General features: G+C 42.6%; 2 protein-coding genes and 1 non-coding gene across 3 annotated transcripts; 2 read left to right on the top strand and 1 right to left on the bottom strand.

The window, feature by feature from the left end:
- Positions 1 to 3,940: 3,940 nt before the first annotated feature.
- Positions 3,941 to 19,137, top strand: LOC116908981 (hepatitis A virus cellular receptor 1 homolog). Its single transcript, XM_032912451.1, has 5 exons — positions 3,941 to 3,989; positions 12,466 to 12,518; positions 15,062 to 15,173; positions 17,478 to 17,511; positions 19,029 to 19,137. Exons 1-5 carry the CDS (start codon positions 3,941 to 3,943, stop codon positions 19,135 to 19,137), a joined length of 357 nt encoding a protein of 118 aa, XP_032768342.1.
- Positions 19,138 to 34,889: 15,752 nt separating this feature from the next.
- On the bottom strand, positions 34,890 to 47,330 carry LOC116910535 (hepatitis A virus cellular receptor 1 homolog). The gene is made up of 5 exons (XM_032914443.1): positions 47,280 to 47,330; positions 44,608 to 44,946; positions 38,871 to 38,960; positions 37,143 to 37,179; positions 34,890 to 35,112 (listed from the first exon to the last, which is right to left on the bottom strand). The coding sequence occupies exons 1-5, from the start codon at positions 47,323 to 47,325 to the stop codon at positions 35,055 to 35,057; spliced, it is 570 nt and encodes a 189-aa protein (XP_032770334.1). The 5' UTR covers positions 47,326 to 47,330; the 3' UTR covers positions 34,890 to 35,054.
- Positions 47,331 to 52,337: 5,007 nt separating this feature from the next.
- On the top strand, positions 52,338 to 52,444 carry LOC116910768. Its single transcript, XR_004389276.1, has one exon. It is a non-coding gene; the product is annotated as a U6 spliceosomal RNA (small nuclear RNA).
- The last annotated feature ends 19,645 nt before the right edge of the window (positions 52,445 to 72,089 follow it).

Below are 72,089 nucleotides of genomic sequence, written 5' to 3'. Positions count from 1 at the left end.
TTTCTAAATGTATTCTCCTTTCTGGAGTGCAGTTTATTCTCCTATAAATTAAGAGGGTTGGTCCAAGTGTTGAAGTCCTTCAGGCTTACAGTCACACCTAAGTTAAGAATCTTTGTTACGGCTTAGAAAACAGCCTAGGGCTCCCACTTACTTAGGCTCTCCTTAGTCTGTTTATATCAGTGAGTAGATGCTATCTAATGGGTGGATTGGAGAACTGGAGAACTTAGTTTTCACTCAGAACAGGTGAAAGTGTGGCCAGGAGATAAGGATGGAATTACAAGAGAGATTTGCCTTCATCCATAAATAGCTCTGGGAGAGTCCATGGGCAGCAGAGCTCCGGAAAGAGAGACTAACAAGAAGTCACTTTCCCTAAGTACAGGTAAGAAGGGACATCTGTACAGCCCTATGCTGAAGAGAAAGAATCAGAATAGTGATCTTTGGTGTTTCTGGTCCATGTGGAATTACATTAGAGATGACGTGGGGTTGAATGGAGACATTAAACAATGATGCTTGAGTCCCTACACATTACGCTAACTTAACATCCAGGGTTCTGTGGATTCTTGGAAAGTGAATCTTTGTTTAAATAGAATAATGGGCTTTTGTAGATGTCTATGTAATGGTATATAATGTTACGGGAATGAAACCAGGGAGGTAAGGGCGCATATATATTTGAAGTGTTGTTCACTGATCTCTGTGGTTTGTAAATTAGATTTTGTAAGAAAGAGCTCGTATGCAAAGTGGCTGCAGATATTAGAAGTTTTGTCCAAGGTGAGGTAGGCAAGGGCGGAAAGAAGTAAATTTTGCTTTAGTTGGGGATGGGGAAGGAATGGTCAGTCTGGGAAGATGGGCAGCTTTCAAACTTGTTCACCAATGACTGGGAAGTTGCTGAGTTCTGTAACTATGGGGGAAATGTTTTGAGAAGGGCTTTAAAAAGATTTTTAAAATTGGTTAAGTGAGATTCTTCCAATGCCCCCAACTTGGAGCTTTGGTGGCTCAGGCCCTTCCTCTTGGGCTGTCTGTCTCTCCTGATCATCTGTTTCACCAACAACCAGCTATTACTGGCTACTGTGTTCTCACTCTCCCACAGCACCCCTTCCACTCCACATCCCTCCTCTGTCTCTACAGTGAACTTAAAACATGTGTCATAGAATGTAACGAATATGCCTCTTTGGGTACCCATCAGATCCTTATAATAGTTGTGACCTCTTACTCTGCACTTTCTATTGTATTATGAGTGTGTGAGTGTGTGGGGTGGGGGGAAGAAGACAGAGGGAGAGAGAGACAGAAACAGAGAGAGAGAGAGAGAGAGAGAAGAGAGATTATAACTCACAGGAGCCCATTCTGTGTGTTAACCAATGGGTATTAGGGGATCTGATACAAGTTATGATGCTCAGGAGGAAGTGACCTTACCCACTAAACCATCTTTCTGGTCCTTGATTAGTTTCTTCCCTCCATTGAGGAAGCCATCTACCCACAGCTTCTGCAGACACCGCTGGACCCGACTAATGTCTAAGCTGACAGCCTTTACTTGGGATATGAGTTGGGACTTATTTTGTTCCAAGACTCTCTTGGATCCCATTGGAATATCCCTCTCTTAGTCTACTGACTGTTGGTATGATCCACATACATCACTGTATCTTATATTTTCATTTGATGTTGACATGTCTTCATGTCATTCGGTCCGGCCTTCACATAAAAGTACCTACAAAGGACCTTGATCTTCAAATCCTCCAGTACCAACATTCTTGAATTACATACAGGCAAACACCACCATCCGTGGTTTATCAGACGTGGGTGACTGAAACTAGAGGATCATACATACCCACTACACAAGCTGTCTAGTACCTCATACACCCAGTTCCCATACTAGAAGTTTTATCACTTAAAAGGAAAAGAGGACAGAAAACCTAACATGTTGACAAATATTTTCAGTTCCAACCTTTGGGAGATTGAGGCTTAGGATCAGGGGGTCAAGGCCAGCTTTGAGTTAGGAAGGTATCTCACAATAAAGTATTCAAACTCCATGAATCTCCTCCAAACGCTGTCAATGAAGCAGCTCTTCCCTCCTCTGCTGATAACCCCACCCCTCATGCCCAGCTCAGGCCTGAGGAACTGACTCACCCCCTGCAGACCCCCAGTCTAGAGGAAGCCCACTGCTCTGCCTCCTGAGCCCACAGACAGAGTCTTGATTCCTTCAACCATGTTTCTCTCTGTTGTCTCTTCCACAGTGAACTCCTGCAAAGACTCTAAGGTGTCCTTGCTTGTCAGCCCAACACTCACAGCAGTCCTCAGAGGCCACCAGCTCCTAGGACTGTCACACCCCAGCAATGACTCTCTGTGTCCTTGGGGAAAGGAGGGCCCTCACAAAGTGGCTTCTGAGCCCTGTCCCTGCCCTGCCCTCTGTTCTTCTCCATTGCTGTTCCTCACTGTCCCAAGCCCTGCCTTCTCCCTGCCGCAGGCACTCTCCTGCATCTGCACCTTTGCCCTCTCTCTCTTCTCCCCTCACAGCTCTTTCTGGCTGGCTAACCCTTCTTCAACTTTGTTCAAAGACCTTCTGTGTGACAGTATTAGAAAGTGCATGTAAGGGGGTTGGGGATTTAGCTCAGTGGTAGAGCGCTTGCCTAGCAAGTGCAAGGCCCTGGGTTCGGCCCCCAGCTCCGGAAAAAAAAAAAAAAAAAAGAAAGAAAGTGCATGTAAGCTGACAGAGCAGGCTGAGAGTGCACGCCTAGCCCTGCAGCAATGCTGCCAATGCTTCCTTAGCTTGCTGGGTGCTTCCTTTGTGGTTTATCAGCTCTGTTCATGTGTTCATCCATGCAGAGAGACAGTGAATTCTATATTTTCTGTTTTTTAAACAAATAATATTTTCTATATATTTTCTATGTATGTATTGCATGCCATAGTCAATAAATAATCCACATTTTCTTATGGTCTCATAGTGACATCTTTGATCCATTGATAGAGACTGGAGTCATAGAATCATATGCTTTCTGTTAAAATCCATAAACAAATTTATAAAATGAGTAAAATTTTAGTATTATGTTACTGTTTTCTATAGTACATTGGACACATTGTAATTTTTATAAATCAATGGCATTAATATTACTGCAAGCACATTATCATTTTTAAAATTACCTTTATTGTTTTCAATTGTATGTATCTGTATGTTGTGTATGCATGTTTCTGTGTGTGTGTGTGTGTGTGTGTGTGTGTGTGTGTGTGTATGTGTGTGTGTGTGTGGTGATGTATATATGTGATCACAGTTGTTTAGGAAAGTTTGATGCTTGTGTTTGTCCAGTGATATTGGCCGTGAGCCTCTCAACCAGGGTTCTGGAAACATCCCCCAGTTTTCAAGTTTTCTGTAAGAGCCGTAGGGACTCTTGACCAATGAGCTGTTGCAACAGCCTAATAGTAATGTTCAAGTGAGAGTAGAACTTGTTCATACTCCCTCAACCTTGGTCTATGAGTGCTAACAGTGGAACTAAAATGAACAACTTCAAAACCCTTGTCTTTGACCTGTATGAGACAAGTTGCTTAGACACGATGTTTCTCATTTTACTCGGTCTATTTTGTTAATACTGAACTTGATTGAGGTTTAGGGACCAACCACTGTAGCTACTGAGCAGGAAGAACCTCAGTCAAGCACAAGGTAACTCCAACTCCATTAGCAGTTTGCTCCTTGCTTAGGGTTCTACTAGTTCTCCCAGCCTCTTCTCTCTGCCTTCAGTTTTTCTCTGTTTACTGTCTTAATTGTGCTGAGACCAGGAGTGAAACTGAAGGCTATATGTGGGAAGGCCTTGGAAAAAGCAGTGTTGGGGAGGACAGGGGGCCCCAGCAGAGAGGCCAATGTGGTTCATAAAGGCAGGATGAGAGGCCTCAGATACAGTGTGGTGAGGGTCAGAGCCAACCAGAGTGTCTCCTCATTGTCCTGCAGGTCACCATCATGATGCCCCCTCAAGTCCTCATTTCAGGTCTCCTACTCCTTCTCCCAGGTAAGTCAGGGGTGAGCAGAGGGAAGCCTGGGAAATGGAGGTTCAAATACATTCCCTGAGGTCAGAATCACAGGGTATATATGAGCAAAGAACCAGGATGAAACCGTAGCCCCAAAAATATTTCTTAACCTCCATGAATTTCAAAATTTATGGCTCATATATAAGACCCACAAGATTGTCAGCTAAGAGATGAATATATGTGCATGCATGTAATATTCAAGTAAGGGTGAGCACATGTATGTGCAAGTTATAGTCAACCCATGAGAGCTACAGAAAATACTTTTACTTGAACCATTTGACATTAAAAACCCTCATTTTCAATTATCTAATTAAAATACTCTTTGAAAACACTCATGATATAAGAGTAAACAGTTAATTGCATATTATTTCTTTTTGAGACAGGGTCCAAGATAGCTTTGGTCGCCCCTAAAGAGGACAGACAAGAGTGAATGGACTCACTACCTCCCAAGAGCTAAGATACTAGGTGTGAGCATCTATATCTCATATTCATTCTAAATGTTACACTCTAATCTCCATTGAGTGGAATGTGGAAGGTCATTAATTCTTATCATATGTTTCTATAAATTTATAATGATAGTATTTATTATATTTGTGAACATAAAAATGTATTTGCAAAGAGTGGAGTGATGAGTGTCCCAGTGATAAGTACACTCCCATTACACGCTCATTTTATACACAGGAACATGCTTTCTCAGACCATGGCCCAAACACACGGGCTAGACATGGGCTGGGCTGGAATGGACTCCCACAGTTCACTGTTTTGTGTCGTTCGTTTATTCCTTTCTTCCCGTGCTGGGATCCAACCCAGGGGCTGCCGTGGGCTAGGTGAGCATGGCATCCTTGAACTGCATCTTCAGCCTCAGATTTCCCTCATGTAGAAGCAACTGGTAATAGGGAATTCTGTCCATCCTCTCAACAGATACATATCAAAGATGTTATGCTAGGTTTAAAATTTGTATGATTTAATGTTCTGGTTTTGTGGTCTCATGATATGAGTCTTGTTCAGTTTCTGGAATGTTATCAACACATAAGAAGGAATCCTTGTTCAGGTTTTGGTTTGGTTTTTCTTTGTTTAGGATTAGCTTTGAGAACTGTTCCTAAAAGCTCACCTCTCCTGGGGGTTTAAAAAAAACCATCCTGAGCTTGGCCTGGTGGTGCACACCTTTGAGTCCATCCTGGGGAGGTAGAGGCAGGCAGATCCCCATGAATTCAGCCAGTCTGTTGTACATACAGAGTTCTAAATACTGAGGTCAGCCAAGGCTACATAGTTAAGAGTTTGTCTCAAAAACAAAAGCAAAAGCAAAACAAAACAAAAAGCCCAACAAACAACAAACAAACAAAAAACAATGAAAACTATAGCATTTCAATAGCATTGAGAGTCGTTAGGGGTGGTTTGAGCTAGGGTCTCATAAACCAGGTTGGTCTTCACTAGTCTCCTGCCTTCACCTTCAGAGTTCATTTTTTGCAGGCATCCATCATTGGGCACTACATCTGAAAGAGCATTTTCAAAATTTTAAAAATTTTAGAGTCAGTAGACATGCTTGTGGTCCCATTTCTCAGGAGTCTGAGGCCAGAGGAAAGTATGAGTGAGAGTCTGCACTACAGAGCCAAGCCCTGTCTACAAATCAGCCAACAAGTCAGGGATAACGGTGCATACCTTTAATCCCAGCAGGCAGGATTGGATGGATCTCTGTGAGTTCCAGGCTAGCCTAACATGTGGGGGTGCACACATCAGGATGGAAGACAGAGGTGTGGACTTTGCAGGGTCACTTTAATACCTATTAGGGTAGGAATGCAAGACATTTTTACCTTTCTTTCCCTTGAATTGTTGGCCTTATCTCTAGAGGTAAATGCCTTTGTGATTGGTTAAGGCTCTGGGGGATTTTGGGAACGTTGGCTGATCATTTGGCTCAAGCTATAGGGCAGCTTCTACAGCTCCTGATTCGCTGCCCATGAAGTGGTTCAGGCAAGGTGGTGGGGCAGCTTCCTGATTGGCTGCTGGTAAGGGGTGGGTTTCCCTGGAATTCACTTGTTTTGGACTTTTCCAGTTGTGAGAAACAGAAACTTAGGCCTAGTCCCCCAAACTGTCAGATTGCAGCCTGTATGGAGTCACCCTGGCTCTGGCTAAATCTGTCCTCTCAAAGGAGTAGAGTCATGAGGATGTGCCTTCTTCTGGTGATATTTCCTAATCTCCTTTACTAAGAGTCAACCCGGACAATAGAAACCAATACTAACTTGTCCCTATTTTCTAAATTCAGAACAGCATTTTGTAATTGTCCAGTCTTGTGTAGTTGTTACTTGCTTTTTTATTTATCTACTTGATTTTGAAGCTGAATCTCACTGTGTGGTGTGAATGACCATGATCTCTCTCCAAGTAGATCAGACTGCCTGAAAACCCAGTAATCAACTGCCTCTGTCCTTTGACCAATGGGAACAAAAGTCTGTGTCACCATGCACAGCTGCTTGAAATCATTAATAGTGCGCTGTTACCAAGCTTAGAAATTCTTTCACAGGTCAGTGTTCAAAAGGCCTCCGTCTGGCTCGTCACTGGGTCCACAAGAGTCGCTCTGTCTTATCCTTAACAATCAGTCTGTATAATTCCTCAAGACTTAAGCACACTGAGCTGTGTCCTCGGCTGTCCCAGGACCCCCATCAGCTCCTCTGCACTTTCCCATCCACCTGGGAGATAAAATGTCCCGGAGCAAGGAAAGAGAGGCTCCCGAGAGGGTGGTTTCTTTTTTCTTTTTTTTTCTTCTTTTTTTTTTTTTTTTTTTTTTTTGTTGTTGTTCCCATTATGATCTTTTGATTAGGGTTGCTGGTTTCAGTTGTTTTCTTTTGGTTTGGTTTTGGGTTTATTTTTGGTTTTTGCATGCTTGTTTTTTTTTTCTCCACCAAATTTTTACTGTCCAGGGAGGGTTTGAATTGTTTTCATGCCTCTGTTCATACATTATACTGGACTGGCAATCTAAACGTGTGAATAGTTTGTATCTAATAGTGTGAATAGACTTCCCTTAGCACACCCACACCCACTCCCTGCTGTGTTGTCCTCACTGACTTTCACACTGATTGACTGGAGTGCTTGCCCCTCAACACCTAGTTCTTGGTTCCTGAACCCAATAGACCTACTACTTAGCTGGTCCTTTAAGGGAAAGGGGAATGAGGGCCAGCAAGAAGGCTCAGTGGGAACAGGGGCCTGTGGCCAAGCTAGATTACCTGAGTTCAATTCTTGCAAGCTAGTTGCTAGAAGGTGAGGACCAACTCTCTCAAGTTGACCTTGGATCTCGACACTTTATCCATGGAAAATTATACGCACATACACACAAAGGGGTGAAGGGGAGAAGAAAGAGAAGAAATGAAAATAAGTAAATAAAAACAACTTTTATAAATCTTTTTTTTTTCCGGAGCTGGGGACCGAAACTTTTATAAATCTTAAAGTGGGTTGAGCTTAAAGTTCCGTTAGCTTCCTGTAGGTAACAGGTGAACACATTTCCTTTTCTTTTTCCTAGAGAAAACATCTAGATTTGAATTACATCACATCCATTAAAGAGAAGAGTGTTCAGAGGAGTTGATCCAGGCTCCTTGGTTTTATTTTGTAGATAGCAGAGCCAGGATTGAATGACGCTATTTCTGGGGAACCATGACAGCTGGCAGAGCAGTGTGTGTGTTCTCCTGCTGGAGTCCTCACTAGCTGTTTTTTGCAGGCAGTCTCCTGTTAATTCCTGTCTTGGATCTCTGTACACTCACAGACCATCAGTAGGGTGTTTGGATTCATATGATACTTCTGATTTTCCTGATTTGTGAATTACAGGTTGAACCTGCCTTGCCCCAATACCATATCTGCAGTTCTTCAAGATCTAAAACCTCTTGGGCATTGCCTTAAAAGAAACACCTAGAAAACTCAATGCCATGAAGTATTCATCTGCAGAATGATCAGTGGTTTATAAATGTACATGTAACACTTGAAATGTATGCAGATGTAAGCTACATCGATCCAAATATAAACCTGAGTATCATCTGAGAGCCATACATAAATTTTTTTCAGGAATACATAATTATGAAAATTCCTCATACCACAATCTTTGCATAAGTGATATTCACCACATTTCTCTTATATTGGGGGGAAAAAGGCATAGAAGACTACATCTATTCTTTATCCAAAAGTACTAATTCTTTGTGTTGGGCTTTGCCTGGTATCTTTTGTAAGACAACTAGGCTAGTTAGTCTTCAGTTATGATGCAGTCCTGTGTGGTGTGTCCTCTCGGGACTGACTGCATTGAATATACTGAGCCTGTAATCTGTGGGAGAAGTCAGTCATTTACCAGTGAAAGGTAGAAAATCACACCCAGCTGGTCTCTGTTCTCATGTCCATGTTGTGAGTGAAACTGTCTACTATTGGTGAGCCTGTCTACCCTCGCCCTCCCTGCCATATCCTAGTTGGTCAGTGACAAAGAACAGATTACCAGAGAGGAGCCTTTCCCCAGACAGCCTCTCACTGCTGTGCTACGGAGCAGGTATAGCAGACAACTCTTCTTGCTTGACTTGCCCTGGCTTTCATAATGATTTCTAAATTCAGGCTAACAAGTTTTTCAAGGAGACTTACAATTTCAAGTAGATTCAAATCGATCAGTATACCTGGGCCTACTCCAAGGAAACCTATAACTACTCCAAGGAGACCAGCAACCACCACAAAACTCACACCAACTCTGAGGAGACTCAACAACCATAAAACCCACAATTACTCCAGGAAGACACACAATTTCTATAAAATCCACAACTGCTCCAACAAGATCCCAAATTACTACAAATCACAGCTACTCCAAGGAGAAAAACAACTGTCATAAAATCCATAACTAATTCAGGGAAACCCACAACTACCATAAAACACACAACTACTTCAACAAGACCCACAAATGCTCCAAAATCGAGCACAATCCTTGGTAAGTGACTGACTTCTCCCACAGATTGTAGGCTCAGCATATTCAAGGCACTGAGTCCTGAGAGGACACACCACACTGCATCATAGTTGAAGGCTAATTTGCCTAGTTGTTCCACGAACGTTTCCATGCAAAGTCCAACACATAGAGTTAGTACTTTTGGAAAGAGAGTAGACACAGTCTTTGCTTTATTCCCCCCCAATATTAGAGAAACATGGTGAATATCACTCCTCTAACACCAGTACACACGCATACTCACAAACAAGGTAAAAACCCATGTGTTCCAGGGCTCAGAGTCCTTCTCATGGGATGCTATAATACACACAGGATAACAAGGCAGTCTTAAGTACAATCTTAGGCAAACGGTTCTTAACTCAGATCCAAACAATAATTTCATAACATCTATGATTCTCTAGTCTTTTTATGTGCAGCCTCTGCTGTGCAAGAGCTTGAGAGGGAAAACACATATCTCTATCAGATTCCCAGAGGATTCACTACTAGCCAGACGTAGGTAGATCATTGATCTAGGATAGATGATGAAGTTGGTAGAAATCTGGGTTAGTGGGAAGTAACTTTCCGATAAAAAAAAACTAAGGAGTGACCAAGGGCTAGGTTCAGGTAAGAAGATTCGGGACCCTTTACCTTTATTCTGAAATTGTGCCATCCAATGTGATCATCACTGAGACCACACTAGAGTGAAGCTAACATTTAGTATTTCCTGAGCACTGAGCAGTATACTACACACTTTCTGATGCAGTGTTGAACTCTCAGACAACTATTGCTGTTACAGCTGTGCTTTGTTCCCATGGGATAGTGACAGGACCTGACACAGATTCAGAAAGTTCATGGTGGAAGTTATGAAGACAGAAAGTGACTCAGATTCTGTCTCTGTGCACTTGAATTGGAAGTTGTTTTTTCTAATTCCAGGATCAGGCCTCCTGTCTTGGGCAAAGATGTTTAGTGGGTTTGTTCTGTATTCAAATCCTCTCTGGAGGGGTTGGGGATTTAGCTCAGTGGTAGAGCGCTTGCCTAGCAAGCACAAGGCCCTGGGTTCGGTCCCCAGCTCTGGAAAAAAAAAAAAAAGAAAAAAAAATCCTCTCTGGAGAAGACTTCAGTCTCCATTTTTAGGGGCAGTCTCCATTTTTTGCTTTTATGCTTCAAGAATCTGGTAATATTTTTGTATAGGAAGAAAATATAAAAATAATTTTCTGATAATTTATACATTGAGTTTATAGTCTTTAGTTATTTCAAATGTTCACAACTGGGCTGGAGATATGGCTCCATAACTACAAGCAAGTATTGTCATTGAGGAGATCCTGAGTTGGTTCCAGGAACTGACATTGAGCAGCCTGTAATTCCACTTCCAGGGGACTTAGTCCCTCTAGTCTCCATGAACATCTGCAATCAAATGCAGAAACCCACACACAGAGGGCATATGCATGTGTACACAATTTAACATAAAAATGTATTCATATGCTTTGCTGACACCATAACATTTGTACCTCAAATGCCGACACATATGAATTTACACTTAACAGTAATTGATAAATTGTTAATTGATAGAGGTGGGAGAAAGCTTGATGTCCAAAGACAAGATTAGGTTCAAATTTTCTTACATTCAGGAGTGAAAAGGGAGCTGTTCGAGGGATGCTTAACACTGCCTAAAAGCCAATCATCAATGGAGTAGGGCTGGTCTTGAGGGGCAAAAGGATCACAGAGTATTGTTGTTGTTGTTGTTGTTGTTGTTGTTGTTGTTGTTGTTGTTGTTGTTGTTAGAGCAATCTGATGGTAGGTATCGATTTCCTTACCTCCCATTGGCCTGTGGGAATATCAACCAGGAGGATTCTGAAGGAGTGGGCTACAACCTGAGGTTACAACTGTGATTTTAGAAAGAAAAAAAAACAAAACAAAAATTTGTTCCAGGCAGCAACACACACTATAGAACACTGAGGATATCTCAGGATTGACAGAACCTTTCAATACTTAGTTTTTGGTGCTTCAGAGAATAGGGTTCATGGGCTGAGTTTCTAGAACATAGATAAGTTACCACCTTCATTGAAAACTAAAATTTAAAAAAGACAATGACATTTTACGTCATTTCTAAATGACATAAGCTGCTGGGGTGCTACAAGTTGAGTTTTGTTTTGTTGAGACAGGATCTCAACTTGGCTGGCAGGGAACTCATTTTGAAGACCATTCTTGGCTTGAAGTTGTAGAGAACTTCTTGCTTCTGCCCCTAGTGATTAAAACTATTTGCTACCATGTGTTGAATTAAAATTTTTATGTTTCATAACTGAGTCACTTGCTCTTATTCCTGCAAGGTTTGACTTAGAGGCCTAAGTCAAAAAGAAAGCCTAGACTACAGATGTTACCTAAACTTAGTCATTGTCTTGGCTCCTTGGATGGGCTCACATAGTGAGTAAATTAAACACAGGAATGTGGGAACTGAGGAGGCCAAGGTATCCAAATTTATCCATGCTGGGCAATGACAGATTTACAAGTCATTGGGATTTCCATGGACCTGTAGTATTTTCATGCATTGTATGGGCACTGCGCATGTGCATTGCGGGCAGAAATGTCTGTCATTTGTTGAATTAGACATGTATAATCATCTGATGAATGCTTTTTCAAGAATAAAATGAAACCGAGGGACTCCCGGTTAGGATGTAAAGCATTTATTTGTTTGTTGTTGTTACTCAACAGAATGAGAATTATGTGCATATAAACTTTAGAAACCATATGATTTACAATCTATTCCAAAAATAGATGTCTCATAAACACTGTGGATATGTGAATGGAGTTCCATGACTCCCCTGCCACACTATAACCTAATCCTTGCATCATATGAGACACATTGGCTTTTGGACTATATTATAGATGTTTTCTAAAGGAAATCTGATTCAAGTCAAGTAACATAAATGTTAGAGGAGAAGACACACAAGCTGTATTGGATATCGTGGTAGTTCCATTCCTTCTGAGTGGGGTCATTTCTGACTTTTCAGTGTGTGGGCGGCCTTCATGCATTTACTGTCCTCAGCTCATGTAGGACCGTCAACTGTTTCACAAATAAGTTCTCTGGCTCACCCAAATATGTAGCTGAGCCTTGGCATGTGCATGTATTTCTTGGCCTAGGGAGGTGGGAAGAGAGGGAGAAACGGGGGTTGGGGGAGAGACAGAGACAGAGAGAGACAGACAGAGACAGACAGAGAGAGACAGAGACAAAGACGGAGACACAGCAAGAGACAGAGGAAGGAGAGAGAGGAAGGAAAGGGAGAGGGAAGGGAAGGGAGAGAGAGGGAGGGAAAAGGAAAGAGAAGGGGGAGAGGGAAAGAGAGGGAGGGAGAGGTTCAACATAGAGAAATTTAGTAAAATGTTAAGAATTTACTGTGATGCTCAGAATGCTATAGTATTTGATTTTTATTAACTTTGAACTCAGGATAGACGCTGGTGTGAACGTACGTAGCTTCTGTAGTGAAAATTCAACATATTCAAATTAACAATCAATTTTCATTCTTGTTTAGCAGCTTGGACCACCACTGTGACATCATCAGATCAGCTTTGGAATAATCACACCGTAAGCCTATCCCTCTGTGTGTTAATAGTGAGGTTCATGTGTCTAACATCCTGCGATCATGTTGCCTTTAGACACTTTGACAAATTAGTTCACAGATTTTTGTCTCAAAAAAAGAAATAAAAATGTAAAAGTAACTGTTACTCACCTTATGTAATTGTCACTTTGGAGGTCTACTACTAAAATAAGCTCACCTGTTCTAGTTCTTTCTGAATTCTGGATGGCAGGTTTAACTCAGCTGTTCAGGTTCAAACTCCGTTCCAAGCTGACTGATTCAATCTGACTTCTCTTAGCTTCTCAGTGAATTGCTCTACCTAACTCTGGCAATCTGTTCTCGTCTTCTGGTTCCTTCTCATTCTCTGGCTTGTTCCATTGTCAGCAGTGTCTAGAATCTTCTCTTGGCAACCTGTCTCTGTAAAACTGTCCCTATAAAACTTGCCTGTGAACTCCACGAACTAAACTGCCCTGAACTCCACTCCCGCTGCATCATCTCTCAACTCACTGACTCAACTGAACTGACTGACTAGAACCTAGAGAAGTGTTAGGAAGTTTATTTTGATAGGGCAAGTTTGTTAGTTGTACCCAATAAATGATATTTTATAAAACAATTAAGGAGGTAAGGACACAGAGATTGATTGATTTTTATATGGTTAAAAGTTAGGTTAGAAAAGAATGAGCTAACCAAAGGAGAATAAATTAACCTGCCATATTTGTGTATCTGAGTGCAATGTCAGAACCATCATGCCATGTGGAAAGTACTGTTCACTGAGGAGACTCGTGCAGGATTTAGCACAGTCCTGCATGACACGATTGTACTGAGCACAGGTAACTGCACACAATTGTCTTCACCAGCAAGAAGAAATAACTTAGAATTAAATTCAAAGAAAGGAACAGGAAAATCTGGACTCTGCAGCTCTCAGGCTTCTAGGTGCATGGTGAACAGTGCATGCAGAACTGGGCAGAGGCTCTCCATTGTGTGCTGCTGTCTGGGACTTTTTATTTCCTTGTTTGTGAGCCAGGGGCTCCTGGAGACCAGGCTGGCCTTGACTTCCCTACAGAGCTGAGAAGGATAATGAACTCCTGAGCCTCCTGGCTCTGCTTCCCCTCCTGGGATCCCAGGTGGGCACAGCCATGCTTAGCAATAGCAGCCAGTGGCCTGAAGCTGAGGATGAGCCCCCAGACTCCATCTCCTGGAAAGGTTGGAAAGCTGTGTGAAGGTGAATGAGGAGGGAGAGCCACTGCTGTACTTACAACCAGGAAACACTATAAAGTAAACGTTCAGTGGGCAGGGCGGACACTGCTGTGATCCACGCACTCACGAGGTGCAGGCAGGAGGATCACAAGTTCATCACATTGGCTACATAGTGAGTGGTAGGCCTGCCTAGAATACATGAGACCCTGTCTCAAAACCTACACACATTACTGTATATCCACAGCAGCATTTCTCAAGAAGTACCTGGGATTACTTACCTAATATCGCACTGACCATGTTGATAGTAGCCACTGAGACAGAGCTCACAGAGCTGAGCTAATGAGTCCGTGGTCTCATTGACTAAGCAGAGGAGCTGGGGTTGTGATCCATCAATGAGGCTCACACATGGGCAAACACCTGATCTCAGTGACACCACCTCTCAGGATCTGCTTAGGGCTAGTAGATCAGTGCTGAGTTATGAAAGGGCCTAAGGTGACACCCAGTCTGTTTCATGCTTATTTCAGTAGGTGGTAACCCGTGGTCACCTGCACCAGCGCACTAGGACGCAATTTGCATTTCTGTCTGACCACATGGTGTTAATCAGGCTGCATCCATGGCCAGCTTTCCTGAGTGGCTTTATAAAGATGTAGGATCTTGCCTCATGGCTTGAGGACTATGGCATTAGTCCCAACTATCTCGGTGGAGAGGCATGTGCATCTCTGGTTAGAGACCAACCTGATCTACATGGAGAGTTAAAACTGTAACTGTAACTGACTGTAACAATAGTGAGAAATAAGGTACAGTCTCAGGGTAAAAGAAAAAGAGAATTCAGAATTGCATTTGATTAAAAAAGGTAGGATCCATTAGTCAATGAAGAAAGATCAGACTCGGTAGCTTTGCAAACTCTGGCAACATCAGAGGATCAAATTAGAAAGCAGCCATTGCTTTTATCAATAGAATAATAACCTACTGATAGTTAATGCAGGTATAATCACTCAAGATATGCAACCTTGTTGTCATATCAAGCCATATAGAAAAAAAATTTAATCATCCTCCTAGACACTTTGAAGTTTGTATTGTCTAGAATTTCACAGCTTAGTACCAACTCAAATTGTTTGATTTTTACTTGCATGTTCTCTCTCTCTCTCTTTCTCTCTCTCTCTCTCTCTCTCTCTCTCTCTCTCTCTCTCTCTCTCTCTCTCCCCCCCTCAAAATAGTGGAAAGCAAGGAGTGCTTGACCACAAACTTTCATATTCTTAGTCACTGGCAATGGAGGGAAAGTCTGGGTTGAAGTATAGAATGTGTTTTCTGCTCACCTCAGTCGGTGCCTCTTCAGTTACTGATGTTTCCTTAGGATGTGGACCCAACACAATCCCCCCTGAAGATCTCCACTAAGGACCTCTATATTGGAACCTCTGTGTCTGCTGCACTCCTGATCCTCCTTGCAGGTGTCCTGGCTGTCCTAAGTGAGTGACTTTATCAAGGTCCCCATGTCAGGAATGGGTCTGGGTCTCCATGACAAGAAAACAAGCAAAAATCCCAAAGAATTTTAACAGAGCAAAATGTTTTTCTCCTGTAGCAGGGTGCAAAGCCAGTTTAAATGCACAGAGCAAGTGCACACAGTGGGGCTCCTGCTGGGCCTTGAACTCTAAAGCAGAGAGGTCCCTTGCTCTGTCTGAGAGCTCACAGTTTGGCCTCACATTCTCAGGACACTGCTGATGTAAAGCAGTGCAGTGGCCAGGGAAAATGGCCTCTGAGCGTGGATTTTGTCTGTAGGAAAATGACGGCTCCATGGCTATTCTTGCCTAATGGTGTCTTTCCACATTTCTTTCAAGATGCTACATCCGGTCTCATTCATCCAATTGAGAGAAGACAGTATGCTTCATGTATATTTTCCTAGACTAAGGAGCTATAGCAAGGATTCTCAGCCACTCTTGCTGTTACCCCAAATACCAAGGAGTTTATGTCACATGACTTCTCTGTGTTCCCGAATCCAGGATACATACTGGAGTCCCTTCTGCACCCCAGGGGATGTGTTAGGACCTTCTAAGCACTGATATTATTTCTAACATTTGGGACATGCTCAGTGACCACTGTTACGGTATCTCATAAAGATTCCTTTTCACACAACTTGTAAAGCACGAATCATGTCCTAAATACCATTGTTTGTTTATCTCCTTGAAACAGAGTCTCAAATATTCTAGGGTGGCATTGAACTTATGTACCTGAGGCCGTCTTGGGATGTCATAGCCCTCTGTGTCTATGTTCTGGTATTACAGCATACACATACATTTTATATTTCAATCAATGGCCACCTCAATAATGAATGAATGAATAATGAAATGAATAAAATCATGTTTTCCATGAAGAAGTTTAACATGGAGCTGGAGAGATAGTTTAGCATTTAAAACCATGTACTGCTCTTACTGAGAGTCATTCCAGCTCCTGAGTGACTCCAAACTGATTGTAGCTACATCCTCCTGGATGCCTACAGATTGGAATCTAGTGTGTGTGCGCACACACACACACACACACACACACACACACACACACACAGAGAGAGAGACAGACAGACAGACAGACAGACACAGAGACAAAGAGACACAGGGACAGGGACAGAGAGAATTTTTAAAGAAAAAAATTAAAATACTACAGCGCAAGAATCAGTTGTACAAGGTTGAGATCTGAAACACAAGAGACCATTGTAAGACCTATGGTATGTTCTCTCTCAGCCTGAAGATCTGGTTTTGTCTCTTTGATGATACTTTGAAAGTTCTGGGACATATTTAATAGAGGAGGCAAATAAAACACTGGATGGGAAACTGCATGACTAACACTGGAACAGAGTTTGTTGAGGGTGGCACTCAGGCCTGTGTGGCCCTTTTGTGCAGAGTTTGTAGAAGTGCACACGGTGTTTCTGTCTGTGTAGCCCATTCCCTAGGTAAGAATGTCAGCCATCATTATTCCAAGACACCACACATGAGCTCATTCCTGACCTATTTCGCATGACTGGGCAGAAATTTGGGGATGAGAATATGCCTGTCATAGTTTAGGATGTTTCCCCCTAATATTTAGAACTTGGTTGTTCATAATGGTCATTTAAACTGGTCCTGGGAGTATGAGCCTATTATCCCAGGATTCAGGCTGTGGAGACAGAAGGATTACACTTCATAGCTACCTTAAGCTATAAAGGTAAGATAATGTATAAAAGAAGGAATAGAAATTGCATAAAATAGTACAAATATGTTCCATTCTTACCCAAAGTTTTTATTCTCCCCAGAGGAAGGGTGGTTACTGGGAGTCCCAATGTCTCTGACCGGAAGGGGAGGGTGAGGAGTAGGTGGTAGCACTCACTGCCTTGCATTACGGAAGGAGCCAAAGCCAGTAGTACAGTGTGCCACCTCAGTGACGTTGTCAATAGTGTCCCCAAGGGAAGAGGTCATTAGTAGGACCTTGTGTCTCAGGTCTCTTGGAGAGTCCATGTTTAGCTTATTTTGCACCAGCCAATTTGAAAACCTAGACTTCTTCATTTTTTTCCAGAGAAAGACTGTTTACCAATTCCACTCTTGCAAGTTAGGAATGCTATGCCGGTAATGGCAGAAAGTCATGAATGCAGACAAGATACATCCTGTAGGGTCCATGGTCACTAGGGAACGGTTCAGTTAAAAACAGACACAATGCTCTTGACTAGATGAAAATATCATGGATGTCTTTGATGACATGTTCAATTTACCTTTCAACTCCTCCCAACTCCCCATCCCCCATTTTAGAGTACAGACACAGAAGAAAGAAGATCCTGGAGAGGTAAGCTGACTTGGCTTGTGCCGGTTGCTTTGGAACTTACAGTCCTGTGGATGTCTTCTGCTTTCTTTCTTTCTGTTCCTTTTTTCCTTTCTCCCTTTCCCTCTCCTCCTCCCCTTCCTTTTTTTTATTTACTTATTTTTAATCAAAATGTTTTTCATATATTTCCTTCATGTTCCTCCAGCTCCTCTCAGTCCGTACCTCCTCCCTACCCACCAAATGTTAATTTTCCTCTTTCGTTCAATGGGTGGGGGCAAGGGGGAGAAAAATAAAACCTACAAAAATACAAACATGAGATCAAACTAATCCCCTGAATACCATTTTGCATCAGTTGTCACCCTGCACCATCTGAGCTTCTTTTTTTTTTTTTTTTTTTTTTGGTTCTTTTTTTTTGAGCTGGGGATCGAACCCAGACCATCTGAGCTTCTTGACCCTATGTCATTTCCATACCTGTACACATGATACTGACCCAGGCAAAGAAAAGCTTTGTCCCAGCATCTCTGTAATTCTCAGCACAGGTGTTCTTGTGGCTTATTTCAGTTCTACATTTCAGTAGCAGTGATGGCCAGTGTATAGGTAACAGAATCCACCATGTCAAAACACTATCCATGAGTTAGTCAGTTTCGTTCTGTGATTCGCTCCTCTGAGAGCTCTAGAAGCTCAAATCCCAGTCCACCATGACTATCCACAGTAAAAACTCCTCCTATAGCTCATGGGAAAGGCCAGACCACAAACCCCAGCAGTTCTCTCTCAAAATCATTTCCTTTCCCTATAGCATCTGATGTTGCTCTATGCAAGTGTGGGCCACACATGTCCTCTTTGCAGCTGTTTCCAAGACGACCAGCCCCTGTGGAAACGCACGGTTTGTTCCTGTACACATTTTCCCACTCCATGTTACTTTTAGAGTATGCAGATGCTATGCAGATTTCAAAATCTTTTTTTTTCTTTAGCAAGAATTTATTTCTTACTGTGTTGGGAATTGGTTTTGGCGGTAGTTACAGTGGCATGTTTGTGTGTGTGTCCATGGCCCCTGAGAAGGTCAGAGAACAATTTGTAGAGGTGGTTCTCTCCTTCTGCCAATCCATGGGATCCAGGAATGTAGCATGGGTTACCAGGCCTTCCTAACCTTAGGGTCACAGTTCTAAGCTATAAATACATGAGCCATCCAGTTCTTAACCCAGTTCCAAAATGCACATCCTGATTTGGTAACTCCATTTCCTGTTAGATATCTGTCTTAAACTTGCCACTTTTGTGTTCTATTACATGAGTAGATGCATGGATGATAATATGAACTGTTTTTGTTTTAATGGGCTTTTATTTTCTTTGATGTTTATTAAGCAAACTTTTCTATGACTTAATACCACATCTCTGTGTGGTACCGTTCATTCACTGTCACAGTTTTGTGGTGAATGGGGCTCCTGCAGTCCCAATATCCAGTCATGCTGTATCATGAATGAACAGAATCTGCTCAGATCTCAAAAGTGACCTTCCTGTTCTTTTCTCCACAACTCTCTCCTCAGTGCTGTTGTCTTCCATGGATTTCAGAATGGAGTTTTTCAAAGCACAGAGCAATCCCAAGCTGTAGACGTCTATGTCATCGAAGACAGTAAAGTTCCAGTTGCCCATTGAGGGGCCATCATCCCAAGACTGTAGAAGAAAGAATGGGGATGTGACCATGATGTTATATATTTTCTGTCAGTTCATGTGGTTCCCACTTGCCAGTAGTCATGGAGAGAGTGGCCCTCTCGCTGTCCCCAGTCCTAGACACTGTTTGTATAGCACTCATTCTTACCACACATCGGGGAGCATTCTGTCAAACAGGAACGGTTTAGAATTGCCTGTGTTCTTTAGGTGTCCCAAGTTGTGTCTGTGAGAGAAAATCATTGGTAATGAAGAAAAGGGACTTCTATCTTAGTTATTGAAACCATCCAGAAGAGATGAATAAGATTTTAAAATAAAAAATATGTAAATAAATAAATAATGCAAGTGGAGAGGGAAAGACTTAATTTAGAAATGCCTCATGATTCTGTTTTCTTTCTTTTATTGCAACTTAAAACATTATTTTTCTCACCTTACCCCAAGGAGCTTAAGTCATGGGAGCTGCAGGTTTAATTGATCTGGTAAACAGAAAGGAGTCTAGACATGTCCATGCTTTCTAATGGCAGGCAGGCAAAAAGAGAGACTCTTCCTTCTTCCAATGTTCTTACGTAAATCTCCAGCAGGTGTGTCCCAGATTAAAGGTGTGTACCAACACGCCTGGATCTAGGACTTGCTTTGTCCCAAGTGACCTTGAACTCAGAGATCTCCTTGCCTTAAACTGGCAGAATTCATAGCCACTTTACATCAAGATCGCCATACCAAGGTCCAGGTCAGAAACCTGTATCTCCCAGCCTCAAGATTAGGATCAAAGGTGACCCTTCCAACTCTGGATTGTAGTTCACTCCAGATATGGTCAAGTTGTTAGCCAGAAATAGCCACTGCACCCACTGAGCTCTGAATTGGGAGCTAAAAGGAGGCAATGCAGAATGGGAGGGAGACAAAGCATTTTTCATAATTAATCAGTTTGTCATAATCAACAAAATATTTGGTTTTGCTAAGAGTTAACAAAGGCTGCTGTATTGATATCTTCCTTGCCTGTTTTATTGTTCACAAGACCTAATTTTCTAGAGAGTTTTAACTTCTACATGAGATTTCTGGGGGTTGGGGATTTAGCTCAGTGGTAGAGTGCTTGCCTAGCAAGCGCAAGGCCCTGGGTTCGGTCCCCAGCTCCGAAAAAAAAAAAAGAGATTTCTGCCTCCTGAGTGCTGTTGTCCCTGGTTGTCCTCCTGTCTCCACAAGTCCTCCATGGCAACTGTTCTCTCTCTCCCTCCCTCCCTCCCTCCCTCCTCATATGCATGAATGCATGCAAATACATAACATGTAAGAAGATTTTAAAACTTAAATACTGTAGTTAATCAAGGTAGATAAAGCCAATATTTAGACACCAATTTGTGGATGCACATAGTGATTTAATTAAAGCACCACTTGCAATGTCAGTTTGCCAAGCATGGTTTCACTTGTTACCTAAGACAGAATAGTCTGGAGAAACAGCTGAAGCAATGGGTCATTGCCCTTAACAACCTGCTGACTGACATATATGTTTCTTTAAAATATTGCTTGCCCTATATTTATTATTTTATAATTATACTTTAAATGTCTGTTTTCTACTGAGGAAGAGAAATGATGCGGATTTGCATAGGAGAGGTCCTGGGGAGATTCTGGGAGGAGTTGGGGGAAGGGAAACTAATCAGAAATAGATTGTATGGAAAAGACTATTTACCACAAAAGCAAAGGAGAAAGCAAACGTGAGAATACCAAGGGCAGCCACATCACGGAAGCCTTTCCTGAGCCACGCTGGCTTTGGTCCACCAGTGCTAGCTCCTGTCTTCCTATTTCATTAGTGTCTGAGTTCTTATGTGAGCAAGATTCCTACAACAGTAAGACATGGATAATTGACTATCATTTTAAAATGAAATGATGGACACATAATATTTGGTAAAACCTGTGGATATCCAAAATTATTTTCAAGACAGGGAGCATTTTTGTGAAACAGAAGACACAGAGTTTCCTGTGATCACCCTTGGATGGAGGAGAAAGAGACCCAGAAAATAGATCTGCCTTGACCCAGATCACCATGGCAAATGCTAACACATGGTGCCTTTCCCTCACCCCAGTATGACCAAAAAGGCTTGGTTGGCAAGGCAATGTGGTACACACCTTTAATCCCAGCCTCTGGAATGCAACGTCGATGGTCTACTCTGAGGTACATCCCTAGCCCACGTGCCATAAATCTAAAACCAAAAGAACATATACATTAGACCCCCACAACAGTCTTGCACAACCCAGAGGTTCACAGTCCTGCCTGTACCTGGGGAGATTGCTGTAAAAGTAGAAAATTCAGACTATGACTCCAGAGATGATAATGGTCCTGTTTGGGGGGTGGGGCCTGAGCACTTGTTGACATGACACTCTCCATGGGATGCTAATGAACAGTCAGAATCTTGAATGTCTTGTCTAGGCCTTTCTTACCCTTCTGTAGAAAGTATCCTGGAGTTGGAAAACATGTGGAAGCCACGCCGCTGGCCTTCACATGCGAGACTGATTAATCCATGTCTTCCCATCCCTCCCCAAGGTCTGTAGCTGGGGAAGTCAGATGTGAGAATCCTCTATGATATCATAACTCACAGCAGATGCTGATGGACAAGAAGAACATGGAAAGGTCTACTCACCTGCTTTGATGATGACTAATTCCAGTTCTAATTTTTCATCACTCATTGAGTCAGCCAATTGTATCCTGCAGCAGTAGGTCCCATGGTTGGTTAGAGTCCCATTCTCTATGGTCAGGGACATGTCTCCTTTGCAGAAATTCCCCTTACCTGGTATCTGCTGGATTTCTAATCTAGCACATTTCTTTTATTACTGCTGATCATCCAATTGGCACATTGTGACCAAGGACAGAGTCCTTTGCCTGAGCACAGAGGCAAAAACTGTCGCAGAGTTAGGTAGAATGTAACTGCAGGACATCTAGGCATTCTTACAGCCCTTGACTATATACACATCTACCAATGACAGAAAGAGAGGGAACAAAATGGTGAGGGAGGTGTGGGTAGGTCCTTTATTTCAAGCAATGTATCATAGACTTAAAAGGGAAACTATGGCTGCTCTGTTGGGAGGAAGACAGGCTGTGCCAATAATTATGTGGCTCAAGAGACAGCAGATATCCCTGTTGAAATACTTAATAAGATTGCACGGGTCTCTCATTCTGCAGCTTGGCAGGGGGAAACAAGAAATTCCTAAATTAGAGTCTTCCAAATTAGGAAGTCTTGAATTAGACTGAACAATATATATAGCAAGTTCCAGGTTAGTCTGGGTATCAAAGACCAGTTTTTAACACCACACGGTAAACTGAGGTGGGGCATAGAGTGGTCAACTGATCATTCAGTAGAATGGTTTTTGAAGGAACAAAGCTTGATTCTCTTGGGCCATCAAAGTAGTCCCTGAGGCCAGCAAGAAACTCTTTGAGACAAGGGAGTACACGTGCACAAGCACACACACACACACACACACACACACGCATGGTGGATAAAGCAAGGCTCCAACAAGTAAGCTTAAAAAAACTCACACATATACATACATACATACATACATACATACATACATACATACATACATACACACACATATACATACACACATACACACACATGTTCATACATTGGGTGATTGGGTACTTGGAGAACAAAGACCCAACAACTTATTTATTTCTCCCACAGTTTATACATCCCATAAAAAATCTTTCAGGCAGTACAAAAATCACAGTGTGATTACATTCAGCTTTTTATTAAGTGATCAATCACAATGAGTGTGAGTAGAAAATTATGTTCTTGAATATCATCACATAAATAAACATTATGTAGCATAGGTAAAAAATTATTCCCAAGAACCCACATATATCTGCAGCTAAGCAACTTGTTACAGATTAACAAAATGCAAGCGAGCAAAGTAGTTTTATGAGCCAGTTTCTCTTCCTGGCAGGCTGCAATTTGTGGTTACTAAGAAAGGGTAAATTATTTTACTATTAATCATAAAAAAAGTAATCTTACTTGTAGAAAATCTTAAAGGAATCACAAATCTAAACTTTCATATATATACGTGTGTGTGTGTGTGTGTGTGTGAAAATCCTCACATATATATATATATGTATATATATATGAAATAATGCAGTTATTTCTTTTTATATCCTCAGGGTACACATCTACTCATTAACAATTTTTTATTAAATCATATCAGGAAACCAAGGGCAAAAATAGGCTTAAAAATTAATCATCAGCTCGATCAACAGCCCAGTTTTAGCAAGAAAGGAGTGTCAGCTAGTACTAGTCGGGCTGCCATTGTTCTTGTTCCCTGACCTCAAAAAAAAAAAAAAAATCCCTAGCTCAGCTATTAGGAGTGTGCCTTTCAGAACTTCACATTGTTTCCTTAAATTTTCAAAGTTGATGCCACCAGCAAAAACACCTTAACCTAACTACACGTACAGAATGCATCTCCAGATTCTTTCTAAGGGTGGACGGTCATGGCTAACAATCTACATCTCTAAATTCTTTCTCAGGGTGGTCCACTCCAGCACCAATACTTGAAAAAGATCAATCATAGGGCTGGAGAGATGGCTCAGTGGTTAAGAAAACGGACTACTCCAGAGGTCCTGAGTTCAATTCCCAGCAACCACATGGTGGCTCACAACCATCTGTAATGGGATCTGATGCCCTCTCCTGGTGTGTCTGAAAACGGCTACAGTGTACTCATAAAAATAAAATAAATAAGTCTTTAAAAAAAAAAAAGAAAAGAAAAAGATCAATACTATTATTGTGAGTGCTGATGACACTGCCCATAGTTTTCTTACAACTCACAGATTAGGAGAGATGTGGTGACTGCAAAGGCAGCAGCAGGAAGAGCAATGCTCCACGGCAGTAGGAAGTCCTCAGGACATGTCCTCTGGGCCCTGGCTCTCTGAGACACACCCACAGTTTGTGATGGTGGGTGGGTCACATTCCACAAGTTCTAAGGCTGTTTTCTTGTCCATTTTGCACAGCCTTAAACAACACCTGAATGATAAAACCATTTCTCAAAAAACAAACGAACAGGTCAGAAATGAGGGTTTAAACCTACAGTCCATGTACTAAGGAGTCTGTGTTAGAACTTCATTCATTTAAGGACACCATGGGCAATCTACACTCGTTCCCTAAAATGTGTGCTCCCATTGGACAGAGGTGAAACATAAGAAGTTGCATGCCCCTCATTCCCCATGTGTTGTGTTGAGCTGTGATGTGGTGTGTGTGATATATGTTCTTGATCTCTACTTTTAGGATCGCAGCTATTGGAGAGAACTATGAACAGTTCCTATGGTTCTTTGAAGGTAAAAACCTGGTCTAGTGGAATAAATACTCAGACAAATGGACACGGTTGACCAGAAAAAAAAAAATGGCCAACCTATCTGGGCTACTTGTCTGTTCATTAACAAAAGAAAGGTCACCTAATTCACTGTCTTTCTTCTTCCTCTTTTCTCTCTCCTCTTTCTCCTTCCTGCACCCCCAATGAATAAAACTCCCTGGAAAAATATAAAAATAAATAGCTTGCATATTTGAAACTCCTCATGTGTTATATTGAAATTTAAAATAAATTCCTCTGCACTAACACACATCTATATGAAAATATTTCAAACCACGTGGAAGTTTTGTGCAAACATGACCCTCTACCAATTTTCCCACCCCCCAGCTCCCCCTCCTAGAGCCCAAACATTAAAAGATGTCCATACACTGATGTTCCCGGTAATGCTTGCATACATGACTGCTTGCTTTGATTTCTCTATAGAATTATGATTACCATGAGGTTGTTCATTTAGGCTCACTGCTTGTATCATGGATATAATCATTCATCCTTACCTGGTCCTCCATCGTTGGACATTTAAGTTGCTTCCAATCATATGCTATTATAAATAGCATCACTATGACCATCCTTGTATCTATCTCTTTTTGATTGTGAAATTAATTCTTCTCCAATTGAAAAGGTCCAAGGCCCTACTTGGACCTACTTTGTAGTACTTTGTAGTAGCATCAGCAGGATACAGTTAAAGGAAAGACTTGAAAACATGAATACATGGCAAAGAAAACCAAAGGCCAGCTCTTCATAGGCACAGCCTTAGCTCTCCAGTTACACTGTTACCTCCCCTGATGACTATCTATCCTGGAGGTCAGGAGGGAGGTAGAAACAGGAATACTGGGAAGTGGAAGCCAGGAGAGCTACATAAGCAAGTCACAGGTCATGAGCAATGAGACACTTTCTCCCAAAACAAACAAGTAATATATGTTGGGTCATAGCTGCAGTCCAAGCATTCAGAAGGTTGAAGCAGGAGGATTACCATGAGTTCCAACCCAACCTGGGCTGTCTAGTCTGAGGCTGGCTTGAGATAATTACAGGACTTCTAGCTCCGTTGGATGCTGAGTCTGTGGCACAGCTGTCGGCTCCCATATTTTAGGGTCCTGGTCCTTGACATATAGCATCTTGGGGAGAATTGTGCATCATTTTTGTGGACATAAAATGGCAGGCTAATGTAAGTTAGCATTCAGAAAAGTGAATATTGTTACCCATGAAAATAGCTCATTGATCTGGGATCTGAGCTAGTTTTCTGTTTATTAGTCAAGAAAGGGGTAACTGAATCACCCTAATAAACTGAACAATAACAACAAAACTTGAAAATAAGAATTATGTACATTTGAAAGTACTCAGGGTACTTTTTAAATATTTAACACAAATTCCTTTCAATCCATTTATATTTAGAAATCCAAATAGGAAAGCAATCAAGCCGTATAAAACATGCTAAAATCATGACTCCCTTTTCAAACTCTTCCCAATCCATTCTGCCCACTGTGAGTCCAAACATTAATAAATTCTCCCACATTGCTGTTCCCTGACACTGTGTGCACACACAGAAGCCTACTGTGTGCATGAATCTGTGCCTGGACTTTCCCAGTAGCCCTGTGACTTCCAACATTCTATATCAGGATGATTAATTAGGCTCATGTCTTATAGCATGGATACATCACATTTCCTTGCCTACTTTCCCACTGGTAGTCACTTAGAGGGTTGTCAAATATGTGCCATTACAAGCCACATTGCTATGACCATCCCTGTGTCTCCTCCCTGCCATCTGTAACATACCCATGCCATGACTGCTCAGCTGTGCACTGAACTTGCACATAAAACTCTTCAGTCAAAAGATAAAAGTGACTGGGCAGCTCTGGGAAGACCGTTCCAACATGTTGGTTCTGTAATAGATTTCTACATCAGCAACCCGTACTGGGCTGGAACAATTCCCTTATGCTAAATTCACCCTAGATCCTAGCCAAACTCTCTGGACCTGATGCTGATTGAGCTGAGGTAGCAGAAGGCTCCAGTGGTCATGGTGACGGGCTTGAAGGTCTGTCTGCTCCAGGCCAGTCAAGGTCTCTGCAGTTTTCACTGTTCTTTCCAACAGTGACATCAACCACTCTCCTCAGGTGAAAAATCTCTACCACACATGTAGCAGCCTCATCATCCTGGAATTTCAGGGGACAACTATGAAATGTGACCTTTCACTCTGTCCTTACTGCTTCTTTCCAGTCAAGGTGTCACAAGGACACTCTGGGCAGGGCCACCAGCCTGAAGCTAATTGACTTACAGTACCCTGGAAAGATACAGATCTTATTAGATTTTTTCCCTTATTAGTGTTAAACCTTTTCTCCAAAAAGCATTTGGCTCTGCAGCCACATCACATGTCCCTGTAATCAACCAGTTTCCTCTAATGTCATCAGTTTACACACTGGAACCTTGATCAAAATGAAGAAACTGGCATTATACTCCTAAAAGAGCCGTGTTTCTTCTGGGAGTCCTGGAATTGGTTCTTTAGAGTTGAATATTTATTTGGGTTCAATTGAATAAGAATGAAATTTCGGTTTTTGGCAGATTGCTAATATGACGTCAGTCTGGTCTACATAGCAAGACCTTGTCTCAAAAACAGAATAAAACAAAGCAAACAAACAAACAAAAAAACTCAAACCAAAAATCCAAGCAAAAAACTAAGGATGAAAATACAGTCCAGTAGTATGCATACCTAAGTAAATTATATTTAAATATTATGCTAATTTATAGTGAATATTTACAAAGAAGGATAAAAAGTACAAAACAATAGACAAACATGAAACCCTGTGCTGCAGAACTACAGCTAAGGGAGACTCTAAGACCAGCCTCAGCCACAGAGAGACTTGAGCTTCCTGGGTTACATGAACCCTCACCTCCAAGTGAACACACATGAAACCAGCCAAGCAAGCATTAAAGCAAGTGGGGTTCAAGTTTAACACTGGGATTTCCTCATTCTCCTTCCCACTTAGCACGCCCATTCTCCCTAGGTGTCATCTGCGTAATTTGTACTTCTAGATTGGCACTACGTCATATAAGCAGTTTTAATTTTCTATTGTCCACATTAAAAGTAATGGGTAACAGTACTTGAGAGATGGCTCAGCAGTTAGACATAGTTGCTGCTCCATGATGAAGGCCAGACCGAGCATCTCAGCATCCACAAAGAAGGCACCACCCCAAGAACACCTGATCTAGCTCTGAAAAGAGGGGAGAATGCAGGGGAATTGCTGTGGTTTTAGAGCTTCCAATTTTCTGAGAAATCCTACGCTCAGGTTCAGAGAGAGAGATCCTGACTCAAGGGAATAGGCGAAGAGATAGAAGAGAACACTGAATACTGCCTTCTGGCCTGCATGAGTGTGTAGACACACCAGCACAAACACATGCTTGCACACATAGAGAGAAATGAAAACAAATGAAAAGGTTAAGCTTTCCATTTAATGTATGTCAGCATATTGGAGAGTCTTCTTCAATAAATGGTGTACAAATATCGGGCTTCAAGGCCAGAGAGATGGTTCAGTGCCTAGGGTAAGTTGGCTGCTAGATCAAGTGCTCTTGTCCAAGTGTTGATTGAGCTGTTGTTGAACAAGAGATCTAGCACTGAGAGTGAGGGACTTTAAGACCTGTCTGCTTAAGGCCTCAGGGACACGTTCTCTGCAGTTTTCACCATTCCATCCAACAATGGCAACGACCATCCTCCTCAGACAGAAAATTCCTACTATATATGCATCGACCTTATCAACCTGGAATTTCATGTAATGGCTACAAAATCTGATGTTTCTCACTGTTCTGCCTGCTTCTTTCTAGTCAAGTGATGGCACAAACACTCTGGGCAGGACAGCCAGCATGAAGTTATAACCCAGCCTCAGCTTACCTCTCAGACTTTATTGGGTGCCACAATCTTGTTCTAGTTCTGGCTTTGACACCCACACCGATTATTCTGGGGAATTTCTGTTCCTGTGCAGTTTCTGCTAGGCTTTGCCATAGGAACACATTGTCTTTTTTTCAGTACAGACCTCAAGGGTCATCTTGCAGTGTGCTCTCCTTGTCTGTGGTTGTGAGAAAGGGTGTGTTCAACTCCAGTGCATGATACTTTGTTCTCCAAGAAGTGAGACTATACCACTATTATGAAAGTGTACAAAGTTTTGGGCTGATAGGACCATTTGGATCTTGAGTACAATGACGGCATCCAACTACAATCATCAGACTAAAGAATGTTTCTTCCTGAGAATGGGTCTCCGCTCACAGCCCATCCTGGCCTGGAACTCGCTGTATAGCTGAGGATAACTATACACTTCTGATTCTCCTTCTTCTGCTTCTCAAGGACTGCTGTGATTACAGGTGTATATGGCACTGGGGGCTCCCTGCATGCTACAAAAGCCACTTTACCAACTGAGCTATACCTTCTGTCCTTGTCAGTAAGAAGAAACATACAGTTAAGAAAGAACATGTCTCATGTTAGGAAGAAGCCTGCCTGCTCTTTTGTTCTCTCTGAAGATCCTTCTTTGTCTGTCTGTCTGTCTGTCTGTCTGTCTCTGTCTCTCTCTCTCTCTGTCTCTCTCTCTCTCTCTCTCTCTCTCTTATGCTCTTTTGTAGTCTGCTAGGTTCTGCCATTTCTTCAGCTTTTATTTCACTTCTACTCTGCATCTCTTCTATTCTCCTTCTGCATCCCCAATTCTGCTCTCCTCTTTGTCTCTCCTCATGTGCTCATCATGTCTGTAATGCTTCTATCCTATTCTCCTGTCTCCTTAATATCATTGTTCCTAGTTTTTTTTTTTGTACCTTTCCAGGAGAATAGATCACATAGTATTCCAAAAGTTCACAAGTTCAGTCATATATTCAGACCATAAATTGAACAAGAAGTTACAACGGAGATGTTTACATGTATTTCCATTAAGACTAGTTATCTAACTAGACATTGATTATGTGTCACTAGCTCCATAAGGTTGAGAGTCTAAAACTATAATTCTTATGTCTAAGTTAATACTTATGTCAAAAGGCAAACTAGTATTGACATTTCGTGTAGGCAAATCCAGTCAATATTTTATCTTCTGTCCTTGCACCTACAATAAATTATTTGTTCCTTTTATGCCCTTTAGTTAATGGTGTTGCGGACTAAAGGAATGTATTCCTAAATTATAAAACTGTCTGCCTGCTTTTCATCTAATGCAATTAGTTCCTGACACATAAAGACTGGCAGAGTTCTAGTTGCAGTTTTCATACCACAGAGAGCCTTAATTGTAGCTCTTATTATAAAGAGCTCAATAATTGCTGGTATAAATTTAGGAATTCTTATATAATGATCATTAGGAATTAAGAAATCATCTATTTATCTATATAGCATTGCTACAAGACAGTACATCCTCGCTGATGCTCCACTATCCCACACTTGTTCAAATATGTTCACAAGAGCTTTATTCATAATAGACAGAAGTTGGAAACAACCTAGATGTCCCTCAGATGAAAAATAGATAAGGAAAATGTGGTACATTTACACAATGAAATATTACTCAGCTATTAAAAAAACAAGGACATCATAAAAACTGAAGCCAAATGAATGGAACTAGAAAATTTCACCCCAAGTGAAGTAACTCAGACCCAGAAAGACATACATGGTGTGCACTCCCTTACAAGTGGACATTAATCATAAAGTACATGGTACCTGAAAGATCCCAGAGTGGGGAGACCCTCACTCAAGTCTCAGGATTATCCGACCCCCCAAGAACTCACACAAGACTGTCCTTGCTGTAATCACATGAGGTTTATTGATAGGAACCAGTGCACTGGGGTCGAGACTCATATCCCACACAGGGGCAGTGGAGTTCGACCCTGAGAGGCTGGGAGAAGAGGTATTTAAAGGGAAAAACCACAACCCGAGGGGGCAGGGATGGCGTCATGTTTCCGAGGAGAAACTCTCTGTTTTTCAAAATTGTTTTCTACGAGAAGCTGTCTCCTGCTTCTCAAGATTGTTTAACTTCATGGTCCACTAGTTCCTAGGAGAAGCTGCTTCCTGCTTCTCAAGATTGTTTCGATAGGAACCAGCAGATGTAGCCCTAGGAGAGGCTTCCTGGAACATACAATTCTGAGGCCTAACCTTCTACTCTAAACTTTGTGTCTAGGGGGGCAACTTTAAAACTTTTACCTTTCACCCACACTATATCCACAGATCCAAAGAAGCAAAATAACAAGGAGTGACCAAAGGAGGATGTGTGGATCTCTCTCAAAAGGGAAAATAAAATAGACATCAGAAGGAGATGAGAGAGAGATCTGGATGGGAAAGGGGGTGGGTAGTGGAGTAGGGGTGGGGATCTTGTGTGGGGAGGAGGGGGACTGGGAGAAAACAGAAATCAGTGGGGACACCTCTGGGACAATCTTGAGACCTGGACTGGGGTCCAGGAGTCTAGGGGGCTGACTCTAGCTGAGACTCCTAGCTGTAGGCATATGGTACCTGAAGTGGTCATCTCTTGTAGCCAAGCAGAGCTCCTAGTGGAGGGAGAGGGACACCAATGGATCTACAAAACCACCTTCAACCCAAAATTTGTCCTGCCTATAAGATGGACAGGAATAAAGCTGAAGCAGACACTGAGGGAGGGGCCAACCAATGACTTAATACCCATACCATGGGAGAGAGCCAACCTCTGACACTATTAGTGATGCTTTGTTATGCTTGCAGACAGGATAGTTTAACTGTTTTCTGAGAGGCTTCATCCAGTTGTTAATGGAAAAGGATGCAGGGACCCACAGCCATACAATAGACAGAGATCAGGGAATCTTGTGGAAGAGTGGGTGATAAAATGAGGCAAGCCGGAGTGCTTAAGGACACCACAAGAAAACCTGCACAACTAACCTGGGCCCATGGAGGCTCACAGAGACTGAAGCACCAACCAAAGAACATGCGTGGACTGGACCTAGGCCCCCCATGCCATATGTAGGATATGTGCTCCTTGGTCTTCATGTGAGTCCCCTAACAATTGAAGTGAGGGTTGGTACCCATGGGGTAGGGGGTGGTCCCCTTCTGTGAAGAGAATGGGAAGGGTAAATGGGGAGAGAGGGTATGAGGGTAGGACTTGAAGGAATTGTGGGAGGGGGGATGTGATCAGGACGCAAAGTGAAGAAATAAATACATTAATAAAAAAGAAAATTACAAAACATGAACTATTTCAAAGGAAAATGGTATTTTAAAGGAAATTATCACACAACAGATTTATGAATGTAACAAAGTTAAGATATTTACTGAACACTAACTCCTGATCTCTTATTATTATGAAAGCTACTGGGGAAAAATCCACTCTGTAGGTTTCCCATTTTCGTAGAATTGTTTTTACTTCATTAAATATGTATTTGTATTTGTATCCAGTATGCTCAGGTGCCCACAGGTCCAAAAGGGAGGTAGCACATCCTCTGAAGAGTCATAGGCAGTTATGAACCTCCTTCTGTGGGTGGTTTCACAGAATGTTCTTAGTACCATGTTTCTGAGTACAAGCAAGTTTGGAGAATGGGATAGACAGACTCCAAGAAGCCTGAAGAAGGGGGGCTGGAGAAATGGCTCAGTGGTTAAGAGCACTGACTGCTCTTCCAGAGGTCCTGAGTTCAAATCACAGCAACCACATGGTGGCTCACAACCATCTGTAATGGGATCAGATGCCCTCTTCTGCTGTGTCTGAAGACAGGGACAGTGTATACATATACAAAATAAATAAATTAATAAATAAAAAAAAAAGAAGCCTGAAGAAGGAGCCTCAGAGCCCTGCAGCCACCAGGCAGGAATGAGAAAGGAAACAGGAAGGAGAATATGGGAGAGGATGGCCCCATCTAGTGGCCTCACCGCTGTAGAACTCAGGCTGATCTTGACACTTTTTATAGAGAATATTGACAAATCAGGGATGTCACTGCTAAAACCCTGATTTGATGTACAATTGCTGCAGATTTAAGAAAAACAAAACGCTGCAATTTAAACACAATACACTTTTAGAGCAGACAAAGGAAACCCCATTTGGCAAACCCAGGATGCAACTTTCTACTATCTTACCCCTCCCCCAACCCAAAAGACACATATACATTTCCTAGAACTCTATAGAACAGCACTGGGAATGTGTACCCTGTGCCCTTTGGCTACCATGAGCTAAATGTCTCTGATCTGGTGTCAGGGATCATTCAGACTGAAATAGAAATTATTACCCTCTACCCAACCTGCCCTTCTCAACAACCACACTGTAATGAAGATATCAGCACAATAGCCTTTGTTAACTCTTAGCAAAACAAAATATTGTATTGATTGTGACAAACTGATTCACTATGACAAAGATGCCATGTCTTTCTGAAATAAATATAAACATGGCCTGAAGACAATTAGAAATTTAGAAGTCTGAAGTAAGCCCACGACAGTCACAAACACTGTCACACCTGCAATAGGACTTCTCTCAGGTAGAAGTCTGTGCCCTGCTCTCTCGCCTTTCTTTCCCCTTCCATTTCTTCATTGACTCCTTCCTGCTTAGAGCTCAGTGGGTGAGGATAGAAGCAGTGAGCACCAAGACAGAAGTGTAGCGGAACCAGCACTAACTGAATCCCTTGGTCCATTATTTTCTTCCCTGGTTGTCTGTTCCACACTCACCATGGTAACCTCTCCTGACATGAAACACCTCTCTTTATCCTATGATTAACTACATAATAACATGTCATATTTCATGAGCCATAAGAAAGTATTCATGCCTACAATAATAGACTCTCTTTTGTTCATCTATGAAGGAAATTCAAACTTATATCTCCCATGACCAGAGATCCTTAGAGAAGGTAAGGAAAAGGGACATTTTGGGTTATGATAAATTCTGGGGGCCAACCGACAGAGTCAGGTATTGAGGTGGGACACGATGTTGGACAAAGGGTAAAGACTGATCACCTTTGACCTTTAACTTTCTCTCACAGTTTTAGGGGCAAGAAGCTGATGGCTTCTGGCAATCTCTCTCTCTCTCTCTCTCTCTCTCTCTCTCTCTCTCTCTCTCTCAGTCTCTCTCTCTCTCTCTCTGCAACCAAAAGCTGATGACTTTTTCCAATTACACAGAAGAAAGAAAGAAAGAGAAAGAGAGAAAGAAAGAAAGGATGGACAGAGGGAGAGAGAGAGAGAGAGAGAGTGTGTGTGTGTCAGGGACACATCCACAGACCTACACACACACACACACACACACACACACACACACACACACACACACACACAGCCCAAGCCTATCTTCCTGTTGCATCAATTTCACAAGTGTACATGCATACTTTCATACAAACAAATATACCTACATACGTATGTACATACATAATTTGGACAGACATACACATATTTGGTGGATGGAGCCAAGCTCCAATAGCTACACTTTATTTTTTTTTCTCTCAGACTTTTTATACTTTCTTAGACAAAAATACTTTATAAAATTACCTCACAGATAAAATGTTACACAAAAAAAGGGAATTACAGGAGGATGTCTATAGAAAATTCAAAGCAGTGTTTCATTCTATAAGTTCATTATCATAGTGAACACCTCCTCATGCTTGGATCTGACCTAGATTGAGTGTTTATCCTTGATCACAAATTTATCTCAAACCTATTTCTTTTCTTAGTGCAATTTATGCAATTCCCTATTATGTTGATTTTACTTACTATTCTATGAGAAGGGGTCACATGCTATTCTTTATTCTACCTTTATTACATCTTCCTGGCAAAACAGCCAAAATCATCTCCTCAAATTTTCTTCCTAAAATTATCTGAATCAAATCACGAATTCTGTAAAGTCATTAGTTTACCTAAACAGCATTAATTCATGACAAGTCATCTTCTTGTTGGTCTCTAGGAAATATGCCCAATAGGGTGGGCTGTCACCCAGAAAGTATTCACAGCAGGCTATAGGCAGTGAGGGTCTCTTGGTGTCCACTTACATGAAGCCACATAAATGAGGAGTATGGCAGTGACAAATTTGAGAAAGCACATCAGTAACAAGAAGCAATCCTGGGACGAAGTCTTTGTGGCCATGCCTCACCAGACTACTCCCATTGCAGCTGAGCAGACAGTGGGCCAGCTCCAGGGAGCTCTTCCTGTATGGCATCCACTAATTACATAAACAAAGCAGAATCATGAATCAAATCTAAATTAAATCTCATCCTCCTTAATTAAATCCACATTTGTTTTATTTTAGTTTTACTTTAAAATCCTATTCCTCTTTGCTGGATGGTTCTAGTAACCAAGATAGATGTTACCAATAATTGCTTTTCGCAGACAAAAGAATTATGGGGCCTAAAGGACGCCCAAAATGTTCAAGCATTCATGTTTGAAAGAAGGATCTGTAGTGTGGAGAGACGGCATCACGTCAGCGGTGGGTATGCGTAGAGACAGTTAGAGGGGCAGCCTCTCCACTGCCGCTGCACAGTGGGAACTCAAGGTGAACTGACACAGAAAATAGTCCAGGCACTTAAGGGGTGTCCAGCCTGGTGATATGCCGTAGCTGTCTTCTCCTGAAACTTAAACGCTGACATGAAGATTTTCTTCAATATTGTAGACGTCCGTTGTCTTGGGCTCGTGGTCATGCAGCCTCTTTATTTAGTAAAGTTCTGATCTTAGAAACACAAAAGGCTACCAAGCTGCAGAGGGAGAGAGAGATGTTGAAGAACACAGTATGAGGTCACCTTTCAGGTCCAAGCATGACTTTCATTTCTAATATAAACTCAGAACTCCAGAAGCCCCATTCACAAAAAAACCATAACAGTGAACACTACCACCCAGGGCCCAGGTATTAAGTCATAAAAAGTTTGTTTAATAAGCATCAGCTTAGTGAAGAATTACTTTTAAAATGCCAGTTCATATTGGCCTCCTTCAGGATATACATGTAATGAAACACAAAAAAATGGGATTTCAAAAAAGGTAGCTATCTAACATCATACTGTTACCTAATCAAGTTACACATTTTGGGACTAAGATAAGAACTAGAATATTCATGTGTTTACAGCTATGGACCATGGTGCTTTAGAAAGGGTTAGAAATGTCTGTTGACCTGACTGAGAACTCTGGAGCCAGATGCATGCCATGCCATGTGTGCACAGCACAAACACACAAACACACACACACACACACACACACACACGTGCATGCTTACATGCACACATGTACATGTGCACACACAAATACATACACACACATGCATGCACATATATACATGTGCACACATAAATACACACACAAATTACCATCTACAACAATAATATATAATTTTTTTCTTGAAAGAAACAATGGTTTTGAAATCCATATAGCAAAGAAAGAAAGAAAGGAAGGAAGGAAGGAAGGAAGGAAGGAAGAAAGGAAGGAAGGAAGAAAGAAAGAAAAGAAATCCACATAGCACATAGCATCTACATCCTCTAACACTAAGCATGCAGTAGAAAGCCAAGTAAGAAAGCAGTGCCTTTTCATTTTTTTCTTTTTTTTTTCCAGAGCTGAGGACTGAACCCAGGGCCTTGCGCTTGCTAGGCAAGCACTCTACCACTGAGCTAAATCCCCAACCCCAAGCAGTGCCTTTTCAAAGGACTGGTGGTCTATGACACCGTTTCAAAAAGACTACCTGTAAGGTACTCATTTAAATATGACACAGGCACAAAAACATTGTGCATTTGGGGTAATGAGGCACATCTTGGGAGAGAGCTGTTGGTATCTGTGCACTGGCTGCCATCCACTGAGTTTCTAGAACTCACAGAGGAGCAAATCAGAGATGAAAACAGACTAACTCTACTTGGGGCTTACTCACACAGCCTGCCACACCCCCCTATCAATCCCATGGTGCTTGTCAGAAAGCTCCTAAAAGGATCTGTCTTTTAACTCAGATGCCTTCTGATTTTTCAATTTTTAGAAATGTATTTATTATTTTGTGTATATGTTTTGCTCGAATTATGCATGTGCGTAACGTGTGTCCCTAGTTGTTTGTTTTTTTAAGATTTATTTTGATTTGCGTGTGTGTGTGTGTGTGCACATGAATACAGGTGCACATAGATGTCTGCTATTCTTCTAGAGCTGGAGTTGTGAGCCCTATGGCATGGGTCCTAGGAAACATGGTTGCTGTGCAAGAACGTAGTGATGCAGGCATCCACCGTTTTAATAATCTTGCAATTCAATAGTCTTTCAATTAAGAAACGGTTAAGTAAAACTGATAAAAAGAAAACCAAGCCAACTCATTCAATTTAGCTTTACAAAGCAAAATCTACCTTTCAGTGCTTGTTACAAGTTGGCAGTGTCAAGAGGCTCCTTCTATACCAGTTCAGACAGAATGGTTGGGGTATCAGATTACTGACACGTCACTGGAGGGTGTGGTAACTAGAAAGGGGTTTGAGAAACTACAGTTTGGAATTCAAGGTGAGCAATAGACACACCAGGCATGATCTTCCTGCCTAGAAGATGAAGATGGAGGAGGAGGAGAAAGAAGAGGAAGAGGAGGAGGAGGAGACAACAAGGGAGAGGAAGAAGAGGAGGATAAGACAAGAGAAGGGGAGGAGAGAAGAGGAGGAAGAAAGAAAGAAAGGAAGGAAGGAAGGAAGGAAGGAAGGAAGGAAGGAAGGAAGGAAGGAAGGAAAGAAAATCAACAAGACACAAAGTTCAGAATCGATTGACACAAACCATGCCAGCTTACCTTTGAGATCCTGGCCTCTTTTTCATAAATATGTAATCTAAATATGGATGAGAGGAGGCAGAAATTGAAAACATCATTAAAAACATGCATGGTGCTTTCTTCTTCTGATCAAGGTTCTTGCTTTTGACTTTAATTCAACTGTTCCTAGTGGCTTTGGGAAGTTCCCCGCTGCACTGTACAGGAAGTATCCCTTCACTCACAGCTCGGTGCATCACCCACACAGAGCATTCCTAGCTCGCTAGAAAGTCATTGGCAAACTGTCTTTTACTGAAAGAAGTGAATGAAGTCTAGATTTGTAAATTGGCTGCTGGAGAACAATCTAAACATGGACTTTCCGAGCAACCTGAGTCACAAGGCCCTACTAATGGTCCTTCCATCAGGGACCCGCCACCACCTACTCCTCACCCTCCATCTCCTTCCACAGGCCTTTAGATTCCCAGTAACCACCTTCCCTCAGAAAAGAATAAACAGCTCTGGACTGAGAAAGGAAATACATTTGTATCAGTTTTTGCAATTTGCATTTCCCTCTTTTAGATATGATCTTACTATTATAGTTCAGGATACCCACGAGTTCTGACCCTTGTGCCTCAGCAACCTGATTCCTGGAATTACAGGAACTTGCAAACAGAACCAGTTTGACTAATCATCACAGATAAGCGATTTCTAAATACGAAAGGGAAACATACTGAAATCTGACAAGCATGCACCGATTCCCCACTTTGTGCCCAGTCAGATGAAACAAGTCGGTAATGAATTTCTGCGCTGCGTCTTAAAGATAGGAAACACGCAAACACAGAACAATACATAAGTTGAAAAGTTTGTATTTAGGAATACCTGTGCATGTACATGTACATACAGGCACGGAACGATTAACATAAAAAAAGAAGTGATGAATTCTAAAAAACAAAACAAGGAGTGATTTATAGGAGAGTTTGGAGTGAAAAAAGGGGGAGGAGGAAATGTCATAATTATAATCTCAGAAAGCGAAAGACATAACGTTTAAAAATGGCTGTGGGTAGACCTGACCCGTGGGTGAAGAGCACGTGTTGCTCTTCCAGAGAGCTCCTGTTGGATACCTAACTCCCACACGAGTGGCTCACAGCCAAGACCACCGAGCTTTTCCAAAGTGTAAGAAATCACCTCAGTGCTTAGCAGATACGCACACATAGGCTGGAGTTTAGGAAGGGTTATAAACCATGTCTGGGATTAAGAAACGTGGATAACTTAAACCCCTTAGCAAGTGGGAGTTCCTTGAAGGCAGTCAGAGTGGCTGAGAATTCTTACTCCAGTTACTTGGTCTGGGAGATACACATGAAATGCACTGCCTTCTCTCAAAGGGCTGGAGACAGAGGATGTGCCATCTTTCATGAAATGTGTAAGGACACTACTGAGCGAGAGAAACTGTGGGCTCAGCATTTCCAACCATCAGTATCCATGCCCGGATACCACTCTCCCTCAAAACTGTGCGGGAGTTACATTGTTTAGCCCCATAGGAACACAAGGACTCAGAGCACTCAGAGGGAGGCACAGAATCTTGTGATCTTTTTCCAGTTAAAGGCCCTGTAGGACCTCCACTGGGTATGCTTGGTCAGCGGACATAAAATGGCATTCTGACCTCCTATAGAAATAAAACATTTTGCTTTGCAAACATTTTTTGGATTTGTGGTCATTTATCAAGGAGACCCCAGACCTATTCCTACCATTGGGAACCATCTTAAAATTACTTACTTGCCACAACTAATGAGCTCACAAGAACTAGAAGCAGCACGAAAATGGAGAGACCAATAGCAAGGCCTTTATTCCTGGTCGAATTGCTTCCTAGAGAGTAGCAGCAAATTGAAGAGGCATCAAGTGAGTTGAACAAGCCAATGAAACAAATATCAATAATTACATATGGTGTGCTTAGCATTATTCGTTCTAAAAGCATAAGGCCATTTGGCCTAATATGAACATCTCCAATTTGTCCTAAGGTGTTTTTGTTTTGTTGTTGTTGTTTTGGCTGGTGTACTGCCAGAGACCAAACCCAAGAACCTAAGTCCTTGCAAATGCTAAAAGGGATCATCTACCCCCAGTCCAGAGTTGCTCTTTCCACAGCCACATAGTTGTCAAAAAATACTATCAGATTCTTTTCCTTACTTCAAATTTTGTTTCTTCTGTGTTCTTTATACAAAAAAAGGTTGTTTCTCCCAGGAACCAAGAGAGAGTGAAAATCTATTTGTATTTGTAGAGACAGGACCTGGGAAAGCACTCCTGAATCTAGAGTCTCTTAGATTTTTCTCAAACTCAGGGTAGAACAAGTCTAGAAAAACCCTGAAGAATCTAACTTGTCTGTGATCTTCTTACCATTTGTCCTAAGGTAAGGTTACAAGGTGAAAACATCACCAGTGGGCTCTCCAGAGAGGAGTCAGTGGGTGGAAACTAAGTAGGTGGGCATCTTTATCAGAACAGGCTTTATATTGCATTGTGATTAGGTTTTTGGTGGCCTTGACTCTACCCTGCTGATTTTAGACTTCTTGTCACTAATGATAAATGAAGTCTTCATGGAGTGAAAATCTTTGTCATAAATTAGCTTATTCTCTTACCCCACTCCCAAATTTTGACTATTGGACCCCCATCTTGGGGTGTCCCCCCCCTCCCCGCTGAGCCTTTTAGCTATAGCAAGAAGTTGCTTACACCCATGGCAGCTGCTCTCGGCCCTGACTTGGGCCCTGGACTTTCCATGGCACCCTTCTCCCTCGCCAAGTCTTTAAATTTGTTGTTATTAAGAAATTGTTTACGCCCCTGATTTGGGCCTCGGACTTTCCATGACACAGATTTTTCCTGTTCTCCTGTTTTCCTGGTTGGGGATTTTCACCTGCTTTGTTGTTTTTCCACGGCTTTTGCCTCGGGTATAGAAGGAGATCTCAGTAAAGCCTTGGTGGCACTCTCTGAAAACGGGTGACCCATGTATGTGTTTCTTCTTAAATCTCGCAGGCCTACGCCCGGTTCTCAGTGTCGTGACGACGCAGGCATTGTCATTTGACCATAAAAAAAGAAAAGTTCTGAAGTACCTGAAGGGGTTTGCAACCCCCTAAGAAGTTGGTTGAACACAATATCAACCAACCAGACACCCCAGAGCTCCCAGGGATGGAACCACCATCCCAAGAGAACACAGGAATGGACCTATGGCTCTATCCCCTTATGTAGCAGAGGATGGCCTTGTCAGGCATCAATGGGAGGAGAGGCCTTTGGTCCTCTCAAGGCTGGATGTCCAAGTGTAGGGGAATGTCAGGGTGGGAAGGTGGATGAGTGAGGGAGTACACACATAGAAGCAGGGTGGGGTGGAATAACAGGTTTCTGGAGGAGAAACCAGGAAATGGGATAACATTTAAAATGTAAATTTAAAAATGCAATTAAATTTTAAAAAAAAAAATCTCTCTTATGTCTTTCTGTCCCTCCCCGTCACCACCCACCCTCTGTCCCTCCTTCCCCACTCTGTCCTCTGTCTCTCCCTTCCTCCCTCTCTCATCCTTTTCTTCTCCCTTCACTGCTTTGTAAAATACCTTATAATTAAACATCTCTAACAAATTGACCTATCTTAAATGTAAACTTCCTTTTAAAGTGTCAGAGGATTTTCTTCTTTTAAATTTTATACTACATGTTCATAGGTGTCTTTTGTTTTTTGATACAATGTCTCACTATGAGTGCAGTCCATGCTGTAGCCTCACACTTGCCGTCCTTTGTTTCAGCTTCCTGGATCCTAAGATTAAGGGATACAAACATTCACTACTCCCGCCTCTTTTTCTTTTCTTCTTTTTAAACTTTCTTTGCTTGAGACAAAAGTCTCTGAACTCAGTTTGTACACAAAGTTTTTAGAGGTGACTTGCTTCTCTGACGGTAAACAAATGAAAGGGAGAGGGGCCCTCACACTGTGAATATTCCAAGGAAGATCTGAAGATGTTACAGTACAGTACCATTCCACTCAGCAAGAAGGATTTAGATTTTCACTACAGACTCTAAAAAACATTTACAGACCTCCTATAATGGCTTAAAAGTTAAACACCATTGTCAAATACTCTAGATGCTCAGAGCATCCTGCTAACTGCTTGAAATTTTACTAAATTTCCTTAGGAACTTTTGCATCTTACCCTTTCTGTCCTGGTCTCATGGAAATGGACCCTCACCCTTGTTGTTTATATGGGAAAATGCACACACACGCCCCTGTTTATCTACAAATTTAGGGGAACTAAAAAAGTTAATTGTGGAGCAATTTAAAGGGCCACCTGACTGTCACTCCCACATGAGCTGAGGGTGGTAAGTGCACGAAGGTCGCACCCACATCCAAAGATCAGGTTGACTCTGCTCAGCAGGAGTGGAGTTGCCATGATGTCTACAGTGCCTGGTGTGTGTTTTCACCCAATATTTCACTGAACCTCGCTCGCCTTGGATCAGAACTTGCTTTAGGAATCGCCTGTCATATCACCCACAAGCCAATGTGTCTCCCATGATGCGAGAACTAGGATTTCATGTGGCAGGGGAGTCCCTGAATTCCATTCACATGTCAGGCTGTTTCTGAAATTCTTACTTTGTAACAGAAATTATATTCTTTTATTTATTATTTTATTCTTTCTATTTGAGAATGGCTTAGATACCAATATCTATTTCGGATGACTATCTGCAACATACTGGTACTTTGTATTGTGACAAATCCCTTAACTGCCTTTTACAAAAAAAAAGGAAAAAAGACGTAAAATGTCCATACATTTCTTTCTAATTTTAACAAATGACAGGCATGTCTGTTGGGTAGCCTATGCACACTGTACCATTCCAATGAAGGGAAATACTATAGGTCTGTGGAAGTCCCTAACTACTGGTGCCCCAGCATGAATAATGTTGGATGACTCATAGTCCTCCTCAATTTTTCATGATTCTCCACTTAAAATTTACTCACTCTGGGAGCACTTCCAAGGAGGTGTAGGCAATGGCTAAGCTTAGGTGGTATCTACAGTCTAGGCTCTGTTTGTAACTTGGGACCTGAAATAACAAGACCTTCCACAAATAATTGTGATTTTCCGTAAGTGAGATGGTGAGTCAGGAGGAAATCTGAATTCAAAGCTGACCGTGTCCATTAAAAAAGCAACGTCCATAGTCAAGGTCCTGTGTCTAAGCACTTAAACATGCACACCTAAGACTCAACACTATGGCGGAGAGTCTCGGCTTTAGTGATGTTATTTCTGTTGTGTCATGGAAGGAACCACGAGGAAGGGGAGAGATGCTGTCCAACTCACGTCACAGATAATATTAATACTCTCCACACAGTGAGGCGCGTCCAATAACCTGTCAGAAGGGGTACATGCTAGTGTCTAACAGCTGAATCAGAAGCCGCGTGTCTCATATTTAGCATTTCCCCAGTTAGTGATGACAACAACCCCCCCAAAGAAACTCCAAAACAAATGAACAAACAAAAAAACCCCAAAAATCAAAAAACAACAAAACCAATCAAACAAAAAGTCCATCTGAGGATATGCTCTGATCTGAATGTTTGTGTCTCCATAATTTCCCTTGTTAATGTTTAATCCTCAGTGCAGTAGAGACTGAGAGCTGGAGGCATCTAGAAGGTCATTAGTGAGAGAGATAGCACTCATGAGTGTGAGTAGATTCTGTATAAAATGGGCTAAAGGGACTGGCTTGCTCCTCCCTTTACATGAGAAACCTGAGGGTACCGGCAACAGGAGCCCTCATCAGACAGACACTCATGAGCCTGTACTTTGATATTGGTATTCCCAGCCTTTAGAATTGTGAGCACTATGTTTTATTCATTCATTTTTTTAAAAAAGTCTGCTCTGAGGTATTTTCTTACCACAACCCAAATGAACTAAGATGGGTTGTGTGTACAAACACCAGCACCACAGAAGCGTGGAGCCCTGGGACTCCGATTCTACCTGCAAATGCTGGGCCCTACTGTGTGCATTCTCAGTCACATTCTATCTCCTCTTTCTAAAACTATAGCAGTGGCTTGTCTTTCCTTTACGAAGTAAGGTGCTGCTGAACTCTGCCAACCTACCCAGCTAGCTCTATGCTAGGGATAGTGGGAAGTTTTGAGTATGTCACATGCTGTTTCTAGTACAGAGCCGGCAAATTTGTTCCAGGCCAGTCCTAGCAGAAATCAATCAATCAATCAATCAATCAATCTCAATCTCTCTCTCTCTCTCTCTCTCTCTCTCTCTCTCTCTCTCTCTCTCTCTCTTTTTCTCTCCCCCCCTCCCTCCCTCTCCCCCGTCTCTCTCCTTTCCCCTTCTCCCCTCCCTCCCCCCATCTCCATCTCCGTGTGTGCGTGTAGTTTGTAGAAGACTCACATAAACACAGACGTTCCCAAGTCATAGCAGCTACCCGTGCCCACCTCCAGAGCTCAGGCACCGTGATAGTCGTAGCTGTCATCACATCTATCACTTAAATAGCAAAGTATAGGGCTAAACAACTACAAAATAATGATCTGAATTTAAAAAGACAGGTTACTATTGGCTTCTACAATCAGTGTAAGGCATCAGTAACAGAGATTAGGAAGTAGCATATGAAGACAGTACATACGCATGGCTCAAATTTTAATTAAAAGCAGAAAGAAAATCAGGATGTCCACATCCAAAACAACAACAACAACAACAACAAAACAAACAAAAGCTGAGTTTTATCTTAGAACTGAGACTTTTGTGAACTCTTCACTAGTAAGCACTGAACAGAGGTTGGGAGAGAAACACATTTCCATGTGAACATTTATATGTAAAAGGATAATCTTGTGATATAATGCGAGGACTATTTTTAAAGCCCAAGGCAGGCAGGCAGGGAGTGGAACTCCCCACCTACACCTGTGGCCTGCGCTCAGAAGGTCAGCTGACCACTGCGGAAGGCAGCTCGTCTGCGCAGCCGCACCCTGCATAGCCTGCTTCTCAGGATAGATCTGTCAGTTTTACAGTGTTGAGAACAGGGATTTAATGTTGCAAGACATTAACTCAGAGACAGAACATAGTCTTTAATTCAAGTCACTTCAGCTTAAGTAACGCTCCCTGCTGTGTTTAAGGTCGGAAAATTGAATTCAGTTTCATGAGCCAGCAAGGCTAGCCCACATACAATTAAGACATGGACGCTGACTTAGCTCATGGTCTTATATTAGGGATGATTTTTAGCTTCATTCAAGCACATAAAAGGTATTTGTGTCTCCAAAGGAGCATTTGAGTCTGGGTGTGAAGGGACTTTCATGTATTCTTAGTACTAGAAAGTTAGAGGCAGGATAACCGGGAGGATACGGCTATCAGAGGTCAGCCTGAGATACATGAGATTATGTCATTAAAAGTAATAAAAAGCAAACGTTAAACCACAAGCATATTTATAAGGGCCATTGTTTCCTTGTTATGGGAAAAGAACAAATTATTAGCGAACAGTGGATCCGGTTCACTTGCAAGAAATAAGCAAAGAAACAAGGCGAGCTTACCTGGTTGAACCTGCAGTGAGGTGGTCAGTGTCTGCACACCATCCCATCCCTTCATTTCCACTCGGCAGCAGTAGAGACCGCTGTCACTCTCATAGGCGTAATCGATGGTCAGGGATGCATTTCCTTGAAGAAGCTGCGCGTTGATCTGGTAGCGACTGCTTGTCCGATAGTTGATTCGGTTTCCATCAGTCCAGACAAGTGTTTGTCCACACGTATCAGAAGCACATTCGCCTCGGCCCCAGCACACGAATGAGAGTGCACGAGATTCGGGATAAGAACATGGCAGCGTCACAGGCTCACCCCCCATTCCATATACTTCCGGGAATGATCCTGAAGCAACTGCGGTGAAGAAGAGGAAACAGAAGCGGCTCTCAGCAGTTTCCCGAGGTTCCATTTTTACTTTTGCATTTCTTTTCCGCTTTTCCCCTTTGCTTCAATTGAGGATTAAATTTGGAGCCTGACACATGGGAGCCATGTGCTCTGCCATTGTGTCCCAGCTCCATCCTTCTGTTCATTCTTTTGTTCTTTGTAGAGTCTTGATAGCCTAATATTTCATTATAAACATTTTTATGTTTGCAGATTCATCTTTGGTATGATTATGCAACGAATAGACTTCTGAATAAACAGCATTGTACTGTATGATATTCACCTGTGAATCCCCACCCCCGCCGCCCCCTCCTCCCCCAAAGTGCGCACGCGCGCTTGCGGGCATCAAACCCCGCCCCCTTGTTTGTTTTCCTTCTTTTTCCTTTTTGAGACAGGGCTCACTCTGTAGTCCTGGCAGGCCTAAGAACCCACTATATAAACTAGGCTAGCCTAGAACTCATAAAGTTCCTCCTGCGTCTACCTCCAGAGTGTTGGAGCTAACGGCACCACCATGCCTGACCTGCAGGTTTGTTTCTTAATCAGGGTCTTGCTCTACCTCAGGGTCTTGCTCTAGCTCTCCTACAGGTGCTATCCTCCTGCCTCAGATGTCTGAGAGGTGGAATTACAAGCGTGCACCGCTAAGACCTTCTCTAAGCTAACTCTTTTTCAACAAAGAATTATTTATTTCTTGTATGAGTACACTGTAGCTGTCCTCAGACAAACCGGAAGAGGGCATCAGAATCCCATTACAGAGGTTTGTGAGCCACCACGTGGTTGCTGGGAATTGAATTTGGAAGAGCAGTCAGTGCTCTTAACCACTGAGCCATCTCTCCAGCCCCTAAGTTAACTTTTTAAAGTTATTTATTCTACTTGGTCAGGTCAGATTGTGATTACTTCACATCCCCCTTTCCTGTCATCTCTAGAAACACATGCAGTCTGCCCTCTTTGCTCCCTTCCAAATGCATGGCCTCGTTCATTCATTAATAGGTGCTATATACATATTTGTGCATGTATGTATCCCGAAATACATCAATGCCGCCTGCCCCATCTGTGGAACGTTACTGTATATCTCTACATGTGTTCAGGTCTGACCCCTTGAGGTCAGATTACCAACTGGCCAGCTCTTCCTTGGGCCAGACTAATTCTGCTCTTAGCTAAGTGGGACAAGGAAACACAAATGGTGCTTCCAGTTTAAGTTTTAAAAACTTAAAACTGCTGTCATAGGGGCTGTGCGTTGCTGGGTAACGGCAAACCTAGAACTTGGGAGGTGGAGGCAGAAAAAGTTAAGGGTTCAAAGCCAGCCTTGGGAAACTAGAGGATTCAAGACTAGCCTCAGTTCAGGAGACTCTATCCCAAACCACCCTGTCCCTCCTCCCTTTGGTGCTAGTCACTAATTCCTTACCTACCTCTTGCTATAAAGATCAGAGGAAGGTTTTTATTTACAGCATTGTGGCTTCAAAACAGAAGGTTAGTAACTTCAATGTCAGTTTACAGAAAGGGTTTTATAACACCACTGGGAGGAGTGAGGTTTTTGGATCAGTCCTCAAAACGAAAACTCCAAACAGGGATCCCTTCTTGTAAGTGGATGACATTCCAGACACAGAGTAAGTCCAGTGACACAAGAAGGTCACAAGAAGGTCACAGGATCAGACTATTCAGTCCAGAACTAAATGATGCAACTTCTAAAACTAAAACAAAAATGTAAATATGAATCTTCTTGGATGGTGGAAGAAAACCTCTACTGTCAATTGCTTCTAAGTTGTCTTTAGAGGAACTCTGAGGCCTGAGGATGTGGCTCAAGGATTCAGCCCTACCCCCTGCCAGCCCCTGGGATGGATCCCCAGTACAGGAAATAAACCAACCAACCAAGAACAAAACAAGGCACTGTGAGTTTGACTAACCAGTAAGCACAGTCCTCACTGTATGAGTGTATATTTCATACTGGGACACACATTACTTCATGGTTACCTAATACCTTTTCAGGATCACAGATATAATACATCATATTATAATAAAATTATAGAAACGTGTGATAAGAAATAACACATACTCACCCCTTACTCTTCTATCACATGCACACACTAGTCTATCACATGGAGGCTCATGGACTCGCCCTCACATACTCTTGTGGTTTGACAATTTGGCTATCGATTTTGAAATACATACAAGGAAATGATTCTTTCAGAACTCCCATTTTGTCCTGGTTCTCATCTCTCTATGCAACTCACAGTCAACAAAACCCAAGGAGCGCTATGTCTGCATCCCGTGCAGTCTCCACGGCAGTTCCAGTTCACCCCCTCGCTTACCTGGGAGAAGGAGTATGAATGCTGAAATGAAGATTTGAGGGAGCATCGTGGCACTGACCTGGAGAAAAATGAGACAATACTCTCGTCGGCTACAGTGCTCAGCACATGGTCCTGTCTTAGTTCTCAGAAGGTAACTTGTCTTTGATCCCTAATGATGGGAATCACATGGTCCTATTCTACTGGGTCAAGAAAGCCTGCATTCAAAGATCTCTTCCAGGGCTCTGTAATGCCCCAGTGGTAGAGGGCTATTTGCACTTTACAGGGAAAGTTGTCTTCCAAAACACCCTTCTCTTTCCCAGTCCTTCCCCACATATAACCATCAATGTTCCTCCTGGTTTGGGCACAAATAAAGCACCAAACAGACAGAAAACTGAAGGCAGGCATTAGAGTGTGTTCCCTTGGTAGAACCCTAAGCAAAGCCCAGTCTTCAGATGACAAAACTGCACTTGCCCTCTGGCGGACACAGCTCTTTCTGCTCAGTGGCCACATGGTTCATCGATAAGCCTCATCTAAGCTCATCACCGGCAAGATGCACTGAGTGAGGATGTAAAGTGTCACTCATGCTGACACACATGATTAGTGGGGCCACATCATCCAGAGGGATGTCTAGCGACACCTACAAAAACACTAGGTGCAGACCTTCCATTCCACAGCCCCTCCACACCTAGGTTTCCTCTTCAGTAAAATAGCTCTAGTTTGCTCAGCTTTTTGAGACTACTGTGAAGAAGACGCTGAACTATTTACTCACAGTCACCTAATCCTCACAGAGGTCCTCCTAGGCCAGCTGCTCTTAAATCTGTTTATGGAAAATGTCACATGTCTTCAGATTACAATTTTTTTTCTCCATCTTTATTAACTTGAGTATTTCTTATTTACATTTCAATTGTTATTCCCCTTCCCGGTTTCCGGGCCAACATCCCCCTAACCCTTCCCCTCCCCTTTATATGGGTGTTCCCCCCATTCCCCCCATTACCACCCTCCCCCAACAATCACGTTCACTGGAGGTTCAGTCTTGGCAGGACCCAGGGCTTCCCCTTCCACTGGTGCTCTTACTAGGATATTCATTGCTACCTATGAGGTCAGAGCCCAGGGTCAGTCCATGTATAGTTTTTAGGTAGTGGCTTAGTCCCTGGAAGCTCTAGTTGGTTGGCATTGTTGTTCATATGGAGTCTCAAGCCCCTTTAAGCTCTTTCAGTCCTTTCTAAGATTCCTACACTTGATCTTAGCCAAAAGGCCGAGAAGCGATTCTAAGATTCCTTCAATGGGGGTCCCTTTCTCAGTTCACTGCTGGTTTGCTGCTGGCATTCGCCTATGTATTTGCCATATTCTGACTGTGTCTCTCAGGACAGATTACAACTTCTAGGTTTCAACTTTTGCTAAGCCATGAAATACAAGTAAGCCTGCCTAAAATCTTATTAACTCCACTTCTGATCAGAAGATTGTATGACTTCCTCTTAGAGAGGAAGGAGTGAGCCATTTTCTAGTCTCTTGAGGCTGACAATGGCTGCCATGAGGATGCTTTTGATGAGCCCAGCATTGGCCTGGTACTCCACACTACTTACACTAAAGCCTCTGTACTTGGAAGAGATCAGAGCCCTGTTGGGCAAACTGTTGACCAACACTGAGAATTTTCTGCATAAGAAAGTGTAAAAATTTCAGTTTCACTTGCTCTTCCAGAATTAATAGTAATGAGAGCTGAGGCCCTTTCTGGTGTCTGAAGAAATCTAAAATAAATAAATAAATCTTTAAAAAAAAAAAAAAAAGTAAAATTTGTTTCAATTAACAGACAAATTTTAGAACTCTAAAGCCCACAGGACTATCAGCCTTAGATAAAACTACTTGGCACTCTAGGCCAGGCATGGTGGTACACATCCTTAATCCCACCAGTGGGGAAGCAGAACAGGCAGATCTCTGTAAGTCCTGTCTACAAACCAAGTCTGGGACAGCCAGGACTCTTTTACACACAGAAACCCTGTCTCAAAACAAAAACAAACAAAAAACAACCAAACTAACAAAAACAAAAGAAAAAATACTTGAAAATACATAGCACCAACCATTCTGTTCCTTTCAGGTTCTACTGAGGACAGGACACAAACTGTCACTGCCTCAGGTACACCTGCCACCTTCTTGACTCATCATCACTGAACCATCCATCCCATAGATGCCCTATGGTTCCACTTTACACTCTATACAAATCATTTCTTACAGGTATCATTTAATCTGCAAACCTCAAAAGTCAATGGATAAGACTGCAATTGTACCTGTGCCCTCACCTCCTTGGCCCCATTTCCATATTGTTATATAATATTACATATTACCTACAGATACAGACCCAAAGTGTAGGGCTTCATCTATGAGTATCAGACTATTTCTCTATTTTCTTATTTCTCATATTAACTTTACTTAAGGTTTTAATAGCTCATCTATGGAATTCCATTATTATAAACGAAGATCTACCACCTAAGAATCCAAAGAACTCTATTGGATATTAAGTTGCCCTACAGTCTAGAGACTCATCGTTGTCCTAATGCCCCACATAGAATCCCACATCATCCCAATTACGAAGCCATATGGTACAGAACCTCCAAGGAGCACTATCCTCATTGCCTCTCTCCAGCAGGAGCCTGCAGAAGACGGTACTTACCAGTTAGGAGAGAGCACTGCTTCTTGGCAGTCTCTCCTAATCCTCTGCTGCTGCTGGACTCTTCCAGCACTGCTGATGGATAAAGACTCAGCTCTCCAGAATTTCATCCTTATCTATGGCCACACCTTCACTTGAGTTGTTCGAAAATTGAGTCTCTCCTGTTCTTCAATCCACCCACTAGATAGCATCTGCTCACTGATATAAACAGGCTACAGGAGAGCCTAAGTAAGTGGGAGCACCCCTCGTGTGCCTTGGGCTTTTTCCCCAAGCTGCAAAACTCCTCACTTGAGGTGTGACTCTAGGCCTGAGGACCACACTGGCTTTTGAGATGGTTGGAGAGTGAAGAAACTTTGACACCTGGACCAACCGTCTAGATTTTCAGGAGAATCAACTGCACTCCAGGAAGGAGCATACATTTAGAAACCAGGAGTTCCTGGAGCAAGAGCTCTGGTTATACTTCCTGGATGCCACCGACTAACATCTTTCTCATCAATGTTTACTAGCGGCCCATACTTAGAATGGAGGAGTTGAAAGAAATAATGTAGTTCACAGCTTCCAAAAGTTTGAGGAGAACCTGAGGTGGGGTGCGCACCTTTAATCCTACATTTAATTTGCTGAGGAGCAGAAACAAGCAGATCTCTGTGTTGTCTGGCAGCAGCAGCAGTGAGAGAGTTCTAGGCTGGTGAAGGGTGCGTGGTAATATGAGATCTTTCAAAAAGCTAAACTCAAGCTTCTCTAAACCCCAATGCACATTTCAGTTACTACTAAATTGTCCACAGAGGCTCCCAGAGTCTGGGTGTTGTGTAAGACAGAGAACAATGTGGCTACTTTCCCGACTGGCAACTAGAGGGTGCTATGCTGTTCAAGTAAGAGGGTTTCCAGAAGGAAATGTGAGTTTGGAGGGTATCCTCACCCTCGCAATCCGAATAAAGAAAGAAACAAACCAACCAACCTTGTACACTGTCTAAAATACTGAGGACAGAGATTTGAGCAAAGGCTTCTGTTTGTTCATGGTCATCTCATTGAGTGTGACTTGTTTTGTTTTATTTTGTTTTGAGACTGTCTGTGTAGCTCTGGCTGTCCTGCAACTCTCTGTGTAGATCAGGCTGGTCTCAGACTCAGAGATCCTCCTGCTCCCCCCTCACCGCCCCCAGATCCCCCACTCCCCCACACACACCCTGTGCAAAGATTAAAGACTTGCACCACCTCAGCCCAGCTCATCTCACTGGATATGAAAATGCTGTCTCTACATCTATTGGGGGGAAGATAGAGGGGACTAGAAGATTTACTAACATTAGGCTTTACCCAATGGAGTCAAGAGAATCATCTCGATTTTGACATGGGATGTTGTCATGGTTGCTTGTTTGAGTATCGTGTTTCATTTTGAGACAGGGTTTCAGTCTGAAGTGCAGACTGACCTTAAACTCTTTTGTAGTGGAGCAGCCCTTGAACTTCTGGCCCTCCACTCTGCATTTGTGCTAGGTTCAAGGGTACCCTAACCTGGGGTTCCTCTGCACTGAGGATTCAACCCAGGACTTCATGTATGCCTGCCAAGTACTCTAAAAGTGAGCCATATCCCCTTATAATCATCTTAGAAAAAACCGTCTACATACAAATTAAGATGTCCCAGAGTCCCTAGGCAATGAACTGCCACTTCCAGGAGCTCCTGTACAAAATATATGTTGTATTTTGCAAATCACTACTCTGGGAATGAGTAGTCAGTCACACAAATGAATGTGTGTGTGTGTGAGTGTGTGTGTGTGTGTGTGTGTGTGTGTGTGTGTGTGCGTGTGTGTGTGTGTATGTTCATATATAATGAATGAGCTTACAGACACCAAAAGAGGGCCTTGGATCTTCTGGAACTGGAGATCCATGGTATGAGCTGCTTGTGGGTGCTGAGAACCTGACCTAGGTCCTCTGGAAGGGCAGGAAGTACTCTACCTAACCACAGAGCCATCTCTTTGGCTTTGGCCCTTATATTCGTGTATCATTTGAGTATTTGAGAAGACTCAGCAGTATACTAACACATGTTAAGTGGAGCTTTTCATATTTTCTTATTTCATTTCTGTGTACATATGTAAGTGTGTGTTTGTGCTGGTGTGGGTCACATACATGCAGGCCAGAGGAGGATGTCCAGAGTTCTCTTCTAGTTCTCTTAGAGTCAGGATCTCTCCCTGAACCTGGACCTTAGCTTCTTTTTCTCAGAAAACTGGAAGCCATGAAACCACAGCAATTCCCCTGCATCCTCCCCTCGATTCAGGGCTGGATTCGGGTTTTCTTGGGTGGTGTCTTCTATGTGGGTGCTGGGAAGCTCAGTCTGGCCCTCATCATTGAGCAGCAACTATGTCTAACTGCTGAGCCATCTCTCAGGCCCTGTCACCTTTTTCTTTTCAATATTGATAGTAGACAATGAAGTGCTCGCTTCAGCGGCACATATACTAAAATTGGAACGATACAGAGAAGATTAGAGTGGCCTCAGCGCAAGGATGACACGCAAATTCATGAAGCTTTCCATATTTTTCATAGAAGAAGGGGGAGGGGGAGGGGATAGGGGATTATGGACAGGAAACCGGGATAACATTTGCAACGTAAATTTAAAAAAAAATCCAAGAAAAGAAAAAGAAAATTCAAACTGCTCTCTTTGTACTAGCACTGGATAGTGCTGTTCTAGAAGCACAAAGCTATTCCACAGATGACTCCTGGGGAGGGCAGAGTGGGAAATGGGAAAGAGAATGAGGAAATCCCAGCTTTAAACTTGAACCCCACTTGCTTTAATGCTTGCTTGGCTGGTTTCATGTGTATTCACTTGGAGGTGAGGGTTCATGTAACCCAGGGAGCTCAAGTCTCTCTGTGGCTGAGGCTGGTCTTAGAGTCTTCCTTAGCTGTAGTTCTGCAGCACAGGGTTTCATGTTTGTCCTTTATACTGTATTTTTATATTTAGTTGGTAATATTTCAGTATAGATTAACATACTCTTTACACAACATTTATTTACTTAGTTTATTTATTTATGTATACTACTCACCAATATTCCTAGACTGATGTTTTGGCTCTGTTGAGACAGGGTCTTGCTTTGTACCCCGTGCTGAAATCATATTAACAACCTTCCTGCCCCGAACTGAATTTCACTTGTGTGTAACCACACCCAACTAAATATTCAACTACAGGAATCAATCTCAGACTCCCATTAAAGACCATGGATTGGTTCACAGTATGATGCTGGTTTCTTTGGTTTGATCAATTCCGAGGACATGTAATTTTGCAGCAGATTCAAATAACTTCAGGAGAAAAAGTTGAATAGCAACAAGGAAATGAACAATCCAACAAGAAATTCCAAGACTACTTACTGTCAAGCAATTAGCTTCAGGCTGGCTGCCCTGCCCCGAGTGTCCTTGTGACACCTTGAAAGAAGCAGCAAGAACAGTGTGAAATGTCAGACTTTGAAGACTTTCCCAGAAGGATGATGAGGATACTGAATGTGTGGCAGAGATTTTTTTAGCCTGAGGAGAGTGGTTGGTGTTACTGTTGGAAGGAACAGTGAAAACTGCACAGACCTTCACCGGCCTGGAGCAGACAGGCCTCAAAGCCCTTCACCATGACCACTGGAGCCTTCCGCTTGGCTAGGATCTAGGGTGAATTTAGCATAAGGGAATTGTTCCAGCCCAGCAGGGGGTGCTGATGTAGAAATCTATTGCAGAACCAACATATGGAAACAAGAACCAACATATAAAAATGGTCTTCCCAGAGCTGCCCAGTCACTTTTATCTTTCGACTGAAGAGTTTCATGTGCAAGTTCAGTGCACAGCTGAGCAGTCATGACATGGGTATGTCACAGATGGCAGGAAGGAGACACAGGGATGGTCATAGCAATGTGATTTGTAACGGCACATATTTGACAACCCTCTAAGTGACTGCCAGTGGGGAAGTAGGCAAGGAAATGTGATGTATAAGACATGAGCCTAATTAATCATCCTGATATAGAATGTTGGAAGTCGGGCTGGAGAGATGGCTCAGCGGTTAAGAGCACTGACTGCTCTTCCAAAGGTCCTGAGTTCAAATCCCAGCAACCACATGGTGGCTCACAACCATCTGTAATGGGATCCGATGCCCTCTTCTGGTGTGTCTGAGGACAGCTACAGTGTATTCATATACATAAGATAAACAAAATCTTAAAAAAAAGAAAAAGAAAAAAAAAGAATGTTGGAAGTCACAGTGCTACTGGGAAAGTCAAGGTACAGATTCATTCATGCAGTAGGCTTCTGTGTGTGCATACAGTGTCAGCAATGTGTGACAATTTATTAATGTTTGGACTCACAGTGGGCAGAATGGAATGAGAGGAGTTGGAGACAGGAGTCATGATTTTAACATGTTTTATATGGCTTGACTGCTTTCCTGTTTAGATTTCTAAATACAAATGCATTGAAAGGAATTTGTGTTAAACATTTAAAAAGTACCCTGAGTACTTTCAAATGTACACACTTCTTATTTGTCAAGTTTTTTATTGTTGTTGCTTTTGTTGTGATTGTGCACTTTATTGGGGGTGGTTCAGTCACCCCTTCCTTGGCTAATTAACAGAAAACTAGCTCAGATCCCAGATCGATGGACTGTTATCATTGGCAACAACGTCCATTTTCCTGAATGTCAATTTCCATTTGCCTGTCACTTTATGTCCAAAGAAACAATGCACAATTCTCCCCAGGGTTCTGTATGTGAAGAACCAGGACCCCAATATATAGGAGCTGACAGCCGTGTCACAAACCTAACTTCCAACCAACTGAGCTAGAGGCCCTGCAGTTATCTCAAGCCAGCCTCAAACTACACAGCCCAGGTTGAGTTGGAACTCATGGTAATCCTCCTGCTTCAGCCTCCTGAGTGCTAAGACTACAGGTGTGATCCAACACACCTTATTTGTTTGTTTGAGTGGGTGGGAAGTCTCATTGCTCATGATCTTGCTTATATAGCTCTTCTGAATTCGACTTTTATTTTCATCTTTATTAAATTGGGTATTTCTTATTTACATTTCAAATGTTTTCCCTTTCCTAGTTTCCAGGAAAACATCCCCCTAACTCCTCCCCTCCCCTTCTATGTGGGTGTTCCCCTCACCATCCTCCCCCCATTACTGCCCTCCCCCCAACAATCCCATACACTGGAAGTCCAGCCTTGGCAGAACCAAGGGTTTCACCTTCCACTGGTGCTCTTACTAGGCTATTCATTGCTACCTATGAGGTTGGAGCCCAGGGTCAGTCCATGTATAGTGTTTGGGGAGTGGCTTAGTCCCTGGAAGCTCTGGTTGGTTGGCATTGTTGTTCATATGGGGTCTCAAGCCCCTTCAAGCTCTTCCAGTCCTTTCCTTGATTCCTTCAATGGGGGTCCCGTTCTCAGTTCAGTGGTTTGCTGCTGGCATTCGCCTATGTATTTGCTGTATTCTGGCTGTGTCTCTCAGGAGAGATCTACATCCGGCTCCTGTCGGCCGGCACCTCTTTGTTTCATCCATCTTATCTAGTTTGGTGGCTATATATGTATGGGCCACATGCAGGACAGGCTCTGAATGGGTGTTCCTTCTGCCTCTGTTCTAAACTTTGCCTCCCTATTCCCCCCCAAGGGTATTCTTGTTCCCCTTTTAAAGAAGGAGTGAAGCATTCGCATTTTGATCATCCTTCTTGAGTTTCATGTGTTCTGTGCATCTAGGGTAATTCGAGCATTTGGGCTAATATCCACTTATCAATGAGTGCATACCATGTGTGCTTTTCTGTGATTGGGTTACCTCACTCAGGATGATATTTTCCAGTTCCATCCATTTGCCTATGAATTTCATAAAGTCATTGTTTTTGATAGCTGAGTAGTATTCCATTGTGTAGATGTACCACATTTTCTGTATCCATTCCTCTGTTGAAGGGCATCTGGGTTCTTTCCAGCTTCTGGCTATTATAAATAAGGCTGCTATGAACATAGTGGAGCATGTGTCTTTGTTGTATGTTAGAGCATCTTTTGGGTATATGCCCAAGACAGATATAGCTGGGTCCTCAGGTAGTGTAATGTCCAATTTTCTGAGGAACCTCCAGAGTGATTTCCAGAATGGTTGTACCAGTCTGTAATCCCACCAACAAGGGAGAAGTGTTCCTCTTTCCCCACATCCTCACCAGCATCTGCTGTCGCTGGAGTTTTTGATCTTAGCCCTTCTGACTAGTATGAAGTGGAATCTCAGGGTTGTTTTGATTTGCATTTCCCTGATGACTAAAGATATTGAACATTTCTTTAGGTGCTTCTCAGCCATTCTATATTCTTCAGCCGTGAATTCTTTGTTTAGCTCTGAACCCCTCAACCTTTCAATATTCCTGTTTCCACCTCCCTCCTGACCTCCAGGATAGACAGGTATCAGGGGAGGTAACAGTGTAACTGGAGAGCTAAGGCTGTGCCTACACAGAGCTGGCCTTTAATTTTCCTTACCATGTATCACGTTTTTCCTTCACCTGTGTCCTGCTGTTTCTGCTTCTGCTGCTGCTGCTGCTGCTTCTGCTGCTGCTGCTGCTGCACTTCAGTACAGGCCTTGACCTTTTCAGTTGAAGAATTGTTTCACAGAGGGCAAGAAAGAGATAAAAGGATGGTCACAGTGATGTTATGTGTAATAGCATGATTTTTAGCAACCTAAACGTCCAACCATGGGGAACCAGTTAAGTATACTTGCTTGATATATCCATGATATAAGCAGTGAGCCTAACTGAACAACCTCATATAAGCTGCTAGTAACCACAATGCTAGAGAGAAAATCAAAGAGAACAATCATGTGGGCAAACATTGCCAGGGATCAACGGTTTCTGGACATCTTTTAATATTTGGACTCTAGGAGGGGGAGCTGGGCAATGGGAAAAGTTTAGAGAAGAGCCATGTTTGCTTATAACTTTCATGTGGGTTGGATGTGTTATTATACAGATGTGTGTTATTGCAAAGGACTTCATTTTAAAATTCAATATAACGAGGAATTTCAAATATGCAAGTTACTTAGTTTTGTATTTTTTCAGGAAGTTTTATTCGCTGGTGTAGAAGAGAAAGAGAAGAAGAGGAGAAGAGGAAGAAGAGAGAAAATGAATTAAGTGACTTTTTCTTTGCTGAGGAACAGACAACTAGCCCAGATAGGTGGACCATTTTTCTCTTCAACAGTGTCCATTTCTCTAGGTGTTTATTATATTAGCCCAGGCTTTTACCCTCAAAGAATTGTTTATAATTATCTCCAATAGCTGTCATTCTAAAAGTGGAGATCAAGACCAGACAACACACAAAACACACCACAACACAACACATGGGAAATGAGGGGCATGCAACTTCTTATGTTTCACCTCTGTCCAATGGGAGCACACATTTTAGGGAACGAGTGTAGATTGCCCATGGTGTCCTTAAATGAATGAAGTTCTAACACAGACTCCTTAGTAGATGGACTGTGGGTTTAAATCCTCATTTCTGACCTGTTCACTTGGTTTTTTTTGAGAAATGGTTTCATCATTCAGGTGTTGTGCAAGATGAACAATAAAACAGCGTTAGAACTTGTGGAATGTGACCCATTAGCACAAACTGTGGGTGAGGCTCAGAGAGGCAGGGCCCAGAGCACTACATGTCCTGAGGACTTCCTGCTGCCATGGAGCATCGCTCTTCCTGTGCCTTTGCAGTCACCACATCTCTCCTAATCTTTGAGTTGTAAAAAAACTATGGGGGCCCCAGCCCCTCGCTAGGCAGGGTCATCAACACTCCCAGTAATAGTGATTGATCTTTTTCAAGTATTGGTGCTGGAGCAGAGCAATGTTTCAACCTCCACCCTCGGAAAGAACTCAGAGATGTAGATTGTTAGCCATGACCACCACCCTTAGAAAGAATCTGGAGATGCATTTTGTACGTGCAGTTAGGTTAAGGTGTTTTTGCTGGTGGCATCGACTTTGAAAATTTAAGGAAACAATGTCAAGTTCTGAAAGGCACACTCTTAATAGCTGAGCTAGGGATTTTTCTTTTTTTCTTTTTTCTTTTTTTCTTTTTTTTTTTTTTTTTTGAGGTCAGGGAACAAGAACAATGGCAACCCAACTAATACTAGCTGACACTCCATTCTTGCTAAAGCTGGGTTGCTGATCGAGCTGCTGATTAATTTTTAAGCCCATTTTTTGCCCTTGGCTTCCTGATATGATTTAATAAAAAATTGCACCCCAAGGATATAAAATAGAAATGACTGTTTTTATATAAAACTTTAGATTTATAATTCTCTTAAAAAACTTTATTAGATTACTTTTTGCAGTAAATAATAAAATAATTGATCCTTTCTTTGTACCCAAAAATTGCGGCCTGCCCATAAGAGAATCTGACTCAAAAAAACATTACTTACATTTTGTTAATCTTTAACAAGTTGCTTAGTTAAAAATGTATGCAGGTTCCTCAGAATAATTTTTTACTTATATTACACAATGTTGATTTATGTGCTGGTATTCAAGAACATGTTTTTCTACACCTAAAATCATTGTGACTGATCACTTAATGAAAAACAGAATGTAATCTCATTGCGATTTTTGTACGGCTTGAAAGATTGTGCTGCAATGTATAAACTGTGGGAAAAAATTAAAGTTGTGGAACTCTGCTCCATCTACCCACTCACCTAATGAATGTGTGAATGTGTGTGAATATATGTGTGTATGTACGTACATATGTATATATGTGTATGTATGTATATATGTATGTATGTGCATGTGTGAAGTTGTTGATCTTGCTTGTTGGAGTCTTGCTTCATTCACCAAATCTCTCTCTCTCTTCTCTCTCTCTCTCTCTGTCTCTGTGTGTGTGTGTGTGTGTGTGTGTGTGTGTGTGTGTTGTTGTTGTTGTTGTTGTCGCTCACACCTGTACACACACATGATACCTTTTCTCACTGGCCTCAAAGAGTTTCTTGCTAGCCTCAGGAAGTCCTTCCCTGACCAGAGTGAATGAAGCTTTGTTCCCTCAGAAAACAGTCTGCTGAATGATCCATTGCCCGCTCTACATGCAGCCTCAGTTTACCTGTGTGTTCAGGTAGAGGACCCTGTCCTTGGTCATAGAATGCTAATAGGTGCTCAGCACTAATAAAAGAAATGTGCTAGATTAGAAACCCAGCAGATACCAGGTAAGGAGAATTTCTACAAAGGAGACATGTCCTTGGTCATAGAGAATGTGATTCGATCCGACCATGGGACCTGCAGGATACAATTCGCTGGCTCAATGAGTGATGAAAAGTTAGAACTGGAATTAGTTATCATCAAAGCAGGTGAGTAAACTTTTCCATGCCTTCATTGTCCATCAACATCTCCTGTAAGTCATGATATCGTAGAAATAGAGGATTCTTTTTTTTTCTTTTCTTTTCTTTTCTTTTCTTTTCTTTTCTCTTCTTTTCTACCACTGAGCTAAATCCCCAACCCCCGAAACAGAGGATTCTTATGTCTGACTTCCCCAGCTACAGACCTTGGGGAAGGACGGGAAGACATGGATTAATAGATCTCTCATGTGAAGGCCAGCGGTGTGGCTTCCACATATCTTGAACTCAAGGACACTGTCTACAGAAGGGGAAGAAAGGCCTAGACCAGAGGTTCAAGACCTTGACTGATCATTAGCATCTCACGAAGAGTGTCATGTTAACAAGTGCTCAGGCCCCACCTTCAAAACAGGACCATTATCATCTCGGGAGTCACAGTCTGAATTTTCTACTTTTACAGCAATCTCCCCAGGTACAGGCAGGACTGTGAACCTCTGGGTTGTGCAAGTTTGTTGTGGGGGTCTAATGTATATGTACTTTTGGTTTTAGATTTATAGCTAGGGATGTAGCTCAGAGTTGACTGTTGACATTGCATTCCGGAGGCCAGGATTAAAGTGTACCACGTTGCCTTGCCAACCAAGCCTTTTTGGTCATACTGGGGTGAGGGAAAGGCACCATGTGTTAGCATTTGCCATGGTGATCTGGGTCAAGGCAGGTCTGCTCTGTTTTCTGGGTGTCTTTCTCCTCCATCCAAGGGTGATCACAGGAAACTCTGGGTTTTCTGTTTCACAAAAATGCTTCCTGCCTTGAAAATAATTTTGGATATCCACAGGTTTTACCAAATATTATGTGACCATCATTTCATTTTAAAATGATAGTCAATTATCCATGTCTTACTGTTGTAGGAATCTTGCTCAAATAAAAACTCAGACACCAATGAAAGGGGAAGACAGGAGCTAGCACTAGTGAACCAAAGCCAGTGTGGCTCAGGAAAGGCTTCCGTGATGTGGCTGCACTTGGTATTCTCACGTTTGCTTTCTCTTTTGCTTTTGTGGTAAATAGTCTTTTCCATACAATCTATTTCTGATTAGCTTCCCTTCCCTCAACTCCTCCCAGAATCTCCTCAGAACCTCTCTTATGCAAATGCACACCATTTCTCTTTCTCAGTAGAAAACAGACATTTAAAGAATAATTATAAAATAATAAATATGGGGAAAGCAAGCAAGCAAAATTTTACAGAAACATATATGCCAGTCAGCAGGTTGCCAAGGGCAACAACCCATTGTTTCAGCTGTTTCTCCATGCTATTCTGTTGCAAGTAACAAGTGAAACCATGCTTGGCAAACTGACATTACAAGTGGTGCTTTAAGTAAATCACTACGTGGATCCACAAATTGACATCTAAATATTGAACTTGTCTACCTGGTTTAACTATAGCTTTTAAGTTTTTATATCATCTTCCGTGTTATTTGCATGCATGAGTGCGTGTGAAGAGTGTGACTGTGTGTGTGTGTGTGTGTGTGTGTGTGTGTGTGTGTGTGTGTGTGCGTGCACGTGCGTGCCATGGAGGGCATTTGGAGACAGGAGGACAACCAGTGGCACCAGAACTCAGGAGGCAGAAATCTCATGTAGAAGTTAATACTCCCTTGAAAACCATGACTTGTGAACAATCAAGATATGAATGAAGGCAATGAAGATATCAATACCGAAGCCTTTGTTAACTCTTAGCAAAATCAAATGTTTAATTGATTGTGACAAACTGATTCACTATGAAAAATGCTTTCCTGTCTGAAATACATTTAAATATAAACATGGCTGGGAGACAGTTAGAAACTTAGAACTCTACATGTAACCAGCGATAGCCCCAAACACTGTCCCACCTGCACTAGGGCTTCTCTAAGGCCTGAGTCCCACTCCCTCATCTTTCCTTCCATTCTGCTTTGCCTCCTTGGAGCTCCTACTTCAGACGTCAGTGGGTAAGTCTAGGAACACGGAGCATCAAGCAGAAGTGCAGTGGAAATAGCACTAACGAACTCAACCCTGTGCCCCATTATCTTCCCAGATGCTGCCTGGTCCATACTCACCATGGTAGCCTCTCCTGACCGGAAACACACATTCTTATCCTAAGGTCGACCATATTACAATGTATCATGTTTCAGAAGCCATTAGAAAGCATGGGCACCTGTTTATCTGCCAGAGAAATTAAACCTGCAGCTCCCATGACTTAAGTCCCTTTGTGGAAGGTGAGAAAAATAATGTTTTAAGTTGCAATAAAAGAGAGAAAACACAATCATGAAGTATTTCTAAATTGAACCTTTCCCTCTCCGCTTGTATTATTTATTTATTTATCTATTTATTTTATTTTTAAACCTCATTCCCCTCTTCTTGATGCTTATAGTAACTAAGATAGAAGTCCCTTTTATGCATTACCAATGTTTTTCTCTCACAGACACAACTTGGGACATGTAAAGAACACAGGCAATTCCAGATCTCAATCTTGTACAACAAATTCTTGTGCTGTAGCACTTAATCTTTCTTTAAAACTTCTGGGGGTTGGGGATTTAGCTCAGTGGTAGAGCGCTTGCCTAGCAAGCGCAAGGCCCTGGGTTCGGTCCCCAGCTCCGAAAGAAAGAAAAGAAAAAAAAATTCTGTCTCTGTCTCTCTGTCTCTCTTTGTGTGTCTCTCTGTCTCTCTGTCTCATCTCTCTCTCTCTCTCTCTCTCTCTCTCTCTCTCTCTCTCTCTCTCTCTGTGTGTGTGTGTGTGTGTGTGTGTGTGTGTGTGTGTGTGTGTGTGTGTGTGTGCTAGAGTATGTAGCTACAGAGAGCTATCAGTCAACCACCCATGAGCTGGAATGGTACTCAGCAAGAGGAGTACATGCTTCTAAGAGCTGTACCGCTGGGTTGGGATTTAGCTCAGTGGTAGAGCGCTTGCCTAGCAAGCGCAAGGCCCTAAGTTCAGTCCCCAGCTCCGGAAAAAAAAAAAAAAAAAAAAAAAAGAAAGAAAGAAAAAAAAAGAGCTGTACCGCTTCTCCAGCCCCACATTAAAAATCTTCATAGAAAAATGTGATTGTCTATTTTTCTTGAGATGGCCAGCAATTGAAAATGTATGCAGTGAGCTTAGAGAATAGAGACACAGGGTTTAGATGTCCCATGCTGGTCTCAGCTACAAAAGTTCAATGCCACCCTAGAATATATGAGACCCTGTTTCAAGGAGAGAAACAAACAATGGTATTTAGGACAAGAACCGTGTTTTACAAGTTGTGTGAAAGAGGAATCTTTATGAGATACCGTAACAGTGGTCACTGAGCATGTCCCAAATGTTAGAAATAATATCAGTGCTTAGAAAGTCCTAACACATCCCCTGGTGTGCAGAAGGGACTCCAGTATGTATCTTGGATTCGGGAACACAGAGTAGTCATGTGACATAAACTCCTTGGTATTTGGGGTAACAGCAAGAGTGGCTGAGAATCCTTGCTATAGTTCCTAGGAAAATATACATGAAGCAATTCTCTTAATTGGCTGAATAAAACCGGAAGTGGCATCTTGAAAGAAATGTGGAAAGACACCATTAGGCAAGAATAGCCATGGAGCCATCATTTTCCTACAGACAAAATCCACGCTCAGAGGCCATTTTCCCTGGCCACTGCACTGCTTTACATCAGCAGTGTCCCAAGAATGTGAGGCCAAGCTGTGAGCTCTCAGACAGAGCAAGGGACCTCTCTGCTTTAGAGTTCAAGGCCCAGCAGGAGCCCCACTGTGTGTGCTTGCTCTGTGCAGTTAAACTGGCTTTGCACCCTGCTACAGGAGAAAAACATTTTGCTCTGTTAAAATTCTTTGGGTTTTTTGCTTGTTTTTTATCATGGAGACCCAGACCCATTCCTGGCATGGGGACCTTGATAAAGTCACTCACTTAGGACAGCCAGGACACCTGCAAGGAGGATCAGGAGTGCAGCAGACACAGAGGTTCCAATATAGAGGTCCTTAGTGGAGATCTTCAGGGGGGATTGTGTTGGGACCACATCCTAAGGAAACATCAGTAACTGAAGAGGCACCGACTGAGGTGAGCAGAAAACACATTCTATACTTCAACCCAGACTGTCCCTCCATTGCCAGTGACTAAGATAGAATATGAAAGTTTGTGGTCAAGCACTCCTTGCTTTCCACTATTTGGGAAGCAGAGGCAGGCAGAGGCAGAGGCAGAGGCAGAGGCAGAGGCAGAGGCAGAGGCAGAGGCAGAGGCAGAGGCAGAGGCAGAGGCAGAGGCAGAGAGGCAGAGGCAGAGGCAGAGGCAGAGGCAGCAGAGGCAGAGGCAGAGGCAGAGGCAGAGAGGCAGAGGCAGAGGCAGAGGCAGAGGCAGAGGCATACCTGGGAGTTCTAAGAGAATATGGTCTACAGAGCAGTTCTGGGAAAGCCAGAACTACATAGAGAGACCAAATGTTTAAACAAAATATAGACTAGAACGTGCAAGCAAAACCAAACAATCTGACCTAGTACTAAGCAATGAAACTCTAGACAGTACAAATTTCAAAGTATCTAGGAGGAGGATTAAAATTTTTTCTGTGTGGCTTGAGGTGAGAACAAGGCTGCATATCTCAAGTGATTATGTCTGCATTAGTACTTGGTAGGTTATTGTTTTATTGATAAAAACAAGTTGATCCTCTGATGATACCAGAGTTTTGTTCAGCTACTGAGTCTGATTTTTCCTCACAGATTCATAGATACTACTTGTCTTATAAAATGCAATTCTGGATTCTCCCTTTTTTCTCTGAGACCTTGTCTCTCTTCTCAGTATGTAGGCACAGCAAGCTTAAAACTCATAAAGACCAGGCTGCCCCAAAACTCAGAGATGCACTTCTGCTGGCCTCTGATGGCTAGGACTAATGCCATGGTCCTCAAGCCATGAGGCAAGATCCACACCTTTTTAAAACCATTCAGGAGAAGCTGTTCATGGATACAGCCTGATTAACACCATGTGATCAGACAGAAATGCAAAATCTATCCTAGTGCCCTGGTGAGGTGACCACGGGTTACCACCTACTGGAATAAGCATGAAACAGACTGGGTGTCACCTTAGGCCCTTTCATAGCTCAGCACAGGTCTACTAGCCCTAAGCAGATCTTGAGAGGTGGTGTCACTGAGATCAGGTGTTTGCCCATGTGTGAACCTCATTGTTGGATCACAACCCCAGCTCCTCTGCTTAGTCAATGAGACCACGGACCGTTAACTCAGCTCTGTGAGCTCTGCCTCTATGGCTACTATCAACATGGTCAGTGCGATATTAGGTAAGTAATCCCAGATACTTCTTGAGAAATACTGCTGTGGATATACAGTAATGTGTGTAGGTTTTGAGACAGGGTTTCATGTATTCTAAGCATGCCTACCACCCACTATGTAGCCAATGTGATGAACTTGTGATCCTCCTGCCTGCACCTCCTGAGTGCTTGGATCACAGCAGTGTCCGCCCTGCCCACTGAACGTTTACTTTATAGTGTTTCCTGGTTGTAAGTACAGCAGTGGCTCTCCCTCCTCATTCACCTTCACACAGCTTTCCAACCTTCCCAGGAGATGGAGTCGGGGAGCTCATCCTCAGCTTCAGGCCGCTGGCTGCTGTTGCTAAGCATGGCTGTGCCCACCTGGGATCCCAAGAGGGGAAGCAGAGCCAGGAGGCTCAGGAGTTCATTATCCTTCTCAGCTCTGTAGGGAAGTCAAGGCCAGCCTGGTCTCCAGGAGCCCCTGGCTCACAAACAAGGAAATAAAAAGTCCCAGACACCAGCACACAATGGAGAGCCTCTGCCCACTTCTGCATGCACTGTTCTCCATGCACCTAGAGAAGCCTGAGAGCTGCAGAGTCCAGATTTTCCTGTTACTTTCTTTGAATTTAATTCTAAGTTATTTCTTCTTGCTGGTGAAGACGATTGTGTGCGGTTACCTGTGCTCAGTACAACCGTGTCATGCAGGACTGTGCTAAATTCTACACGAGTCTCCTCAGTGAACAGTACTTTCCACATGGCATGATGGTTTCTGACATTGCACCCAGATACACAAATATGGCAGGTTAATTTATTCCCTTTTAGTTAGCTCATTCTTTTCTAACCTAACTTTTAACCATATAAAATCAGTCTCTGGTCCTTACTTCCTCAATTGTTTTATAAAATATCATTAATTGTATACAATTAACAAACTTGCCCCATCAAAATAAACTTCCTAACGCCCTTTTTGGTGTCAAAATATTTTCTTCTTTTTAATGGATTTTTTTATCATATATTTAATGATTTTTTATTTGTTTGTTTGTTTTTGAGTCTGATTCGCACTGTTTAACCCAAGATGTCCTGATAACCTCAAATTTGGTATCAAGTTTGGTTTCAGCTTCCCCAGTCCTAAGATGAAAGCATGAACAACTATGTTTGACTCGTTTTTTTTCTTCTATGTAGAGGAGTTTCAATCAAGCCACATGGCTATTCTGGCAAGGGATCCCATCCAAACACCTTATAGTCTGTGTGTTCCAACTGCAACATAGACACACTTTTAATACCAAGAGGCAGAGGCAAGGGGATCTCTGAGTTGAGGCCCAGCCTGGTATAGAGCAAGTTTCAGATAAAGAGAAGCTTCGGCCCAGGTTTGCTTTTACTCTCCTTTAATCCCAGCACTCAGGAGACAGGCATGCAGATCTCTGGGTTCTAGTCAGTTCAGTTGAGTCGGTGAGTTGAGAGGGGATGCAGCGGGAGTAGAGTTCGTGACAGTTGAGTTCATGGAGTTAACAGGCACTTTTTACAGGGATAGTTTTACGGAGATGGGTTGCAAAGAGAAGAAGCTAGACCCAGCTGACAACGGAGCAAGCCAGAGAAGGAGAAGAAGCCAGAAGATCAGAACAGATTGCAAGAGTTAGGCTGAGCAATTGAATTGAATCCGTCAGCTCGAGAGGAATTTGGGCCAGAATAGCTGAGTTAAACAACTTGGCCAAAATTCAGAAAGAACTAGAAAGGGTGAGCGTATTCAATAGGAAGCCTCCGAGGTGGCAATTACATAAGGTGAATCAAAGTCACTTTTATACCTCTAGTTCTTTCTTTTTTTGACACAAAAGTCTGTGAACTAATTTGACAAAATATCTAAAGGTGACGAGATTGCAGGACATTAGACAAATGAATCTCACTATTAACACACAAAGGGATAGGCTTACAGTGTGATTATTCCAAGGGTGATGTGACAATGTCACAGTGGTGGTCCAAGCTGCTAAACAAGAATGAAATTGTCATTATAAACAGGTTAGATGTTCACTACGGAGACTACATATATTCACACCAGTTTCTACGGCGAGTTAAATAGTTCTGGGTTTCCTTGGAGTAGGTCCAGTTATATTGATCGGGTTGAATCTACTTGAAATTGCAAGTCTCCTTGAAGGACTTGTTGAAACTCCTGGATTTAGAAATCAATATGAAAACAAGGAGCAGTCAAACAAGAAGAAAGAAGCGTCGTCTGCTACACCTACCATAGCCATAGCACAGCAGTGAGAGGCTGTCCCCAGGCAGCGGCTCCTCTCCTGAACTTCTGTTCTTTGTCGGTGACCAATGAGGATGTGGGAGTGGGAGGCAGAATAGACAGAGGTAGGTGTTCTGACAACACAGAGCTGAGAACCCAGCCCAGGTTCCTATGAAAACGCTTTATAAATGACAGGAGTCAGATAGTTACATCTCTCTCAACGTCTATGTAAGATAGAGAAGGTATAAGTCTGGAGTTATTTTTTACCTTTCCTTGGTAAGTGACTGACTTCTCCCACAGATTAGAGGCTCAGCATATTCAACAAAGTCAGTCCCAGGAGAACACACCACACAGTGCTGCATCACAGAGGAAGGCTAACTGCCCTAGTTGGCCCATGAAAGATCCCATGCAAAGCCCAATGCAAAGAACTAGTACTTTTAGATAGAGAGTAGACACAGTCTTCCATGTTTTTTCCAAAATAAGAGAAACATGGTGAATATTACTTATCCCAAAATTCTGGTATGAGGAATCTTCATAATTCTGTATTTCTGAAGAAAATTCTTAATTTATGTATGGCTTACAGATGGTACTCAGGTTTAAATATGGATACTTGTAGCTTTCATATGCATACAGTTCATATGCATAGCTTACATGTACATTTATAAACCACTGATGATGGCATTGAGTTTTCTAGGTGTTTCTTTCAAAGCAATGCCCAAGAGGTTTTAGATCTTGAAGAAATGCAAGACAGGTTCAACCTGTAATTCACAAATCAGGAAAATCAGAAGTGCCGTTTGAATACAAACACCCTACTGATGGGCTGAGGGTGCACACAGATCCTTGACTGGAGTTAACAGGAAACTGCCTGGAAAAAAGTCAGTGAGGACTCCAGCAGGAGAACACACACACTGCTCTGCCAGCTGTCATGGTTCCCCAGAAACAGCGTCATTCAATCCTGGCTCTGCTAACTACAAAATAAAACCCAGGAACCTGGATCAGCTCCTCCGAACACTCTTCTCTTTAATGGACGTGATGTAATTCAAATCTAGATGTTTTCTCCAGGAAAAAGACAAGGAAATGTGTTCACCTGTTACCTGCAGGAAGCTAATGGAGGTAGAGTTCAACCCACTTTAAGATTTATAAAAATTGTATTTATTCACTTAATTTCATTTCTTTCTCTCTTTCTTCTCCCCTTCCCCACTTTGCCTATATGTGTGCATAATTTTTCATGGACAAAGCATTGAGGTCAGAGGTCAACTTGAGAGAGTTGGTTCTCACCTTCTAGCAACTAACTTGCAAGAATTGAACTCAGGTAATCTAGCTTGGCCACAGGCCCCTGTTCCCACTGAGCCTTCTCGCTTTCCCCATTCCCCTTTCCCTTAAAGGACCAGCTAAGTAATAAGTCTATTGGGTTCAGGAACCAAGAACTAGGTGTTGAGGGGCAAGCACTCCTGTCAATCAGTGTGAAAGTCAGTGAGGACAACACAGCAGGGAGTAGGTGTGGGTGTGCTAAGGTAAGTCTATTCACACTATTAGATACAAACTATTCACACGTTTAGATTCAAAATGATTAGATTGCCCGTCCGGTATAATATATGAACAGAGGCATGAAAACAATTCAAACCCTCCCTGAACAGTAAAAATTTGGTGGAGAAAAAAAAAAAAAGCAAGCATGCAAAAAACAAAAACAACAACAACAACAACAACAAAAATAAACCCAAAACCAAACCAAAAGAAAACAACTGAAACCAACAACCCTAATCATAATGGGAGCAAAAGCCAGAAAAGAAACCACCCTCTCGGGAGCCTCTCTTTCCTTGCTCCGGGACATTTTATCTCCCAGGTGGATGGGAAAGTGCAGAGGAGCTGATGGGGGTCCTGGGACAGCTGAGGAGTCAGCTCAGTGTGCTTAAGTCTTGAGGAATTATACAGACTGATTGTTAAGGACAAGACCGAGCGTCTCTTGTGGACCCAGTGACGAGCCAGACAGAGGCCTTTTAAACACTGACCTGTGAAAGAATTTCTAAGCTTGGTAACAGCGCACTATTAATGATTTCAAGCAGCTGTGCGTGGTGACACAGACTTTTGTTCCCATTGGTCAAAGGACAGAGGCAGTTGATTACTGGGTTTTCAGGCAGTCTGATCTACTCGGAGAGAGATCATGGCCATTCACACCACACAGTGAGATTCAGCCTCAAAATCAAGTAGATAAATAAAAAAGCAAGTAACAACTACACAAGACTGGACAATTACAAAATGCTGTTCTGAATTTAGAAAATAGGGACAAGTTAGTATTGGTTTCTATTGTCAGTGTTGACTCTTAGTAAAGGAGATAAGGAAATATCACCAGAAGAAGGCACATCCTCATGACTCTACTCCTTTGAGAGGACAGATTTAGCCAGAGCCAGAGTGACTCCATACAGGCTGCAATCTGACAGTTTGGGGGACTAGGCCGAAGTTTCTGTTTCTCACAACTGGAAAAGTCCAAAACAAGTGAATTCCAAGGGGTTGGGATTTAGCTCAGTGGTGAGCGCTTGCCTAGGAAGCGCAAGGCCCTGGGTTCGGTCCCCAGCTCCGAAAAAAAAAAAAAAAAAAAAAACAAGTGAATTCCAGGGAAACCCACCCCTTACCAGCAGCCAATCAGGAAGCTGCCCCACCACCTTGCCTGAACCATCTTCATGGGTAGCGAATCAGGAGCTGTAGAAGCTGCCCTACCACCTAGCTTGAGCCAAATATAGTTAATCAGCGAACGTTCCCAAAATCCCCCAGAGCCTTAACCAATCACAAAGGCATCTACCCCTAGAGCTAGAGCCAACAAATCAAGGGAAAGAAAGATAAGTCTCCCACTATTACTCTAACAGGGCTTAAATTGACCCTGCGAAGTCCACCCCTCTGTCTTCCATCTTGGTGTATGGTAGGCCCCTGCATGCAGGTTCTCTACAGAATAAATCTCTTTGCCGTTGCATACTATTTGCATCTAGGGTATCATTCTTCAAGAACCACAGACCCCTTATACCTTTATGACAAGGACGTCCACATCCAAAGGGAAACCATTAATGATTTAAAGAGCTCGAATTACCCAAGATGCAATCCACAGACCACAGGAAGCTCAAGAAGAAGGATGACCAAAATGCAGATGCTCCCACTCCTTCTTAAAAGGGGGGAAATATCCATAGGAGGTGATATGGAAGCAAAGTTTAGAGCAGCAACTGAAGGAACAGCCATTCAGAGCCTGCCCCACATGTGGTCCGTAAATATACAGTCACCAAAACTAGATAAGATTGATGAAGCTAAAAAGTTCATGCTGAAAGGGATCAGATATAGATGTCTCCTCAGAGACACATCCAGAGCATGTCCAATACAGAGGTCAATTCTAGCAGCAAACCACTGCCCTGAGAATAGGACCCCGTGGGGGAAATTAGAGGAAGGATTGAAAGAGTTGAAGGAACTTGCAACCCCATAAGAACAACAATGCCAACCAAACAGAGCTTCCAGGGACTAAACCACTACAGAAAGACTATACATGGACTGACCCTGGGCTCCAACTGCATATGTAGCAGAGAATAGCCTTGTTGGGGCACCAATGGAAGGGGAAGCCCTTGGTCCTGCCAAGGTTGGATACCCAGTGCAGGGGAATATGGGGGGGCAGTAAGGGGGATGTATAGGGGAATACCCGTATGGGGGGAGGGGAGGGAAGGGGATTGGGATTTATGAACAGGAAACCAGCAAGAGGAATAATGTATGTTTGAAATGTATGTAAAGAAATATATTTAATAAAAATTTAAAAAAAAAAACCTAGGGTTTTCATGAACTTCTCACTAGTAATCACTGAACATGTGTTGAAAGAGAAACACCATCCCATGTGGCCATTTTTGTATGTAAAAGGGTAATCTTGTGACATAATGTGAGGACTTATTCAAAAGCCCAAGGCAGGCAGACAGGAAGTAGAACTCTCCACCTGTACAGGTCACCTGTGCTCAGAAGGTCACACCTTGTATTGCCTGCTTGCTTTTCTGGGTAGAACTGTGACAGTTTTGCAATGTTGAGAATGGGTGTGGTAGTTCATGCCCTTGATCTCAGCACGTGGGAAATGGTGCCAGGTGGATCTCTGAGTCTGAGGCCAATCTGGTCTACTAAGGGAGACAGCGGGCTACTAAGAGAAATCCTGTCAAACAAACAAACAGGTATTTTCAATGGCATAAGGCAGTAACTTAGAGATAGAGACCCTCTTAATTCAAGACCCTAGCTTCAATAAAGCTCCCCACTGTGTTTTTTTTTTTTTCTTTTTCTTTTTTTCCGGAGCTGGGGACCGAACCCAGGGCCTTGCACTTGCTAGGCAAGCGCTCTACCGCTGAGCTAAATCCCCAAACCCCGCCCCCACCACTGTGTTTTAAGACAGAAAAATGAACACAGTTTCATGGACTATCAGGATTGTCCCAAGAACAGTGAGGACATGGATGCTGACTTAGCTTTGGTCTTGCATTAAAGGTGATTTCAGTTTCACCCAAGCACATAAAAGGTGTTCTGTGCTTGTTGAGAAACGCTGCTATTAGGCTAGCAGTTTAGACTTGGCATCACCCTGAGCTTGGCACAAAATGGAGGACTCCCTTTTTCAGTGGGGCTTCCTCTTCTCTGCCTGACCTTATTTGGGGAGCCTGACCCTTAATCCCCTACCTGAGGATTATTGCCTAGTCCTTGGAGAAATCACAGGTTCAACTCTATTTCTCCAGATGAGAACCTGCCCAGCAAGCATCTGAAATGAATCTTCCTGCAAATGAGGCATTCCCAGGGCCTTAAGTCTCAGTTAGTGTGCATTCATCCTAAGATGACCCCCTTCTCGGTCTCCAAGGCTTAGATAAACCCTGGTCACCAAGAATAAATAATTCAGCTCTCACTGAATACCGAGAGCTGTAACACTGAATGTGACACCGAAATTCCTGCACACAGTGGGACCAAGATCCATCCTCTCCGGACTCTGCTTCATCCTTTCTCAGCTGGTGTGCAGCTGAGCCTGAACAACCCGAGGGAGGAATGGAACAGGGAACCATGGGCCATCAAGGGTATTTAAGACAGGGTAATTTAGTCTGGGTGTGATGAGACCCACTTCTTAACACTAGAAAGTTCATGGCATGAGACCCAGGAGTACATGGACCAACATCCATCTTTCCCTCCTTTCCTTTCTGTATAGGATCATTGAAGATGCTTATGTAGTTGAGGACAGTCTGAAAGCCTATCTGCCCTGCAGTTACACTCTACCTATCTCTGAGACACTTGTGCCTCTGTGCTGGGACAAGGAACCCTGCCCTTGGTCACAGTATGGCGTGGTGCTCAGCATTAAAAAAAAGAAGACATATCAGAAATCCAGCAGATACCAGCTAAAGGGGAATTTCTACAACAGAGACATGTCTCTGACCATAGAGAATGTGACTCTAGTTGACC

The sequence above is a fragment of the Rattus rattus genome, chromosome 9, assembly GCF_011064425.1.
Source record: "Rattus rattus isolate New Zealand chromosome 9, Rrattus_CSIRO_v1, whole genome shotgun sequence".
NCBI classification, from domain to species: Eukaryota; Metazoa; Chordata; class Mammalia; order Rodentia; family Muridae; genus Rattus; species Rattus rattus.
The sequence above is the reverse complement of the archived record's forward strand: the minus strand, read 5'-3'. Positions and strand labels throughout refer to the sequence as shown.

What these genes read in the sequence shown, in the direction of transcription:
- LOC116908981 (XM_032912451.1), top strand. Translation starts at nt 3,941, where the DNA reads ATGATGCCCCCTCAAGTCCTCATTTCAGGTCTCCTACTCCTTCTCCCA. An exon ending in TCTCCTACTCCTTCTCCCAG is followed by an intron (nt 3,990 to 12,465) that starts GTAAGTCAGGGG and finishes ATTCTTGTTTAG; the next exon opens with CAGCTTGGACCACCACTGTG. An exon ending in AGGTGTCCTGGCTGTCCTAA is followed by an intron (nt 15,174 to 17,477) that starts GTGAGTGACTTT and finishes CCCCCATTTTAG; the next exon opens with AGTACAGACACAGAAGAAAG.
- LOC116910535 (XM_032914443.1), bottom strand. Translation starts at nt 47,325, where the DNA reads ATGCTCCCTCAAATCTTCATTTCAGCATTCATACTCCTTCTCCCAG. An exon ending in ATTCATACTCCTTCTCCCAG is followed by an intron (nt 44,947 to 47,279) that starts GTAAGCGAGGGG and finishes TCTTCACCGCAG; the next exon opens with TTGCTTCAGGATCATTCCCG. An exon ending in CTCACTGCAGGTTCAACCAG is followed by an intron (nt 38,961 to 44,607) that starts GTAAGCTCGCCT and finishes GCTACTCTCTAG; the next exon opens with GAAGCAATTCGACCAGGAAT.